Consider the following 65,545-nt stretch of genomic DNA (forward strand, 5'->3'; position numbering starts at 1 on the left):
ATTGCTGTTATTCAAAGCTTTGTACTTTTTTCACATTTCAGTTGTAATAATTCAATTTATTTAGGAAATACTTGTAAAGTTGTAACAAATTGATATGGTAAGACAAAACCTTTTCATTGGTTCAAACGTTGTTTTAGCTTTTTATACAAGTATGAGATATAAGTATTTTTAAACGATATTGGTCCGTCTATGTTTAGCCGGGACACAATATTGCAATCAATTAGTCGCTTAATGGGGCTTAAAAATGGATCGACGTCATAAATGCAGTAATCAAAGGCAACGCTATCTACAGGAATATTCCCAACCAGCCGCTAATCAATTTAAATGACCTTTTACCACACTAATAATGCATTTAATTTATATAACTATCGTTTTTTTTTTACTAAAATTATTACGGTATATTTTATTATTCAGGTTTACAAGATTTTTTTTTAAACAATATATTAACTTTAACTCCACCGAGCGTGAGGTAGATGGCACCTGCCAATCTAATTGAATTTCGAAAAGTTTTATACGTAATGTGTCAAAAAAAAAACTGTGATTTATATTAAGAATAACAGATTTTATAATTAAATATTGCAAATCAGATTACGAAAAATATCATTTATGATACAATTATCTCGAGTAAGGTCAACCGAAACAATTAAGCTTAAATCACTGAGCGCTGCTATCGTTAAGTATAATTGACTTTTCTTCCAACAACACTCAGATATTTTAGGTTCGACACATTAATCGGATTTAAATAATTACGTATATATTTATTTGTACTCTATTTTATTTAATACTTATTTCGATTAGTATATAACAAATAGACCCAACGAAACGTATTTATGTCAGTTCAATAACAGAAATAAACAATCCGTATCTGGTTTAAATTAATAATCGATTTTTATCCGTAATTATCTATATATGAACTCGGGCTTTCACTCAATCCATGTACTACTGTATACAGACATCGTATGTATATCCAGATGGTGACTGAATTTTTCGGTGAAGAAGAATTGATAAAAACTTGCTTAGTTGTCATACACAATACACATAAAAAAATTATTAGTAACAACTTTTTTAAAGTTAAATTATATTTTTATTTATGTTTGTTTTTATTTTTATTTATATTTTTGATGTATTGCATATTATGATTTTTTATTCACAGATTTTACTTTTATCTATATATTATAAAGTTGAAGAGTTTGCTTGTTTGTTTGTTTGTTTGAACGCGATAATCTAAGTAACTACTGGTCCGATTTTAAAAATTATTTCAGTGTTAGATAGCTCATTTATCGAAGAAGGCTATATATCATCACGATAAGACCAATAGGAGCGGAGCACCAATGAAGAATGTTATAAAATCGGGGTTTCTTTTTCCTTTTGAGAGCGTCACCAGCTAACCTAAAGTAACTATTCGACGCGGACGAAGTCGCGGGCAGAAGCTAGTTTTATATATATGCTTTAATCATATTCTGCAATAAAATTACAATTTTTATTTATAATTTTTATAATTTTTTATATATTAATACAATACAATATACAAATTTTGTTATTTTTATAGACAGATTTGGGTATATTTTATTTTTAAAAAAGGATTTAGCAACACTAAAGTTATGACCTAAATTATATAGAAATTACTCAAACAAAACAAACCATAAAAACAGGTAACGATTTTTATTTTCAAAAATATGAATTTTAAATCTCAGATTTGTCGTTGAGTACTACATATTACAACCAAATTGAATTTCAATTACCTTCGTGTCGTATTATACGAGAAAAATGTGTAATGGATATTTAAATTCTGAAGGAATTCAATTTCTATGAAGCAGGTAGGCAAACATATTTTGATATTTTTTTTAAAAATAAATGTTACAGATTATTCTGAATCATATATATATATACTTTATTCGTCTTAAATTTCTACTATATTCAAGGGTGATTGTTACATTAAAAAGGTAATATCATATAAAATAGAAAATTTGTTGTAATACTAATAATATTGAACTAAATATGTAAATTCAATTCAGTTTTCAATTTAGCAGCAGAAATAAGAAACTTACAATGTAAAACTCCGTTCGGTTATATTGAATTTTTAGAATTGAAAACGTATAGAAATAAGACATTCTATAAGTAACAAAAAATATTCTATAACTTAAATGATAAGTGAAAATTTTACTTTTCTAGCTATAGTTAGTATTTTTTTAACTGATTATAAACCCTACCATATTAAACTGAATCGTATGTATATAATGTGCTCATGATTATATAATATACTTTCTTTCGAGAGCTTTTTTAACTAGTTCGCCAGTTTCAGAAATTGTGTTATAAATATACACATACATTACAACATATTTTTCTAATTTTACAGAAAAAAAACTTGGTAAATTTTTTCGTCCCTAAGGATTTCTTCATTACCATTTTTTTACTACGCTTTTATTAGCTTGGGTTGTATGTATGTATGTATGTAATATATATATAATGGAATATGTATGTAAAGGAATATTTGAGCATAATTTTCACCAATTTCCAAAAGTTTGATTAATTTGAAACTTTGCACACGTATCAAGGACCGATGCCAATGCAATAATTCAATAACAGTTTCCCAATATCCTTATTAGGACCGCCAGAATTAATAAATGAATAATAATGACGCCGCGTTGGCGCAACGGTCAAAACCATGGCTTGTACCTGCTGCGCTGGCGGTTACGGGTTCGATCCCCGCACATGACAAACATGTGTATTGGTCATACAGGTGTTTGCCGTGATCTGGGTGTTTGTGCAGTCCTTGTGGGTCTTCCCACCGTGCCTCGGAGAGTACGTTAAGCCGTCGCGCGTCAGTCCCGGTTGTTATCATGTAAACCTGATAGCGATCGTTACTCACAGTAGGGGATATATCCACCAACCCGCCTTGAAGCAGCGTGGTGAATTAAGCTCTGATCCTTCTCCTACACGGAGAAAGGGCCTATGCCTTGTATTGAGATATTACAGGCTGAATCAGCATTATTAAATTCTTTCGTGGATCCTCTGTAAGGAAGTAAGAGAGATAAAGCTAGCGCGCGATCTGCACATGCCTGCAGTTTCGGACTTACTCTTTCGCTCGTGCACTCGGAGGCACATACTTTTTCAGGCTAGATGCATTTTTACCTTATTTATTCCTTACTAGCTGTTTCCTACCCGCTTCGCTCCGCGCGGAATAGTTATTCTTTTATTGTTAATATTAATAAAGGAAAACTATCACATGTCCGAAAATGATTAATTGAAAAATCGAACAAAAAAATAAAAAAATACATTAAATATAGTTTAAAAAAACTAAAAAACTACGCTTTTATAGGTAATCGAACTAAAAAGTAAAAAATAATTTTTAATTACAAAGAATTTATATTACATTAGTAGGAGATCGAACAATCAATCATAATTAATTACTTTAAAATAAAATTATAATAAAATTTAAGGTATTAAGAGAATAATTCAATTCAGAGTAAAAAGCGTGGGGTGCTTGATATATTAAATATAACAATTATTCTACTTGCAACTATCTGTGTGCGGAGAGTTATAAAAACATAGTAAAAATATATGAAAATATAGTAAAATACATTTATGGCATTTTACTATATATATATATAAATAATTTTAACTACGTTAAAAAAATATCAAGTGCGAGTCGGACTCGCGCATCGAGGATTCCGTAGAAACAAAATTATCAAAATATTTTTACTATATGATGTAACTAAAAATGTATGCTTTTCGCAATTTTTCCTTCCTTTCTATAAGACATTGCTTCGTACCATATTTCAAGATTCTGAGTTGACTGGAAGTAATCTGCAGGTTTTTATTACCTTGCGAGTGTCGAAAATTTGCAGCATAAACGGCTGTATCTTTTGGTTACGTTGACTTATAAGTTTCAATTTTTCACAGCTCCAAGGGACAGAGTAGACTTGAGTATTTGATATGAATTTCAGCTTGATACCTCCACGCGTTCCTGCGAAAAAAAGTCTTGACAGACAGTCTTTTTTTCCTTTTGAACTACGGAACCCTAATTACATATTTGTTAGTTACGAACTCTCACTTTATAAACAGACTTATCTGAGTTGTTACTTTTTGGAAATGACAATTGGAAATTAAGATAGTTAGAAAACCCTATAGTCGAAAAAGCCTAGAGGAACTGGATAGGTGACCAACCACCGCATACCAGAAAGCACAGAATATCGGTAAACTTGGTGAACAATCAAACAGCCAGGTTGATTCTGGCAGCTTAGGAACGCGGAGACGGAAATCTATGAAGGAAGCTTATGTCTAGCAGTCGAAGACCATCAGCTGACAACGAACTGCTGAACAAGTTCAGTGGATAAGTAGACACGAATTAAAGCATTACTGGGCTACACAAATATTCACAGCAACCTTTTTAATGTAAATAATAATAATAATAACCATACTCAGTAACTGCGATAATAATGAGTAAAAGATGATTTAAGAAGTGAGTGCTGTATTCTCATTAAGCTACTAATTGGAACTTGAAAACAATAAACCTCGGTCGTAGTGTCGAATCGCTACTCTTAAACAATTTTTGTTTTGATCCAATATAATAAAATTTTGCTTTACCATAAAACACAATTCGTATCCAAGGCTTGACATAGGAGTGACAGACATATCATTAGCTTAAACACAAATTAAAAGGTATTGTTCATCGTGTATTTTTATGTCCTGATATAACAATGTTTGACAGAATTTCAATAAGAAGAAGAACAAATGATGATATGAGAGCTAACTGATAAACATATGCGAAGTTTGTCTATAGTTCTCACTTAGTCAGGGCTTTTGTATTATTATTATAAAACGTAACTCTTCTTTTGGATTGTACACAATTGAATTGAAACTGCAAAAGCGTTTCGTGAAACTAACCAACAAGCAGTAAAAGTGATTAATTTCTTTAATAGCCTTGAAATATGGTTTAGGAAATGAAATGTGTTTCCATATAAAATAAATATGAACGATCCTAAAAAAAATAACAGTGCTTGTCATAATTGCTTATATACTCAAAAACTCTACCGCTGCGTGCTTGCCCACGAAATTGATTTTCTCATTATGACACAATAAACGTCAGCGAGTGGTCCTGACTACTTTGTAGTAGACAGCGGATGACATTTAAAAAGGCTGACCTTTTAACACATTCCATTAAATTGTTTTAATTGTATTCTTTATGTATTTGTAAATGTGCTTGTAAGTAGTTGATTAAATAATATTTTGCTAAGAAGGTAAAAAAAGTCAAAACTCACAAAATTCTGAAAACAATTAATAACTAAATTATTAATTATTTTATAAAGATAAAATTGATCTCTATATTCTCTACTTTTTTTAAGAACGTAACGCCACAAAAAAACAGCTAAATAAAATTTTTAATCTGTTAAAAAATATCTATTTTATTTTTTTAATTAACAAAGTACCTATTTTTATTTAGAAGATTTCTGGGTGTATTCATCGATATTTATTGCATTATGTACATTTAACCTAATATTTGCCTTGTCGAGCAATATTATAGTAATAGCATTTTTAATCTACCCCTTGACTAAAAGGAAAGCATAGCATTAGATACGACTTAATTGAAGTTATTTGTTATACTATTTATATACAGTATACTTACTACCTAGCTGAACACTAAGATCCCTTCCTTACTTAAATATTAATTATTTTTATTTATTAGAAATATAGTGATAGGAAATAGTAAATTAGTAGTTAATTAATGGAAGTAAATAAATAAAGTTTAATTAACAATAATAATTAATTAATAACATAAAAATAAATAAAAATAATTAATATTTAAAGTAAAAAAATACATTGGAAAAAATAAACGGAAATAAATATCATAATAATTATGTTAAGTAACATATTTTTAATATCAATTCGCTTTTTTTTTGTAAACAATTTTTTAAGAATATACATTCGTGTTTTTTAAAAGGACCGGACCGAACCGGCTGATCAGGATGAGATGAGATTTCCTGATCTGGACCCAATCAGGAAATCTCATCTCATCCTGATCAGTCATCCTTATCTAGTCCTGATCAGGCATGCCTGGTCCGATCCTTCTAAGGAAGACCAAAAAAATTTTACTCGTGGTGTAGAAATGGACTCCCTGCTAGACTGTCCTGATAACTGTATATATACTAAGTGTACTTAAAAACATTAATAGCGCGATTCAGGCTCAGTTCGCGTAATTTTTTTCAGGCTATCCTGATCTGGACCGGACCGGGTCCTGATCCAGTATGCCTTATTATACTTGATTATATTTTACATCAGGCTATCCTGATCTGAACCGGACCGGGTGCTGATCCAGTATGCCTTACCATACTTGATTATATTTTACATCAGGCTGTCCTTATCTGGACCGGACCGGGTCCTGATCCAGTATGCCTTACCATACTTGATTATATTTTACATCAGGCTATCCTTGTCTGGACCAGACCTGGTCCTGGTAGAGCTTGCCGGATCTGGCATGCCTCATTCTATCCTGATCTGGTCCAGATACATGATCTGGTTGAGCCTGACCTTTTTTCTAATCGGGTCTTTATAAAGTACTGTACGGAACTGAATATAAGAAGAAATCTACATAATTTTTCTAATTTAAATACAACCTGTTAAATCTACGATACTGTTAAAGTCTATTTACATAATCATACAAATTACTTTGCTTAATCTTTACAATTTTAATCAAGGTACAACAATAGATTTAAATTTAATCTCGCATTCGCGTTTTCAGTATTCGCGGGTTAAAAAATTATAACAATATTTCTGTATTCGCTACTAAAATGTCTTTATTCACGGATTTTGTCGGTTGAAGCAAAAACATTCGACTTCTTGGACGTGTACGAAGTTTGATTCTGTTCTTTTTTTTTGCAATGCTGGAAAATTTTCGACACAGTAAAATTAATTGTTAACAAAAAATAGCAGTTATATGAACTGAAGTCGTACACATAAAAATTATGTTATTATCAAAAGGTAAATTCATGATGCTACAGCTGAATATCAATCAAAATTCAATGACCCTTTCAAAAATAGCAAAAAAGTAAAAACTACAAAATTTTTAAGCCCTTACCTAAGCCTGATAATAGAAATTAATAACTGAGTGTAATGAAAATGAAATTGCCTTTAAATTTACTTCAATTAATATTAAATTTTAATTTATTTTTTCTTATATCTCGAAACGTATTTCCTGTAATCCTATACAAAATACCATATTCCTGGTTTCTGTATTCGCGGCATATGGACGAAACGTGTAAGCCCCGCGAATAAGGAACTTATACTGTACGTTAATATTAAATTGTATCTCGTACACAAATGTTCATAATTGTTTCTGCTCACTCTACATAATTTGTTCCACATATTAACATTTTTATGGTGCCGAGGAGCATATCTACAATACCAACTATCTAAAAATCTGTATGAGTATTGTCCAATATATATATTACAATGGTACACACCATAATAAAACTAAAGTTTTTATTTTTATTTTATAAGTCTTTAATCGTAGCTGTTATCAAGTAAAATTTAATCAAAATTTTCATGATATAAGTAGTTAGTATGTTTAGAGAAGAAAAATTGTAGGCTAAAACACCACAATAGCCGTGAACTACTAAAATAATTAGTAATGATGAATTAACGGAACTGCACATTCTGCAAAGAAAATTTTCATATGCAATGTGTAATTACGTACTTTTCGTACCGACACGAGTATAATGATAATTGTGTTTGCTCGCAAACGAAAAAAACGACTTCAATTACATCGACAAGTAATAAACGAAAAATAGTCAAGTAAATACGCGTTATTAAAGATTACTCAAAAAGGTAGTAATCAGATCTCGATCAAATTTAAATGAGACTACATGACAAACATTAGCTTTCGATTAAAGTAAGAATCATTAAAACCATTAAAAAGGTATACGGCATAATACAATGTAGGTCGGCAGAGAATAGTCAACTTAATACCCATTATTAGATATAACTCGAAAAGTACTTGTTAGATCTCAATTAAATTTAAATGCGACCACATGACACGCAACGCCTTTCAATTAAAAAAAAATCATCGAAATCAGTCCACCCTGTCAAATGTTCTGATGTAACTTACATTAAAAAAAATACACACGAATTGAAACCATCCTCCTTTTTGGAAGTCAGTTAAAAACTAACAGAACAGAACATTAATTATAAAAATAAGGGGGAAATTGATGAATATAAGTTGTAACGACTATATTTATGTCGATGACATTCTTTCGAACTAACTCAGCAGTTTTATGAAAATAACTGCAATTTAAAAGTAATAGTACATATATCTCCCGAAAATTATAAGGCAAGGAGTGTAACCCGTTAAAGGCGTGTACTCGTTTACTCAGACACCCTCATTATTTTGTATAAGAAATATCCGACTTGATGTCGTAAGACGTTAATTAAAGAAAAATATCACTTGTATTTAAAAATCTTCTTTAGAACGAACGTCGGAAAGGAAACGCCTTGTTTTGCTAGCGTAGGTTAAATGTAGGTAGATGATTCAAATCGTTTTGGCACGTGGTTTTATGTGTACGTCAAGCTCATATAGATAGATCAGCTGCGTGTGCAGAACCAGGAGTACGATTAAGTAGATTTCTTGTGTAAGTGTATTTTTTATGTGTTACCTTAGTTCTTCTCTCTTTCTCTGAGTAGTCCGATTTCGATGATTTTGTAGTAAAACGACGCACGCTTGACTTAGGGAGTAAGGTTGTTAATGCGTGACGAGAGCGTTACGAAAAGTGTGATCATGCAAAGTGAACGGAAGTTTAGACGGAGATATAAGTTTGTGAAGATAGAAAGAGAAAGTTACGTTTCGTAAGTTTTACTTCAGTCGTGTGATATAAAACACACCCGTTTTTCTAAATCGAATAAAAGTAGTGCGTGTCATGTGGTTCCATTAAAATTTGATCGAGATCTGATAACTGCTTTTGAGAAATCATTGATAAAGCGTATTTAGTTGACTATTTTTTCGTGTACCTACGTTGTAATACTTGTTGATGTAATTGTTAACGGTTTTTTTTTTCCTTTTCGAGCAAACACGCAATTATATTAGATCTAACTCGTTTTCTTTCTTGTAATTTAAGGCACAAAATTTTAAATCATTACAGCCTATCATTACAGCCTATACAGTCCACTGCTGGACATAGGCCTCCACAAGTTTACGCCAAAAATAACGTGAACTCATGTGTTTTGCCCATAGTCACCACGCTGGGCAGGCGGGTTGGTGACCGCAGAGCTGGCTTTGTCGCACCGAAGACGCTGCTGCCCGTTTTCGGCCTGTGTATTTCAAAGCCAGCAGTTTGATGGTTATCCCGCCACCAGTCGGCTTTTTAAGTTCCAAGGTGGTAGTGAAACTGTGATGTCCCTTAGTCGCCTCTTACGACACCCACGGGAAGAGAGGGGGTGGCTAAATTCTTTAGTACCGTAGCCACACAGTACAATTACAAATTTTAAATCTAACAACACAAATAAATAAGGAACAAATATTTTGACATTTTTGACGACAGTTGACGCAGCGGTCATAGCACTGGCTGTTGCGCTGGCGGTCACGGGTTCGATTCCCGCTCACGACAGTCATTTGTATCGGCCATATAGATGTTTGTCGTGGTCTGGGCGTTGTGCTTGTGTATTGTGTGTTTCCGGACCCCCGATACAGGGGAAAATGCTACTGGGGGCCGTTAAGTGTGAAGCGTTTATTTATTGTTTTATTTATTTATTTCTAAAAGAAAACAAAAAAAACGTAGTAGTAAAATAAATATAGACGTTGTATGTTTTTCAAACATTAAAAAATGAAACATTCTGTAAATTACAAACTGGACACGCAACTTACGAATTATTATATTAAATTCCTAAGCAACTACAAGCTCTTTCGAGAACCAAAATTTCGTCAAGGACTATAGTTCTTGGCGCCCTCGAGAAATTACTGCAAAATTTCATATAAATTAAAGGAGATTTCTTGCAATTAGGTACTTTATGTACATATGCTAAGATGACACAGAATTTCATAGAATATTTCAATTATTTATATAGCGACCCGTTTCACCAACACAGATAGTATGTAATTTGTGCCCACATAAAACGTATAGACCATACAATAGCACGACGAAGTATACCTACACACAAACTTTGTATTACAATCTTTATAATAATTTGAATAGCATTTTACACGGGTTATTTTTGATATCGACTCGATAATTACAGAGATTACAGTGCCCACCTTAAAAATCTTTATATTTATAATGTACTAAATACTTTGTATATTTCTAATCAAAATTATTTTTGTAAAGCATTTTTCTACAGTAATTATAGAGTCGCTGGCTCTTTACCTGAAGTACACCGTTCCATCTGTAAAAAGAAACTTTAACAACACACGGCGCACTCTTCGCTCGGTAAATTCGGTAGGCAAATTACGCTGCTGGTTGACCTGACTCCATTATGCAAGATTACAAGTGTTTATTGTGTACAAAGGGAACGAACAAACTTGTGATATAACAAAAAATAAATTTTACCGCTTTCAATAAAAGTTGTAAAACATCGTTGAGCTTTGCATATACTCGTATCTAAACAAAGAAATGGGGAAGGGTGATGCAAAAGTTAGGTAATTATTTAATATTAACAAATAAGTTTGATGTGGTTGGTTGCAGTGAGTGTAAGCGTGGCGGCGACCGGCTGGCGACGCCGCGGATGTCGCTGCTGGGCAAGCCGCTCAGCTACCGCGTCACGCGACGCGACGCGCGTTACCGACGCCTCCAATCCAAGTTCTATAATTTTCTTGAACGGCCGAGGGGTGTTAAGGCCGTCCTATATCATATGATTGTGTGAGTCAGATCATTAACCTACTTTACACATTATTTACGTAGGTATTTATTTTGTGTATGTGTTGTTGGTTTCTTACCTAATTACAATAATCATACTTAATTTCTATGTGGACCTTCACACTTAACCTCTATTCACTAGTTAATTCATTTTATTTGATGAACAAAATTTATAAATACAGTAAAATTGACGTTATTGTATATTTTAAATAAAATTTCATTTTAATAAAACTTAAAATACCCAAATTTATAATATTTACTCTTTATTTACGACTCAGTGACTGTAAATAAATGAGATTTTACAATTTTTTTAGTAAGAATTGCTGTTTGTAGATACTTTATTATATTAACAATAATTACACCAAAATATCGTTTTAATACAAAATTGACGTCCACACCTAGGTTCCTGATGGTGTTCATGTGTTTGTCGCTGTCGGTATTTTCAACAATCGAAGAGTACGAGGCTAAAGCTGGAATCGTCCTTTTCTACATGGAGACAGTAGTCGTCGTATGGTTCGCTATTGAGTTTTTTTTAAGGTAAAAATATTTTAAACTAAAAATGTGTCGTAGAGTAAGTACCTAAATATCTATGACAACAGTTCAAATCAAAATATATATCTCTTATCTTACAAAGCACTATATTTTTTTTTAATAATGATTCATGGTAGAGATAATTATTATCAAAGTAATAAGCACTAAATATTAAGACAGAAATGTATATTCCGATAAACGTTAAGAGCTTTTGGACATCCAATAATATATCGTATAAAGTGTATTGCCCGTGTATTTTAAGAACATAATTTTATAAAGCTATAGTCTTATAAGTAAGATACTAAACTCTGCTCATCACCTGCGCGCGGATGACATAGAAAGTTAGACTAACAATGTTTTCCCTAACAAACTCGAATAAATTTTTAAACATAAAAACTGTTGAAAGATCCTCTTTTTATATTTGCTACTATCGAGGTGAGTTCTACTCTACGTGTTCTTTTACCGTTACCCAAGCTATGTAATCAATCTCGTCCCTCGCAATTTCGCCACTTTTAAATTTTTAAACTTGTTGAATTGTAACCTACCTATAGCATAGTGTATTATAAATAAACTATGTAATGAGGAGTATGTAACTTTAATCAAAACATCCTGAGATATGAAAGAAAAAACTTTATGTTTATGACACTTACCTACCTATCTTTAATGTACGTACGTAATATCGAGGGTGTATAAAAATTACATGTTTAATTTTTAAATATATGCTGATATGTTTATTGCGGATCATGTCGATTTCATAAAATTGTATAATTTTACAAGTAAGGTTCCTCCTATTTTATTTTACAAAAGAGGATATTTTTTTAAATATAGAACATAAAAACTAGATATGCGTCAAAAAAGAAATAACTGTCTTAATTTTATATTTCGGTACTTCGGTATTTTTGCATAGACATATAAAGAACAAGAAGAAATATAAAATTCGTATAGTTGTATTTTCTATAATTATATAGTAATACATATAACAAAGTCGAGAGCTGTAAGCTATTTCTCCATTTCTTTAAACACGCTCTATATGTTCATCTGCTTACTGCCACGTTTACATCTTCGTCTTTTTTGCATTCACATTCAGCCTGTAACATATTATTGCTGGGCATAGGCCTCTTTTTCCATGTACGAAAAGAATTGGAGCTTAATCCATTACGTTGTTCCACTGCGGGTTGGCGGATATATTTTGTACCGTAAGTGACGATCGCTATCAGGTATGTATGAGAACACCCGAGACCGACGGCTAAACGTGCTCTCCGAGTCACGGCTCACTAGGCAGACATCCAAAACGGAAATAAATATTTGTACAAATATCCATCCAGAGTGGGAATAGAACCCGCAACCCATTGGTGTTTTAAGCGACTACTCGCACCACTATGCCAGAGCGGTTGTTATTTTTAAATTACACTACGAAAAATAGCAGCAGTAATCGGATACGGCGAGTACCATACTACAAATTTAATTACTTATAAAAATCTGTAAAAGTTTTGAAACTAATAAAACTAGGTATTTGGTTTAACAGGTTGTGGTCGTCAGGATGCAGATCACGATATCAAGGATCAATGGGTCGCCTCAAATTTTTGAGGCGACCATTTTGTATTATAGGTAAGGAAAAAGCAATAAATACGAAGGCAGTACATAATTGTGGTTATATTAATACACATATAATTATCAAAATTAGGTACACAACAGAAGTATTAGTGAAATATTGTCCTATAATTTTTGTTAGCTAAAAATAGAAAGTACCGAGTGTCCTTTAGAAATCTCTTGTATTACTTTACTGTGGCCTTCACATTTCGTAGTCCCGTCGAGCAAGTTTCATGCGATGCCCCTAGACTCTAGGGAACAGGGCCGTCTCGAGACCGAACCATAAATGACAAACATCGTCGCACTATTCGCCCACTTGGGCTTATAATGTTACATAACTAAAATATTACGTGACGGTTGGCCTAATAATGTCATTCTATTTAAAGTAGAATAAGTAAAATGACAGGACTTATAACAGTTGCTTGAACGTACAAGTAATGGATAAAGTAATGTACTTCGAAATAAAAACATTTCATTACTTGTTATAAGTTATACACATTAATTTTAAAATTCTATGAATTAATAAAATATAGCCACGTTCAATATGAATAGGTATCACATATATTACATATATATGCCTATATATATATATATATATATATATATATATATATATATATTTACATGCTGTTTCACTCTTTGATTCTTATTTATTCTATTAAAACTTTGATGTAACTATTAAGAAAATCAAATAAATCCCCAGTCAATAAGATTGATTATAAATAAATAGTATTTTTAACTGACATCATTTATTAAACTGGATACATTTGGTATCAATGATTTGTAATATTTTAATCGGATTCGGCAAATTCATAAATGTTAATTTGTTGCCAGCCAACTTTCGTTAATGTTGAATACATGTTATATTACAAAATTTTTGCAATTGTAACCACGAACGAGTACAACTAAGTAACCTACCTCCATAGTTAGTACCTACTTTAAAATTTTATAACATTTCATAGAGTGATTTGAATGTCATATTCATCATTTGAAACGTATTGAGTCGTTTTAAAATTAAAATTAAGTATTGAGCAAATAAATACACTCGGTACAGTAAACTTTTTATACAATATACGAGTATTAATAATCATAAAGTTTTAATATTTGATAGTATAATATCGTGTAAGCTGGCTGTACATGAAATTCTACTTGAAATATGAAAAAGATTCCAAACTAGAAATTTACCGTACAGTTTTATTAATAAAAAATTTCTTTACCTTAAGTTGGTACCTAAATAATATAACACGTGTTTTAAGTTGTCCCAAAGCCATAGAAAATACTAAATAGTATTAAATGTTTGTTGTATATTTGATTGTCCTTGAAGTGTATAATATATATCACCTAATAATAGATTATGTATGTATATATATATATATATATATATATATATATATATATATATATATATATATATATATATATATATACACATATATACATAGTCTTGCCTTAAATATTGTTACAAAGAAATAACATTTCTTTTGCACATATCATTTATTACTATTACAGTATCTTAGTTTAATACAATAATATAAAACCACTGAAAATTTATAAAGCTAGCAAGCCATACTCTCTAAAATTGACCATAAATCATAATCCAGCGGATTAAGACCGGGACTAGATGACGGCCAGTCTTTAGCTCTGAAGAAGCCCGAAACTTTGGGTTTCTAACCAAGATTGGTTGGATCGAGCTTTATGACCCGGCGCTGAGTCTTACTGAAAGGAACATTCTGGACTATTGAACATGGTGTTGTTAAGAGGCTTAACAACGTTCTCAAGAATAGTATATAATAAACTTGTTCCGATGTTTTGATACCTTTTTCACAAAAATACGTCTCAATCATTCCTTCATAGCTAACACCCCACCAAACCATCACTGTAGTCGGATAATGCACATTTTGTACTCTGTTGACTTATTGGGAAGCTTGTTTAGAGCTTTGAGCATAAATACGGTCATTTTGTTTGTTAAAATATTGCTCAATTGTAGAAATTTTCTAATCCGTAAACCAATTTTTCTGTGACCTCCCTTTCGTACCGCTTAAGTATTTATTTTGATTGTACCACGCCTTTTTTTTAATTATCAGTTAAAGAATGACCAGTGCGCCTCTTATAGGCTGCAAGTCCTAAGTCATCTTTAAAATGCGCGACATGGTTTTAGGTGCTACCTTCATCTCCGGAAATAAAATCTTTTGCTTTCGGACAGGTTTTCTTCGAATTCTTTCCCTTGCTGGGTTTGATCGCCTTTTTCATACGAACACTGCATGGGTGGCCAGGTCTTTTTCTGTCACAAACAGAGCAGGTTTCATTGTACCTATCAATAGCCCGGTATACATTTGACTAATACCAAGCGTATGTAAAGTTTTAAAAATTGTATTTGGTTCCATACCTACTTTGTGTAATGCAATTACAGCGATTCGGTTCTCTTTATCACCCCACATATTATTGGCGCGAAAATGACATAACACAAGAACAATCACATAAAAATGACAGATTCCAATCTTTAGTACTTTTGAAGAAAGCAACAAAAATGTTTGTTCTTCTTATTTTTAAGTATTAAAATAATAATTACAGTAAGTTTCCGGGAGGTTTAATCATCTATTTAATATGCGTAGATGTCACAACCATACTGGCATCGATGGTGGTGCTGGGTATGGGGTCTTCGGGTCAAGTGTTTGCTGCGTCAGCGTTGCGAGGCCTACGATTCTTCCAGATTTTACGTATGGTACGCATGGACAGACGTGGCGGCACGTGGAAACTCCTTGGATCCGTTGTATACGCACATAGACAGGTAAAGTATAAATAGAATAAGAAAATTTAAAATAAAATTATGTGGTGTCATGGGACACCAGGTAGGAACGAAGTTCCTTCGGATAGTATAGAAGCAACACAATTTGGAAAAAAAATGTTGAATTTTATTTTCTAGCTCTTGATTTTTTTTTAATTTTGTTGAATGGTTTTTAATTAAGTACATAAAAGGATTTAGGAAATTTAGTATTTTAGAAAATAATAAATACCGTAAAATAAAATAAATCAAACAAAATAATAATAATAATAATATATGTATCTATTATGTATTGGGCAGGCGGAGTGACATTCAGTAAGATAATAATTCAAACTATTAAGTGAAATAAAAAAATATGGCTTTATTTATTTTTGGTGACAGTATAAAATTACATAAATAATTTAAAAAAAGTTTACTAGTAATATTTTAGTTTTACAAACGTCATATTATACAGTCGTGTGACTAATATTACGTCACTTCCGTTATATATTTTTCTTACGGTTTTATTATCACATTTTTTTCAGTTCGCTCGCCCAGCCAAATGTCAAGCCTGCCGTAAGGAACTTCGTTCCAATTACATAAATCACGTTATATTGATTACGTCATACTGACTTACTTTACTTTTAAAAAAACGTTATTTGAAACAAATAACTATGTCATGTGAAAAACATAAGTTAAAATAATATGGGTTTTAGCGACGCTCTTATTTTTTATGACGTGTAAGATCGTTTTATTTTTTAAAGGCTTCGCGTTACCCTCACAATTTATATGACGGCAATTTGTCTGACGAGCAATTTTTCAATGAATACATTTCGTATAAACGAGAACTCAGGGGAGCGATATATATTTCTTTTATCAATAATCTAAAATAACACTATTTATAAATATGAAATTAGCATTTTTATTACTGATTAAATCTATAATTCATGAAAGTACTCAAAAGTAAACTTTAGATCATTTTACCTACCATTGACACCTACTACCAAAAAAGGTACCTTACATTAAACTCGAACACAAACATCGCCGGTGATTTTCAGTGTGGTCAACGCTTAGAATAAATACAAGAATGTTAAAGGAAGAAGAACGTATTTAAAGAGATATGCAAATCAAGGACGTAATAACAGTAATAAGACGAAGAAGCGTCTACAAATGAAATAATTGCAGGTTTAACAGGGTACATTTAAGTAGGAATAAATTACCATAAGCCGTAAAAGTAATAAGTGCCTACTTAACCATTAAAAGTATCATTAAGGTGGGCGAGAAATAAAGATTCGTCCAGTTATTGGCGATACATATTATATGAATTTAGAACTTAACAATATAAATTTTTTTAAGAAACAACAAGTTAAATTAACAAACTTATCAAGAAATACCTACGGTTACGTACTATGTTCGTATTGTAGGCAGACTACGGTAATCGATAAATGTAATATCAGATTATTATACCACAAGAGCGTAAGATAACTGGATAACCCAATTATTTATAATTCTAATATATAAAATTCTCGTGTCGCGGTGTTTGTAGTTAAACTCCTCCGAAACGGCTTGACCGATTCTCATGAAATTTTGTGTGCATATTGGGTAGGTCTAAGAATCGAACGACATCTATTTTTCATCCCCCTAAATTTTAAGGGTAATCCACCCCTATTTTTTTTTTAGATAAAATATTTATTTTTTATTTTTTTATGATACAACATTAAAAAATACATACAACCCTAAATTTTCAACCCTCTACGATCAACCCCTATATTTTATTTGTTAATTATAAACTTTAATTTTTTTGGCAAGATTTTTATTTTTATTTTGACATGACTTAGAATAAAAAAAATTATATTACTCTTAATTTTCCAGCTCTCTACGATCAACCCCTATTTTTTCATCGCAATTTTTATTTTTTATTATTTTTAATAATTTCCTTTAATTGTGGTTTTTTTTTCTCACTGCAATTTGATCTCCTGCCTTCGCCGGTCGATAACTATCAATCGATCAGTTATCCCCGCTAGATGTCTACCGTTGTCACCTCTCATCCAGCAAACATCACGGAGTAGGGATGAGAATGAAGCTGGTCTCCTGTCTTCTTTGGAACGAAGTTCCTTACAGCAGGCTTGACATTTGGCTGGGCGACCCAACTGAAAAAAATGTGATACTAAAACCGTAAGAAAAATATATAACGGAAGTGACGTAATATCAGTCACACGACTGTATAATATGACGTTTGTAAAACTAAAACATTACTAGTAACCTTTTTTTAAATTATTTCTGTAATTTTATACTATCAACAAAAATAAGTAAATACATGTTTTTTATTTCACTTAATAGTTTGAATTATTATTATTATTATTATTATTTTGTTTGATTTATTTTATTTTACGGTATTTTTTATTTTCTAAAATACTATTTTTCCTAAATACTTTTATGTACTTAATAAAAAACCAATTTAAAACAAAAATCAAAAGCTAGAAAATAAAATTCAACATTTTTTTTTTCAAATTGTGTTGCTTCTATACTATACGAAGGAACTTCGTTCCTACCTGGTGTCCCATGACACCACATAATTTTTGGTTTTATTTGTGTATCGATCGTAGCAGTGACTGTTATACGTATTATTTAAATTTTTCTGTGCACTAAATAAAGCATACTTTACTTACTTACATACTTTACTTCAACGCTTTCGATTATAAGTAAATCTCCGCACACTTATAATAGATAGTTTATTGGCAAAACAACGTTTGCCGGCACAGCTAGTTGTAAATATAGGAAACTTTTATCGAATGGTACAAACCTAGTTTAATCTTATACTTAATTAATAAAGGGAAATAAGAAGATCACTGCAGCAAAATGTTTATACCTATTATTTAAATTTATATCGTACTGAAACGAATGCTTTATTTATTGTAAGTATTGGTTTTAAAATATTTTTGAATTTATATATTGTATTATAAATCGGCATGACCAAAGAGCTATATGACCAAAGAGAATAATAGCTATGGTACCTAATGCCGAATGGCTTCGTTTACTACGAGTAAATGGAGATTGACTTTGAAGACACGTTAGCCAAACATGTAGATATGAATAAATATATCCGCACCATTCATTACCCATAACTATATGGATAGATATTTATACATATGAGATAAGTAAAAGTTGTTAAAAAGTTCATAGAAATAAAATTTTTTGTCATGAAAATGAAGCCTTAACATTTGTTAATTTAACGTGAAAAACGTTAAATTATATGCTAAATGCAAGTAAATGGTTATATGCTGAAATTAGAAAACAACAAAAATGCAATATATTTACAAAATCGATATAAAATTTATTTCATAAATTGATTAGTGGAATCCTGATTCTTTTTATGTTCTAGAACAATCCTCCTAGTTTACATGTCTCACGTGAGTAGGTATGGCCACTTTGAATCTCTCTTGCTCTGTATTCTAACGCATTGTGGAAAATTTGGGTTCGTATTTAGATTCAAAATCTGTTACTCCGTTAATTTTAAAAATAGAGCTTTAAAAGTTAGCACTAGTATTAAGGATTCATAAAAGTTATTTTTGCTTAAATAGCATTATGCAATCAGCCTGTATCATCCCTATCGAATATTACGAAAAAAAAAATCGTTTTCTTGTTTCCTTCAAACGTAAATAAAAGGAGCACTTTATTTCTCACTTTACAATCAGCTACTTAGTGAATATGTAAGTATATAATTACCAATCTATTATGTTATGTATTTGTATGTATGTATGTGTGTATGTATATATACATATATATGTTTATGGTATGTATATATATATGTATGATATGTATGTGTGTATGTATTTATACTTGTAAGTTTGTAATATATTACAGTTATTTGACTATTTTCTTTACGTTGATATTTCTTGCACTGTGTCCCCCACTATATGACACTCTCTCATGACCATTGGTTGACTGGAAGAAATCTCTTCTAGGGATAAGTCCACATTTGCCATCAACTATACGTGTAATTTTCTGTATATTCTTTTTTAAGTGCAATAAAGTATATAATACAATACAAATTACACAACAGAACATCAAAGTATGACTTTCAAACTATGAAATAACATTATATATATTCTACGATGTTATTTAATATTTCCTATAAGTGTAAATGCAAAAAATAATTTTTGATATGCGTTTTTGTTGAAATGGCCATTAAACATATGTATAAAACAATTTTAGACTGTTAGAATTTGAAACTACCAAACAATTTACAATTTTTTATGACCATTTAAATGTTCACTAAGGAATAATATAATAAATACCTAAATAATTTTGAAAAGTAAAATTATTTAATGTTATAATGATTATGACGTGACCATTTATTAGCGGTTGTAGATTTGGTACTGAGGATCGCAAAAAACAACGCATTTTAAATCGCAATCGCAAAAAACAAACGTACTAACTACCAAAGACTGTTTGAAAGATAAATATGTTTAAAACGTTGTTTTTATATTTACAACCTCTTAGAAACAAAGATTAATGTGATTTGTATCGATTAAATAAATATTCGCTACCTACCTGAAGCAAACCTGAAGACTATAAAATAATAAATCATCAAACAAACATATTTAAATTAATATTCGAACTAATTTTCTCAGTTAACTAATATTAGAGAAAAACAAACTTTTATTGAGTAAAAATAGAAAGAAAAATGAACATTACATTAGCATAACTAAAGTGACTGTAATTTCTAATAGTCGTGCTGAGTTTTAACACAAAATCAATGTACTGATTACTAGAATCAAATTTAAAAATCATTAAAAATAATAGTAATGGGAAAAACATTTTATATTCCTATACTATATTTATAGATAAAATACTTTTCTACATCATAGACACATTTATCCGTTTTATGTGCATACTCAGATAGACGATATAATTAGAAACGAAATCACGCGTTGTCCAATCGATATATTTATTTATAGTGTTTGTTTAATATGGTCGACCTCGATAGAGATTGAAACTACAACTAATATTTTCTCGAAACGATTTATAGACCTATAACTCACCTACCTAAAGCTAAAACATGTAACCATAACTGATTGTGTCTATAAACCTAACAATAATATATATAAGTAGATGCGACTAAATTTTTTAGAAAACATTTAACACGAAGCTTGAGAGCACTCCAATAAAAATAAATAAATAAATATCTACACAATACACACACGGTCGTCTGTTCCTAAAGTAAGCAACTTAAGGCTTGTGTTATAGGTAACAGCCGACTTGTATAGCTGTTTTTTTTTCATTAAACATACATATAAATAAGACTCAAGTCTCGGGGTGCAAATTGAACCCACAACCCCCGGAGCAGAAAGCAGGATAACTACAAACTGCGCCAACGGGTTAGTCAAATATAATTAAGTAATATAAGTTACAATATGTATGAAATGGTTTAATTTGAATACTATGTATAGGTATATTTTAACTCATATATTTTTAATTATCAAGGAACAATTACGGCGTTATTAGCACAATATTTACATGGCCTAAATACTCGACCAGGTAAATTTGAATAAGCATATGTCGAGTTCGTTAATTAATGCTAATATCAACATGTGTACAATAAATGCTAAACTAAATACCTAACATTTAATATATAGTGTAAAATTTTTTTCGTACCAAACTTAAATTCGAATCACCATAGACTTTAATAAGTAATATAGACAATGTTATAATTATAATGTAGCATCTCTTCGGTTTTCAACTAATTAGAACATCTGTGACATCGATTTTAGTGTAAAGGCTAAGGTTTACTTCTTGCTTAGTCTGATGAGTAAGCAAAGCGGAACTGGTCGCAATTTCCTACCCCAACCGAGTCCATAGAAATACAAAACGAGGCAAGACTCAATATCTACTCACAATCGGCTCAGGTTAAAGTTGCATGATCACAATGCAGAGGAAATAAACCGATACCGGCCGCCGCATTTTCGCTCCTTCTTCAATATTGACTATCCAAACGACTCCCTCGCACCAAAACAATCGGGCTACGAATATTAATCAATACTTAATTATTCTATAAAGTTAAAATGAATCATAATTCTCTTGAATGAATTCAATTTATTAGTCGCTTTAGTATATGTACAATCATATAAGTATTTAATCGTTTGTCTCATCAGCTATAATTATCTAATTAAAATCTCTTTACTAGCATAAAAGATTATAACTATAATAATTATGAATGACTATCAAGTAAACGTGAACAAGAACGGGCGGTATCCGATTTTTATTTGTTCGTTTTTTGTACGTACAAACTACGAGTAAGTATATAAATACGAGTATTGACATGTTACGTGATTAAGATTTCTAAGTCGATTTGTGTAATTTGCTTTTTATTGTATTGTAGTACTTCCGAAATTAGTCCCATAGAAATGGTCTCGATGTAATGACGAAAATCCTTAGTAACTGTTAGTACTTTAAAGTGTTTTATAAATTAAAGATCATTTGAAGTATTTTTGAATACCATTATAGTAAAAGACCCCCCGTTTGTCCCCGTGTAGGGACGGGCAGTAGAATACAATTTCCTACGGCCCGGCAAGAAGGCCTGTCGTAAGAGCCGACAAAATTCTTGAGGTGGTAGGCTTCGGCCGTGGCTTAATTACCACCCTCTGGGTAAAGTCGCGCCGCCAAACGGCAATTGCCGTGTTCCGGGGCGGGTCCCAGAGCAGCCATTTGGGGGATGTGTTTGGGTAGTTGTGGCACTCTATGTGACCGATTCTGTCTGCTCATCACTGCCGCATCGGGTGCCTGGCTTCGGAGGGTAGCGGGATCCGAGGCACGGTGCCGCCGCTGGCCGACCGTAGGAAGTTGGGGGCCCAAGTAGCAGGAAAGCCACCTGTGAAAGGCTGCCCCGCCACCTGACGAAAAATCCCAGAATGCTCTACCTTGCCGGTTGGCGACCGGAAGGGAGGACCAGGTAGCCATTCTGGGGGGGCTCGGGCGTCCCCGCAGTCTCCGCGTCAGTCTCCCTACGTGCGGCGGTGTAGAGTCTGACACCTGGTAGGTAGGATGCCGCCTCGTCCAGTTCGCATTCCCCAGCACCTATTCACTCCACATGAAAGCACACAAAAATAAAAAAAGGTATACACAGCGGCTGCACGTCCTCCCACTGAAAGTGCACCTCTCTAACATCCGAGGTCTGCACTCCAATCTCGAATCTGTCCACCACCACCTAGAAACAGAAAAACCGCAGCTGCTGTTCCTCACTGAGACGCAGATCAGATGTCCGGCTGACACGGCGTACCTCAGCTACCCCGGGTATTCTCTGGAGCACAGGTTCATACCTCGTGCCGGAGTCTGTGTGTACGTCCGTGATGACATTTGCATCAAGCGTCTTAAGCACCTTGAGACATCCAGTTACTCCATCCTATGGGTTCTGGTGGACACAGGACAGGAGAAAATCCTGTATGCCTGTGTCTACCGTTCGCACAGTGGAGACGTGGAGACAACTCAGTTATGTGACCATCTTACCCTAACGGCGGATAAGGCTCGAGAGCGTTACCCTTCGGCACAGTTAGTCATCCTGGGGGACTTCAACGCCCACCACCAGGAGTGGCTGTACCCATACCAGGTGACCGACCATGCTGGGAGAGAAGTGCGTAAACTAGCCTTGACGCTGGACCTCACCCAGCTTGTAAATTGTGCTACCAGGGTACCAGACGTAGACTCTCATACCGCCAACTGCTTAGACCTATTTTTAACAACTGATCCAGACAGGTACTCAACAACAGTTTCTGCACCACTGGGTACTTCTGACCACTGTCTGGTAAAATCAATATCCGTCTGTTCCCCACCCGAAGAATCCCCATGTGGCCCAAGACGGGTGTGGCGATATAAGGCAGCGGATTGGGATGAGATGCGTCACTTTTTCTCGTCCTATCCTTGGCGAGAGGTATGCTTTTCTTCTGATGATCCGTCGAGCTGCGCTGAAGCCATTACCGCGGTAATACGTCAGGGTATGGAATATTTTATACCATACTCTGACGTAGCGACGAATGGAAAAGCTCGCCCATGGTTTGATGCGGAATGCTATCGTGCAGAAGCCAAAAAGCGGTCGGCATACACTGCATGGGCTGAAGCTCGAGCGCGCAAGTCTCCAAATTCTCGGAATTTGAAGAAAGCTTTTAACCGAGCCGCCAAGGCATGTAAAAGGACGTTACGCAGGACTAGATTCAACCATATCAGCCGCATTGGGGCCAAACTAGCTTCTTACCCTTCTGGGAGCAAAGCGTTTTGGTCCCTGGCAAAAGCCGTTGAATCTAACTTTTGTCGGCCGTCACTTCCACCATTGCTGAGGACTGATGGATCACTGGCCCATTCTGCAAAAGAGAAAGCGGATTTGTTTGCATCTCTTTTTGCTGAGAACTCGCGTCTGGTTGTTGCAGGAAAAGCACCACCAATCTCAACTCGTGCTGACTGCATTATGGCAGAAGTACGCATACGCCAAAAGGAGATCCTTAAAATCCTGCAAACTCTAGACGTAAACAAGGCCAGCGGACCGGATGGTATACCAGCGATAGTTCTGCGTACCTGTGCCCCTGAGTTGTCTCCACCTCTTACACGCCTGTACCGCCTGTCACTTAAGACTGGCAAAGTGCCGAAGTCTTGGAAGCTTGCCAACGTGCAGCCTGTGCCCAAAAAAGGTAGTCGTGCAGACCCTGTCAATTACCGTCCCATCTCGGTCACATCCATACTCTGTAAGACTATGGAACGTGAACTAAACAACAAACTCTTGGCCCACTTGGAAGGTAACGATCTCCTCAGCGACCGGCAGTACGGTTTCCGCCAGCACCGTTCGACTGGGGACCTTCTAGTGTATGCCACACATATTTGGAGTGAGGCCATTGACAAACACGGCGAAGCACTTGCCGTGTCTCTCGATATCTCGAAGGCCTTTGACAGGGTTTGGCACGCGAGCCTTATAAGCAAGCTTCCTTCATATGGCATTCCACCTGGCCTTTGCACTTGGATTTCTGACTTCCTGAGCGAACGTTCAATACAAGTTGTCCTTGACGGGTACTCGTCGGACCAAAAGGCTATCGACGCTGGTGTTCCTCAGGGATCAGTCTTGTCCGCTACCCTCTTCCTGCTGCATATTAACGATCTGCTCGTCCCCGGTACCTTTGGGTACGCTGACGACTGCACAGTGACGGACAGATACTTTTCGAGTGCAAGGGCTAGTAAGGATGTTATCCAGTCTTGTCGAGAGGATATGGTCAGCCGCTTGAACGTCGCCCTCCAGGCAGTCTCCGAATGGGGTGTTGTATATGGCAACACACCTCTATTATTATTAGTGTTAATAATAAGGTTGATGGCACTGGCAACATTATAAGAGTTAGAATATGAACAGGATGTAGTCAAGACGTAATAAAGATGGCTCGTTGCAAGAAGTCTTTTATTTAAAATACCACAACATATAAAACATGGTGTCAGGTGTAAAAATAAAGAAATAATAGCCGAACATTCAAGAAATCGACAGGGAGAAACATAGAGAGGAGAAAGAAACAGTTAAAATTGTGTAAAAATATACGCAAAGATGGAGGGGTTAAGGCCGCCAATTAATCTGATTTTATCAGGGTCATCAGAAAACTTTTATACGTTTAAAAGAAAATTTTTAAATTACATAGAAGCTGCGGGCTTGACTGAAAAGTCAGAGGAGCGAAAAATGGCGTTGTTTCTGAATTTAGCGGGGGATGACGCCATGGATGTCTATACCACGTCGATGGAATGTTTAAAGGTAAAAAGCTTAGAAAAACTCTTAGAATTATTTGAAAAGCACATAAAACCGAGAAAAAACATAATCGCTAACAGTTATAAGTTTTTTAACATGTCGCAAGCCGAAGGGGAGACCTTTGAGCACTATGTAACAGAATTAAAGAAACAAGCTAAACTATGTGAGTTCAAAGAAGAAGACAGGCTTGTGAGGGACATGATAGTGATTGGAATAAAGGACAAAGGTGTACAAGAAAGGTTACTACGGGAGAGTGACTTAACTTTGGATCAAGCCATCCAGTTTGGAAGAGCAGCAGAAATAGGGAAGATACAGGTAGGAGCATTAAATGAAAAGAAAGAAATAGACAGTATACATAAACAGAGAGTAAACTACAGGAAGGAGAAGAAGAACTACAGAAATAACTGTGGGAAATGTGGTAAAGTACATGAACCGAGAAAATGTTCAGCGTTTGGTAAAAAGTGTGTGTTGTGCAATAAACTGAATCACTTCGCTGTGATGTGTAGGAATAAAAACATACACAGGAAGAAGAAGCAGGCGTACAGCTTGGAAAAGGAGGAAAATAAAAGTGAAAGTGACAGCGATCATAATTATACAATAGGAAGTTTAAACTATATAGACAATATTAAGTTACAGTGGAGAGAAAAAATAAATATTCTAGGTTTAAATATAGAGTTTAAGCTAGACACGGGTGCGGACTGTAATACATTGTCTTTAAAGTTGTTCAAGTGTATTAATAAAAATAATAAGTTAAGTTTGAAACAAACACCTGCTATTCTTGTTGTTTATAATGGAGAGAGAATTAAGACAGCGGGACAAGTAGAACTAAGCTGTGTTGTAAAAGGGATAAATAAAAAGGTATGTTTTACTGTAATTGATTTAGATGTACAACCTGTAATAGGACTACCAGATTGTATTAGGTTAAACTTGTTAAAAAGGATTGATGAAATACAAAGTGATAAGTTGACAGAAAAGGAAAAATTTATAAAAGATAATAAAGATATTTTTCAGGGTCTAGGGACGATAGGTACTTACCAAATAAAAATTTTAGATGATGCAAAACCTGTTGTTAAACCTATAAGACGAATACCTTTAGCCATAAAAGATAGACTTAAGGAAACATTAAATAATTATGAAAACAGGAATATTATAGAGCGGGTAGAAGGTCCTACTGAGTGGTGTAATAACCTAGTTATAGTGGAAAAACCAGATAAATCTTTGAGGTTATGTTTAGATCCTAAAGAGCTTAATGAGTATATAGTAAGAGAGAGATATTTTATTCCATCTCCAGAAGAAATTTATAATAACTTAGCAGGTAAGAAAGTGTTTACTGTTTTAGATATGAAAGATGGATTTTTTCAGATAATGTTAAGTGATAAGGATAAATTGTGTACTTTTGGCACTCCATATGGTAGATATAGGTTTAAGAGGTTACCGTTTGGTATATCATCTGCTCCAGAAGTTATGCAAAGAACAAATACTAACATTTTTGGAGATATTAAAGGAGTAGAAATATACTATGATGATATAATAATAGCAGGGAAAAATAACTCTGAGCATGATGATATATTAAATAAAGTGATAGAAAGAGCCAGAAAATATAATGTAAAATTTAATAAAAATAAAATACAATATAAGTCGGACCATGTTAAGTATGTGGGTTTAATAGTATCACAGGAAGGTATACAAGTTGATCCCGATAATGTAAAAGCTATATTAGAGTTGAAGGAGCCTAGTAATGTAAAACAGCTACAAAAATTTTTAGGCATGTGTAACTATTTGAGTAGATTTATACCTCATTATTCTGTAATTACAGAACCTTTAAGAAACTTACTTAAAAAAGATGTTGTGTGGGAGTGGTCTGAACCACAAGATAAAGCATTTAAAGAATTAAAAACCAAGTTAAGTAATACACCTACACTAGCTGTCTTAAACAGTAAAGGTTCTATAGTGTTGCAAACTGATGGTTCTAAATCTGGCATGGGAGCGTGTTTGTTACAAAATGGTAAACCTATTTCTTTTTACTCAAGGGCTTATACCGAATGTCAAACTAGATGGGCACCAATAGAAAAGGAATTATTCGCTATCTGTGTTGCATTAGATAAATATCATCAGTTCGTGTACGGCAGGAACATAACAGTGGAGACTGATCATAAACCCTTGGTCACAATAATTAATAAAGATATAAATAAAATAAGTGCTAGACTACAGCGTATGATCTTGAAATTGTTAAAATACGATATAAATATAAAGTATATACCAGGTAATAAAATGTATATTGCAGACTACTTGTCAAGAAATTATATAAAAAACAATGCTGAGATAGATCCAACAACACAGGAGATAGTGCATTGCTTTGAAACAGATTTAGCTATAACAGATAGTAAATTAGAAATGTTACAAAAAGAAACTAAAAATGATATAGATTTAATACAAGTAATTAATTGGTATAAAAATAGTTGGCCTAAAAATAATAAACTAATACATAATAAAGAATTAAAAATATACTACAGTTTAAAAGAATATATACATGTAAAAGATAATATAGTGTACTTACAGGATAAAATAGTTATACCAAAACATGTAAGAAAAGAAATGCTTATGATTATACATACAGGACATACAGGTATAGTGAAGTGTAAAAAGAGAGCTAGAAATGTTATGTATTGGCCGGGAATGTCACAAGATATAGAGAGGTTTGTGTTGTCATGTAGTTCTTGTGAAAAGTATAGACCGTCTAATAGTAAAGAACCTCTTATGTCTCATGATATTCCTAGCTTACCGTTCTACAAGATAGGTATGGATATATGTACTTACAGCAGAAAAGATTACCTAGTTGTTGTTGATTACTATTCAAAATGGATAGAAGTAAAATATTTAAATGATAAAACAGCTGATAGTGTAATTAAAAATTTATTGACTATTTTTTCTACTCATGGCATACCAAAATATATTGTAAGTGACAATATGCCGTTTGGAAGTTACTCTTTTAAAAAGTTTACAAATTCATTAGATATTCAATTAATTTATTCAAGTCCTAGATATCCTCAGTCTAATGGTTTAAGTGAAAAAGCAGTAGGAATTGTAAAAAACATGATGAAAAAATGTGAAAACAATAATGACTATGATTTTTGTTTGTCTCTGTTACATTATAGATCTACACCAGTTGCAGGATTGGATTATAGTCCATCAGAATTATTAATGTCTAGACTTTTGAGAACTAACTTACCTTGTACTAAAGATCATTTAAAACCTAAAGTTGTTAATGTGCAGGAAAAAATGTCACTCAACAAACAAAAAACAGAATTTTATTATAATAAAACTTGTAAAGTTAGAAATGTAAATTTTAAACCAGGTCAAAATGTTGTGGTGCAGAATAGACCAAACAGGGTGTGGTATCCAGGCAAAATTATAAAGCCAGAGGGCCCGAGATCTTTTATTGTCAAAAGGGAGGATGGAACAGAAGTCAGGAGGAATCAAAAGCACATAAATTATTCACCTAATCAATTTAATGTCAAATCAGAAATATTTAATACTCCGTTGATTACTGTTCCTTCACAAAATAGTAAGAGTTCTGAAAATGTTGGTCATAAAGTCAGTAGGTATGGTAGAATAATAAAACAACCCTCATACTTCAAAGATTACACACAATAGTAATGTTTAAAAAAAAAAATATGTCTTGTCTTAAAATTTTATTTTGTTAATTTAATTTAAGTTGAATTTATGTTTAAGTTAAATTTAAAACTAAAAAGGGGGGATGTTGTATATGGCAACACACCTCTATTATTATTAGTGTTAATAATAAGGTTGATGGCACTGGCAACATTATAAGAGTTAGAATATGAACAGGATGTAGTCAAGACGTAATAAAGATGGCTCGTTGCAAGAAGTCTTTTATTTAAAATACCACAACATATAAAACATGGGGCGATGCCAATCTGGTCACGTTCAACGCTACAAAAACACAGGCGTGTGTGTTCTCCTCTAAACGGAGCCCTTTACACCTGGCTCCGACTTTCCGGGATGTTTCTGTGGAAATTACCGACTCCCTACAGCTCCTCGGTGTAGAGCTATCGTCCAACCTGAACTTTGGGCAACACATCGAGTCCAAAGCAAAAACTGCAGCAAAAAAACTAGGTATTCTCTCTAAGGTCAGGCGATACTTCACTCCAGAACAGCTGCTTCAACTATACCAAGCACAAGTTCGGTCTTGTATGGAGTATTGCTGCCATCTTTGGGATGGATCCGCCAAATACCAACTGGCAACTTTGGACTCGGTGGAAAAACGAGCTAAGAGACTCATAGGTGACCCTACTCTGACAGACACCAAGTTGCAGAGTCTCGATCATCGGCGTAGGGTAGCTCGTCTGTCGGTGTTCTACAAAATATATTTCGGTGAGTGTGCGAAGGAATTACACGATCTAATTCCCCCAACAACCTTCCGCCATCGGGACACTAGGCGCGGTCGATCGTTCCATCCTTATGTCGTCGATATGCCACCTACGCGCACAAAACGCTTTGGCCCTACTTTTCTGATGCGCACAGCTAAGGAATGGAACTCGTTGCCCGCGTCTGTGTTTCCCGAACGATACAATCTGGGTGCCTTCAAGGCCAGAGTGAATAGGCTGTTATTAGGCAGGCATGCTCCACCTTCGACCGCATCGTCACTTAACATCAGGTGAGATTGTGGTCAAATGCCTGCCTATTTGTCATAAAAAAAAAAAAAAAAAAAAAAATCGATTAAATAAATAGTATATTAGACGTCAACGTTTTGGATATACGGATAATACCAATATGACGCGAGAACCACTTGAAGATATAAGCTGTTTTTTAACCGACTTCCAAAAAAGGAGGAGGTTCTCAATTCGACTGTAATTTTTTTATGTATGTTACATCAGAACTTTTAACTGGGTGGAGCGATTTCGACAAATTTTCTTTTAATCGAAAGGTGGTGTGTGCCAATTGGTCCCATTTAAATTTATTTGAGATCTAACAACTACTTTTCGAGCTATATCTAATAATGCGTTTTTACTTGACGGTTTTTTCGTCGACCTACGTTGTATTATACCGCATAACTTTCTACTGGATGTACCGATTTTGATAAATTTTTTTTTTGTTAGAAAGGAGATCCCAAGTTTAGCACCATGATAAGGAAACCAGGATCTGATGATGGGATCCCAGAGAAATTGATGGAAATTCTTGAAAATCCGCAATAACTTTTTACTGGGTGTACCGATTTTGATAATTCTTTTTTCGTTAGAAAGAACATATCTTTAGTTTAGTACCATGATAAGGAAACCAGGATCTGATAATGGGATCCCAGAGAAATCGAGGGAACTTCTTGTAAATCCGCAATAACTTTTTACTGGGTGTACGGATTTTAATAATTTTTAATTTAATCGAAAGCTGATGTTTGGCATGTGGTCACATATAAATTTCATTGAGATCTGATAACTACTTTTTGAGTAATCTTTGATAACGCGCAGTTACTTGAGTATTTTTTCGTCGATCTACGTTGTATTACTCGTCGATGTAATTGAAGTCGGTTTTTTTTTCGTTTGCGAGCAAACACAATTATTTACAATAAATATATTTAGTTTCTACCATAGTAAAATTGTATGTGATGTGAATGAATCAGAGCCATTTGTGATTATCTGCAAGGACTAAAACAACTAATCGAACTTATTATCATTTTATGGTGATCATTAGTTCTTAAACAAGCTACTAGAGGGCGCTAAGCATAAGAGGCAAACAATAGTTTTAAAGGACTGCGTGGAGGCGTGTATTTTTGGATTTTCCAAATATTTTTGTTTTTTCGCACAAACAATGAGCGGAATCTTCATAATTCTTAAATGCTTACACATCGAAATGAAACAAAATACTGAGTTAAAATCCGCGTATACTATTCTACTGGTTTACACTGGATTTTAAATATTTCGTCACGAAAAAAATAACATTATTTTGTATTATTTGAAACTAATGGAAGAAACGTTTATTAATTGTTGTAGATGATTTTAAAACAAAACAAAAAAGAAATCTTACAGAACCCACGAAACAAAATATCATACGAAAAAATTTCATTGTTTGCACGGTCCGTATCTTGTGACAACGATCTGTGGGCTTCCATTTTATAAATTACAACCTTTATTATCTTTTCTTTCCAATTGTGTAATGTAATAGAATAATCCTATAAAAATATTTGATATTATATTTGACTCAATAAATTCTTTTCCTCACTTTGATGCAAATAAATAAAAATGAAGAATTATGTTAAGTGTAATATAATTTTTGGAACGAAGCTCCTTACGGGCAGGATTTGGCTGGGCGACCGAACTGAAAAAAATGTGATACTAAAACTGTAAGAAAAATATATAACGGAAGTGACTTAATATCAGTCACACGACTGTATAATATGACGTTTGTAAAACTAAAATATTACTAGTAAACTTTTTTTAAATTATTTATGTAATTTTATACTGTCGACAAAAATAAATAAAGACACATGTTTTTTTATTTCACTTAGTAGTTTGAATTATTATTATTATCATTATTTTGTTTGATTTATTTTATTTTACGGTACTTGTTATTTTCTATAATACTAAATTTCCTAAATACTCTTATGTACTTAATTAAAAACCAATCAACAAAATTAAAAAAAAATCAAGAACTAGAAAATATATATAAAAGTCAACATTTTTTTTTAATTGTGTTGCTTCTATACTATCCAAAGGAACTTCGTTCCAACCTGGTGTCCCATGACACCACATAATTTTTTAGGTAGGTTTTGAAAATGAAAATTTTTTTGTTTCGGAATTTAAAAATTACCTTGTATGTTATTTACAACTAGCTGTGTTCACGACTTCGTCCGCGTGGAATAGTCTTTACATGTTCAACGCAACTCTTTAAGCTCGCATAACTTTTTTATTTATGAACCGATTGACATGAAGTAAACACTAAATGTTAAGTGACCACATCTAAATCGAATAAGCCGTTTCTGAGATTAGTGTGCACAAACGCACAGACAAACAGACAAAAATTCTAACAATCATTGTTTTGTATGCCATTTGCGTTGATAAAGTCCCATTAATATTTTTTCCCATATATCTTCCATGTACAGACAGCGATCCGTTACATTTTTATTATATGTATTGATCTAAGAGACTAATATTTAGCTGTTAATACTTTTTAATTATTATTATTATTTACTTATTAATAGTTGAGAGGTACTCTTTTTTATGCTTTAAACTTCGACGAGCTGAGATATACATACTCCTGGTTTCATATAGTTATTTTTCTAACTAGATTGTTACTATGCATCGCTGGAAAATAAAAACCGTCAAATAGTGCGAATGAATATAAAACATTTATAAAACAAAATATCTTCAAAATCCACACCTTAACAAGAATTCCAAGAAGTTTTCATATGTACTACTAATGTCATCTTTTTTTTTCAGGAACTAATAACAACGCTTTATATAGGCTTCCTGGGATTAATATTTGCATCGTTTTTAGTTTATTTAGCAGAAAAAGATGTCGCTGACACTAAGTTCAAAAATTTTGCTGAAGCATTATGGTGGGGAGTTGTGAGTAGTATTATTTTAGTTACTTTTTATTACAAAGTATATAAACTGTTTATCTAATTTATCTTAATACTTAGTCTAATTGAAAGTACTCTTGCCTTTTTAAATATTTTTTGTATGTGTTTCATCTACGTTTTGTACTTAAACAAATGATACGATTATTATTTGATTAAGATTACAAATAAACATTTTTACTTTTTTGCAAGAAAAGAAATCTTTTTGTTTAGCGGCTGTTAAATACCAAGCCGCTAAATAAAAAGCTTTTGTCTTGATAAAGTAATCATCTCAGATCTTAATCCTCTTCTTTTGTTTACTTTCGTTTAGCATATAAAAACACGTATCACACGTAGGTATAGTATTTAATAAAAATTTAAAATACTTTGGACCTTTATTTTAATAACTTATTTGTTCTGGAACCCAAGGAATACTAAAAGATTAACATTCATTACATATTTTCTCCATTAATTTTCCATTATATACCATCTAGGCTAAGATCCAAATCTATATCTGCACATTTTTACTTATTTTGTAAAGTAAATAAGGTATTCAAATTATCAACGTCATTGGATATTGACTTGACTTGTCTCGACCTTTCTGAAAAGAAATACTCTGAAGTCGATCATTGCTAATAGTGCTATTCTCGCTGCAGATCACGCTGTGCACGGTGGGATACGGGGATATGGTCCCGCAAACCTGGCAAGGAAAATTCATAGCCTCCTTTTGCGCGCTTCTTGGAATATCGTTTTTTGCCCTCCCTGCTGTGAGTTAATGACAACGTTTCTTAATGATAGAATAATGAATAATTAATAATCAAATACTGAATATAATAATTTTTATATCAATTATGTAATATTTAAAAAAAATTCATCCGGTTATCCCATTTTAAAATTAAACGGCAAGCTGCTCAAATTTGTAAAAATATTATATTTTTGTAAAAAATACATTGCAATTTATTAATAACAGTAATTCCTTTTGATAACAGGGCATTTTAGGTTCAGGTTTTGCTTTGAAAGTACAACAGCAGCAGCGACAAAAACATATGATTCGAAGAAGACAACCAGCTGCTACTCTAATCCAAGCTTTATGGAGATGCTACGCGGCCGACGAACATTCTATGAGTATAGCTACATGGAAAATCCATCAAGTGCCGCTTCCCAGTCCACAAACAAGGTAAATATTTTTTTCTGTCATTTATATTTTTCCTAAACCACTATTTATTATTAGAAGTTATTGACACGATGTTAGCGTCACTTTTTGCTAATTTTACGAGTAGAACGATTAAATATATAATCGACGATTATTAATCGTTAGTGTTATATAATAATATGGGTTTTGATACTTTTGTCCCATGGTTTTCTCCCCTTCTGTCGTACATTTTTATATGTATTGTACTTATAAGTTTTATTATTACAACAGCATATGTATAAATTATGCGTATGCATATGTTTGTATGTACACCTCTATGTCCCTTTATTCTTTTTGTAGTATTTTAACGATAATTCCGCCCATTGTACTTCACTCTCTATAACTATCTTTATGCTTTGTTTGTAATATATTTGTGGTGTACCATAAAGTATAAAATAAAAATAAATAATAATAAATAATTTTGAGTAATTTGTACATAATCTTTTTTTCTTGCATTTTATGCGAAATGTGCTTCTGTGGACTGAATAATGAATTAATATACTTATTTGTATGAGTATTTGAACTAAAACACAAACAGTTTACAGTCTTACACGGTTACCTTAATTAATGTACATCATTGTACTAACATGTATGCAAAGAACACGTAGACTTATCATTTCATAGCCACGCTAAAATCCCTAAAGAGTGAAATGAATATTTTAAGCAAGCTAGCCGTCACCTTAGTGTACATAGGTTTACATAGTCTTGGTGTTTGTTTTAAGCTTAACTGAAAAACGAATGACCGTTATACACGTTTGACAGCCGTGTGATGAGTGCATCATTCAAGAACAATGCGTCCTTTGTGTCGCGGCTGCCGACGATCCGACGACACAAGAGTACGTCCCTGCACTCCCCCGCGCCGCACTCCAAGCCTGCGCATCGATACGACGTCAACGCTAGTGCAGAAAACCTTGGTAAGCTTTTAACGTCAATTACTTCGTTACAACTTGAGAATACCGTTTTCAGTAATCAGAAAAAATATCTCATATTAAAAATTACACACCTTTCAAATTAAACTGATTTCCTAACCACATTCAACATAAAACTATATCTACCAGCAAATTAACCTAAACAAATTGAATGTCGTCTAACATTTTTAATGCATGTATTAGTTAATCATAAACTATTTAATTAACATATAACATAATACTATATAACCTTAAACTAAACAGGCGCTAAATGAAACCAAGTACAATAACCATATAAAATCTGCAAAAGAAACAAACATCCCCTAAAAGTCTAAATCGTCGACAATTGAATAAAAAATTACGAGAGAGCTATTGTTGATCATAAAGTTGTCGCAGGGCTGCCTTGCTCGTTTTCACATGTATGTTCATTTGAATATATTGGGTTATATAGTAAAAAATATAGTTTTTCCAATTGACAAATAAAAGAAAAATGCACGGCTTAACGCTCCTACGTTTTTAATTTATTATATTCAAGTAACATTATTTCTCAGTAATAATTTAAGAACCGAAAAATGTTATTTCGATTATTTTTTTATAATGGCAGTCCTTTTATTACTATGTTATATAGGCAATTATATTGTGCAAATAAATCATCTCTTTAAAATCTGTGACACTTCAACTATTGATTGAATACTACCAAAATACAACGAGACACGAACGAAGCAACAGTTTGACTCGCGACAGTAAGCCACATTCAATACAAATACTGTAGTGCTCAATAATAACATTATTTCCTTTGTGAAATAGAGCGTGACATGATATTGCCCTGTTTCATAGATAATCGTACAACGAGCGGGGACCATGCGTGTTGTCTACTCCATTGTTGGAAAAGCTGCGTTCAAGGTTCTTTCTTCATCTTTTAGACGGCACTATGGCATGACAGTAACAGTCGAAAAACTTTGCTGCGTTTCTTATTAATTCTTATTAGTAAAAAAAACTTTTCAGAAATGTGAATACACGAAAAGCGAATATGTAAACGACGTAGCTCCATTGATACCGGAGAGAATATTCGGCTTCCGGCGATAAGGGCTGCGTCTTTTAGCTCAAGACACGATTGCTGATCCTACCTTCTATTTCTTTCTTTTTCACTTTTTAAAATAAAAATGCACCCGCGTAGTTAAGGTATCGCTTCGATATTTCTTGAACAACATTGCAACCAGAAGCTTCACATAACTACCTATGATTGAGTAACCAAGTGGCTTCTAAACTTTATAATCGCTTCCGCGCAAGTGCTCAGATAGTCCTGTCGTTAATATATTATCGACCTACAAGAAATGCCTAAGTTGCGTTCGTTTAATATCATAGTGCGCGGATCACACATTCGATTTCTTGAATATACGATGCGTCTTAGCGTACGCATTGATACTGGAATGGCTTCATTTTAAGCTTATATTTTTGTTCGATTAATTTTATAAAATCTTGAAATAACTGAGTAATAAACACTGCTTTGCATTTGTTATGCATGTAAACTAGTTTATAGGAGACATGTATAAATTATGCCCATTCGATTCAAAAGACTTATTACATACTCATGAAGTGAAAAGTCGAATCAAATATTGATATTGAAAAGGTGTATTATTTATAAAGTAATGTCATTGTCTGCCTGTCTATACAATGTCTATTATTATCAGCACAGGCAAGGAAAATAAATTCAAAGTTTATTATTCACCATTGACGTAACTTACACAAATAAAATAGCCGTCAGGACTAAAAAACATTTATTATAAAACAGACAAATTAAAATTGATTTATTTAATGTCTAAAGAACGCGGTCAACTCAACTAATTTAAAGTCAAATTAGTCGACTAGACTTAGAGACGTACACCGGGTACACGTACCATAATAAAATCTATGAAAATTCAAACTTACACACGAAACGCTGCGTACAAAAAAAAATTTTACATTACACATATTACTTAGGATCATTCATTGAAAAACACGTTTCAAATGGCTGACAAAATCGCGCAGATCTTAACAAATAGAGGGTCGAAAAACGAAAATTTAGCAACATGTACCTGTTAGCACCTTTGCCAAGAGTGCGAATTATGACAGGACCTTAAAAGCTAAATAAAGAAAAAACAATGACATAAAATCGGTAACGAGCAATGTAGGAAGGGACCGTTGTACTATTCAGATCAAGTAAAAGTCGCCGATAACATCACGTATGATTAAATGGAAATCTATTCATTTGTAACGTTATTTAATATTTCATAGTGACAACATCAGTGTCTATGAATTTCGAGTACATGTGGCCAAGCTAAACGTGATACAAAAGAAAACTACAAGTACGAGTATGTGTACTGGCAAGTGGCACACGTACGGCGGTACGTTTTGTAAATATTGCCGATTTTTACCAAAACTTTTAAGGACTTTTGTTTGATTTGTTTGTGTAATCCAGACATGAGGAAATTAGAAACTTTTTTAATATCATATCAAAAACTGAATCAAAGCATTTAAATTGTAAGAAATAAATTTACATCAAATATTAAGTTGTTGTGATTAATTTCATAACAAGAAAGAAAAGTTTTATTTTTAACAAGCAATAAAAATGAAGTTGATAAAGTTTTTAACGAATATTTTTAATTGTTGGCCTTTTACGATTTTGATTTAATGCAGAGCTGTATTTAATGGAGGATGGTTTGATCTCCAGTCCTGGAGATTCTAAAAGTGGCAGTTTTTTTCGGATAGTCTTCTACCGTGTTTTAGTAAACAATATTTATTCGCTTCAGCCTGTAATATCCCACTACTGGGCATAGGCCTCTTTCCCCATGCAGAAGAAGGATCAGAGCTTAAACTACCACGCTATATATTCCCTACTATGAGTAACGATCGCTATCAGAGAGAGACCAACAAGAAATGCACAAACACCCAGACCACGGCAAACACCTGCTTGGCCAATACAAATGTTTGTAATGTGCGGGGATCAAACCCGCAACCGCCAGCGCAACAGACACAATCCATGGCTGTTGTGACCGTTGCGCCAACGCGGCGTCTCAATACTTGTATAAACAATATTTATACAAGTATTGTTTTTTGCGAATATTAAAAATGATATATTTTACTTAGCGGCTCAACATACCTTTTTTGCAGTTTCTTTAAAATTTTAATTTAACATTGGTTTAACCTTTACGAAAAGAAATGAAGTAGTTGAAAGTGCTTAACAGAAAAATAAAATAAAATGAGAATGTGCAGATTTCTTACCAAAAAAAAAAATCAGAAAAATATTAAATTTAAAAAATGTGCTATAAATTATCGACTTTTTATAAATTATCGATTTTTTTTACATTACATCGACAAGTAATACAACGTAGGTAGACGAAAAAATTGTCAAGTAAATACGCGCTATCAAAGATTTCTCAAAAATTTGTAATCACATCTCGATGAAATTTAAATGTGACTACTTGATAAATTTTTTGGAAGTCGGTTAAAAAGCTCTGTTAACTGCCGACGCGGCTGATCGCTAGTGTGTAAGAGTTTTTATGCTATGTGATCACGGGCTTATAGTCTTATAGTTGAGTGCTTCCACACACTAATGGTTTTTGTCACTCTATAATTCTACATTGGACACGATTTTTGAATAAACTTGTATTTATCAGCAGTATTTATAATTATCTGCTATATAGCTAAGTATGTTTATGACATCCACACATAAAAAAATGATTAGTTTGTATTGTTTTTTTTTTTTGTACCAAATACTAATAATAATTCACTCTTTGAACCTACTAAATCGATATAAATAATTCTTGAAGCATTAGAAAACGACATAGTTCGAAAGTGACATAGACTTTAGAGTTTTTACAATTCATTATAGAGGAATAAAATACTTAATTATTATATAGTCATCGCCCAGTTGTCGGACTCGACCGTAATTAATTTAAATTATAAGTTTGAACATTATTAAGATTCTGTTGTCAAACACTATACTCGTCTTTCTATAATAATAATTTGACTAGCTCGTTGGCGCAGTTTGTAGAGCCCTGCTTTCTATTCCGCGAGTTGCGAGTTCAATTGCCTCCTGAGTCTAGGTGTAATATTTGTATTTATATATTTATATCTGTAATATTTCTATGTACATTTATCAAAAAAAAACTTAGCTATATCAGCCGGCTGTTACCCATAACACAAGCAATAAGTTTCTTACCATAGGAACAGACGACCTTGTGTGTAATTTATATTTATAGTAATCAAGGAGTACCTATATACCTATGGATGTGTGGGTCAAATACATGGTAGTGTGTGTAATTTTTTTTTATTGATTTAATTTATTTTTTATGCATAACTTAAAAAAAAAAAGATTAGCATTCTGCACTACTTCTCCATATAAACTATAAGTGTGCGAAATTTCATATTCCTCCGTCTGCGCGATTAGCAGTAGTTAGTATTCGTAATAATTGTGTTTGCTCGCAAACGAAAAAAAAACCGACTTCAATTACATCGACGAGCAATACAACGTAGATCGACGCAAAAATAGTCAAGTAACTACGCGTTATTAAAGATTACTCAAAAAGTAGTTATTAGATCTCAATAAAATTTATATGTAACCACATGACAAACATCAGCTATCGATTAAATTAAAAATTATCAAAATCGGTACACCCAGTAAAAAGTTATTGCGGATTTTCAAGAAGTTCCCTCGGTTTCTCTTGGATCCCATCATCAGATCCTGGTTTCCTTATCATGGTACTAAACTAAGGATATCTTCTTTCCAACAAAAAAAGAATTATCAAAATCGGTACACCCACTAAAAAGTTATTGCGGATTTTCAAGAGTTTCCCTCGATTTCTCTGGGATCCCTTCATCGGATCCTGATTTCCTTATCATGGTACTAAATTTGGGATATCTCCTTTCCAACAAAAAAAGAATTATCAAAATCGGTACATTCAGTAGAAAGTTATGCGGTATAATACAACGTAGGTCAACGAAAAAAGCGTCAAGTAAAAACGCATTATTAGATATAACTCGAAAAGTAGTTGTTAGATCTCAAATAAATTTAAATGGGACCAATTGGCACACGCCACCTTTAGATTAAAATAAAATTTGTCGAAATCGGTCCACACGGTCAAAAGTTCTGATGTAACATACATAAAAAAAAAAAAAATACAGTCGAATTGAGAACCTCCTCCTTTTTTGGAAGTCGGTTAAAAAGGGTACAATATTTTAGCTTCACGTATTCACAATATATAATAATATAGAAAAGAACAAATCTAACAAATTTCCAACCACAACGTATACTGAAAACTAATAAATCCTACTTCTTACTAACATTGTACTGGAAATAAAATAATATCTTACTCTTTCATCCAAAAATTACTGAACTGACTGTAGATCGATACTCATAGTATACCGTACCGAATATACCGTCAACCTACCGTGGAGTAGAGTGGTGGGTTAAACTCTGACCCTCTTCCTCTATGTCCTACTCCCTACAGTGCGATGTTATAGGCTGAATCAGACAATATTGATTGTAATTATTTAATAGTAATTAAAAATTCTGCTGCTGTGTGGCTACGGCAGTAAAGAATATAGCCACCTCCTCTCTTCCCGTGGGTGTCGTAAGAGGCGACTAAGGGATAACACAGTTCCACTACCACCTTGGATTTCAAAAAGCTGACCGATGGTTGGATAACCATCCAACTGCTGGCTTTGAAATACACAGGCCGAAGACATGCAGCAGCTTCTTCGGTGCGACAAAATCAGGCCTGCGGTCACCAACCTGCTTGCCCAGCGTGGTGATTATGGGCAACACACATGAGTTCACGCCGTTCATTGACCGGACTCCGACCGGAAGAGTAAATCGTTCCATAGCTTAATTGGCTCAAGCGCCGACACGGTGAGTCGGAAGTGCGGGTTCGATCCCCGCTGTAATTGGTATTTTTTATATGATATTAAAAATAATTTATAATTCCTCAATACCCACGTATTACATAAAATATAATACAAACAAAAAAAATAGATAGCCGAAGATCAGAATGCCACAATAGCTACTTTTGTCCCGTTATTCCCACGGAATCAGATATTACGCGGTTGAAACCACTAGGCGCGGCGAGTATGCAATACAAACTATCTAGCGCCGCAATGAAAGTAAACGTGCCCAAAATAAAACCTGCGTGCGGATCAGAACTTAAGGTATAGGGTTCCGTTATCAAAAACATATATATTAAATTAGAATTAAAAATATTCAAACAGCACGTTCCTTACAAGGAGATCTATTTACCTTTAAAAAACTTATTTTTTAATATTTGCCATCATGAAATAAAATCAAAATCAGAAATAACGTTTCTCAAATAGGCTTCCAAGGCAGTTGCCAATCGTCATTTTACAATTAAGATTTAAAAGCTAAGCTACCACCGATTCGGAATGTAGCTTCTGCAGAAAAGAATCAAGAATTTCAAAACTTTATACGTTTGTAAAGACATTGATTTGCTACAGAGAAAATTCATGATTTTTAGGTCACAGGGCTCTGCTATATTTTGCTTACGAAACCCCATAAACTTCCAAGTGACTTTAAGGTAATGAGGTAATCATAATGAGGTGGACGAATAATATGGTGACGCAGTGTTAAAGATTCAGCGGCAAAATATATAAAAAATAGTCAAGTACTACGCGTTATCAAAGATTACTCAAAAAGTAGTTATCAGATCTCAATAAAATTTATATGTGACCATATGACAAACATCAGCTTTCGATTAAATTAAAAATTATTAAAATCGGTACACCCAGTAAAAAGTTATTGCGGATTTTCAAGAAGTTTCTTCGTTTTCTCTGGGATTCCATCATCAGATCCTGGTTTCCTTATCATGGTACTAAACTTGGCATATCTCCTTTCCAACAAAAAAAGAATTATCAAAATCGGTACATCCAGTAGAAAGTTATGCGGTATAATACAACGTAGGTCGACGAAAAAAGCGTCAAGTAAAAACGCATTATTAGATATAGCTCGAAAAGTAGTTGTTAGATCTCAAATAAATTTAAATGGGACCAATTGACACACACCACCTTTCGATTAAAAGAAAATTTGTCGAAATCGCTCCACCCAGTCAAAAGTTCTGATGTAACATACAAAAAAAAAAAAAAAAAAAAAAAAATACACTCGAATTGAGAACCTCCTCCTTTTTTGGAAGTCGGTTAAAAAGCAAGAAAAAACATAACATTTGCCGCTTATTAAATAAAAATACTTAATTAGTGAACAATTTCATAAACTTGACAGATTTTTGTAGTTAGACAAAAATCTATCTAATCTAATACTATTAAACGAGCAATTCATGTATATATGTATATCTAATATATAAAATTCTCGTGTCGCGGTGTTTGTAGTTAAACTCCTCCGAAACGGCTTGACCGATTCTCATGAAATTTTGTGTGCATATTGGGTAGGTCTGAGAATCGAACAATATCTATTTTTCATCCCCCTAAATGTTAAGGGTAGTCCACCCCAATTTTTTTTTAATTATTAGATAAGTTATTAATTTTTTTATTTTATTATGATTTGGCGTTGAAAAATACATATAACCCTAAATTTTCACACTTCTACCACCAACCCCTATTTTTAAATAGCGTTTAGCGGCAAGACAACGTTTGCCGAGACAGCAAGTATATTCCGAGATTCAGATTATATATATAATCTGAATCTCGGAAACGGACTCGGAAACGGCTCCAACGATTTTTATGAAATTTAGTATGCAGGGGATTTCGGGGAAGATAAATAAATCTATCTAGGATTCATTTTTAGAAAATGTCGTTTTATCCCTGTTTTTTTAAAAAATGTCTAAAATATTGTTAGAATGAGTGTCATAGCTCAGATGGGAAATCGGCCGGTCGGAATCGACTGAGAAGACCATAGTTCAAATCCCATGTCTCCAGATCGATCATTTTCCCTTTTTTTTCTAACTGCACTCATGATTTTTTATTTAAATAAACAGTTCATATTTTTTGTTATTATGTCATTAAAATCGAAATATATTAATCATATTTTATCGAAATGTAATTCGTATTTAAATATGATTTTCAAAAAACACGATTTACTAAAAAATACCGGGCTGAGCTTGGTCACCCAGGTACTAATTAATTGTAACTACTTTAAGATAAGTTCCTAATTTCTTATAAAGTGCAATTTGAAAGTTTTTTACGTATTTGCACATGATTACCTCTGTTTTAACATGAACGGTACTAATCTATATCCGTATAAATCATAAAATCTTTATGCCATTGACTCACCACTAAATCTCAAAAACCACTGGACGCATAAGGATGAAATTGGCAGGAAGGTAGTTTATAGTAGATGTCCGTTAGGAACGAATTTTTCGACAGGGCCGAACTAAAGGGCTTTAAGCTCTATCATAAGCTTGTTTGTAAGTCCTTCATTTTTTATGCTACAAGCTTGAAAATTAGCAGGAAGATAATTAATAGTTAATAAACGCCTACTAACTAACTTTACGACAGGGCCGTAATAATAATAATAATAATAATAATAATACTAATATAAGTTTATTTTAGACTAAGATCCATACAAAGAAAAAGCATACAAAATAGTTTACGTAAAACAAAGAAAATACAACAAAATAAATCAATTTCAAACACAAACAAAGAATTATATAGATTACATTACATTAAATATACCTAGCATTCATCCACATCCATATAGTATACCTACATTCATTCATCATCACAAATTAGTTACACCATGAGCAAGATTTTATAATAATATAGAGGAAGGCTTACGATAAGACAAAGTAACAAACTTATCATTAAACATTAAATTAATTAAATCGTATAATGTCAATATTAAGCTATGTCAATCATAAATATATATTTTATTTTCAATTTATTTACATTATGTCATTGTCATAATATGTCATGATTGGAAAAAGAAAAGAAAATAATAATACCATAACGTAATAAATAAAATAGTACACGTATTCGTCACTAAAATCATACTACAGCAAAAGTCATTGTTGACCTAATAAAGTACACATCATTTTGTATTGGATCTGACAATCCGCGCGTGAATCAATCAATCACACCTGACTCAGCCTGAGGATGACATTGCTGCTGTCTTAAGGAGGGCTGTATTAAGTTTCTAATTATTAAAATTGGGCACAGAGGCAGTTTATAGTTAAACATCAGAAAAACAAAGAGATAGTTATTAGGAGAAAAAGAATTTTGTGACGAGGGCCGCAATAAAAATGTAAAAGGGCTTTAAAAAGTTTTTACGAAAGTTCTTCATTTTTTAACCGACTTCAAAAAAAGGAGGAGGCTACTCAATTCGACCGTATATATATATATATATATTTTAATGTATGTTCGGGGATAACTCCGATGTACCGATTTTGATGATTTTTAATTGAAAGCCGATGTTTATCATGTGGTCACATTTAAATTTCATTGAGATCTGATTACAAGTTTTGGAGTAATCTTTGATAATGCGTATTTACTTGACTATTTTTTCGTCTACCTACGTTGTATTACTTGTCGATATAATTGAAGTCGGTTTTTCTTCGTTTGCCTGCAACACACTTATCTTGTTTGTGCTATGAACTTGAAATTTGACATAGAAATAATTAATATAATATTGTATAAATAAATAAATAAATAGTAGTAGCTTTGTTAAGTGTTATTTAACGCTGACAAATCGTATCATATAATCAATTGTTATCATTACCTTAAAAGTTCGATTATTCAAAAATGTTAAAATACGTATATTTTAATATGATAAACCAATATAGCAACCAAAACTTAACTTTGATATAAGGTTTGCTAAAATTTTATTCCGTACGTGCTTACTTCAAAATTTATTTGATGCATTTTATCTAATACGAGCAATTCTTGTATACATATATATATACATGTATATATATATATATATATATATATATATATATATATATATATATATATATATATATATATATATAATCTGAATCTCGGAAACGGCTCCAACGATTTTCATGAAATTTAGTATGCAGGGGATTTCGGGGGCGATAAATTGATATAGCTAAGATTCATTTTTAGAAAATGTCGTTTTATCCCTGTTTTTAGGCAATGAAAAAATGGCTACAATATCGTTAGAATTCGAAGGTAAATTTCGCAATTGTCAATATACTTGTCATAGCTCTGTTGCGAAATCGGCCGGTCAGGATCGACCGAGAAGACCACGGTTCAAATTCCATGTCTCCAAACCGATCATTTTTTCCTTTTTTTCTAATTGCTCTCATGATTTTTTATTTAAATAAACAGTTTATATTTTTTATTATTATTTCGGTAGAATCAATATCTAATTCTTATTTAAATATGATTTTTAAAAAACACGATTTACTAAAAATACCGAGCTAAGCTCGATCACCCAGATAGGAGCCGAGCGATAGTACAAATGATTTATTTGTTTTATTTCCGAGCGCTGGTAATAATGCAGATGCATAAAACATTTTATATGTTAATTTGAGAAACATAAATATTATTATTTTTAACCAATAAAGTGCAACTCGTGCGACTCACACGGGTGCGCGGCGCAAGGCAGGATCGTTTTATTTGATTTTATATTATCTCCTAAATTATGCGGCCAAATTAAATTCTATAAAAGATATTTATCTTCATAAATTGCCCCTTTGGTCAAGTATTTTTCATTCGTAAGGATTCATATGCCTAGCTAACTAATGCATTAAAATCAACCTTTAAATTTTTTTGTGATCATTAATTCGTTCTGGAGTTATTTTAAAACTATGATATATTTAGTTTATTGAAATCAAATGATGTCAAGATTAATTTTGTTCAAAAATACCATGTCTGTAAAACTACCTTCGCAAATAGTGCAAACTTGATAACCCAAAATTTTTTATAATTAGTTAAACTTTGAAGATAGACATATGCTGGTGCAGACTTTTTTTAGAATTTTTAATGGCGATCAATTCCGTCTTACATAATTTTTGGGTAGGCTTAACCGTTTATACTGCGCACGCAACGGAAACTCTCAAGAAAGAATATTTTTTCACGTTTTGGTAACATTTCTCATGAATACTATTTATAACATCACGTTGTGACCAATAGAATACTCAGCGTCTATTGGTCACAACGTGATGTTATATAGTCTATAGCCTTCCTTGGTAAATAGACTATTCAACGCCAAAATAATTTATCAATTTGAACCAGCAGTTCCTAAGATTAGTGCGTTTAAACAAACAAACAAATAAACTCTTCCGCTTTATAATATTAGTATGTATAATAAATAAATAAGAAATGTATACATTTCCTTAAAATAAAAAAAAAACAAACATTACGAGAAAACAGATCTCAAATTCTATAAAAAAAATTGACAAAGTAAATAGGATACAAAACCCGCAACAAAAAGATTGAGAATGATTAATTTTGTAGTGTAAATCAAAGAAGTGGATACGTTTTCATATTTTTTTCTTCTGCAAACAAAACTCTTTCTCCTTTTGGTCTTTTTAGAATTAATTAATATTCTATCATGACAAACAATGTGTTGGTAATTAAAATATAATTATAACAATATGTACCTAGACGTTCGTGCGACAAGTAAACCCCATTAGACTACTTACTGTATGGGACATGAAGAACGTAAGAATGTCGAGTTTTGTGACATAAAGGGTCTTAAAAAGTAAAATTTGTCGCCATGTATTTTGGTGGCTTACTCCACTATAGCCTATCATTACAGCCTATCACAGTCCACTGCTGGACATAGGCCTCCACAAGTTTACGCCAAAAATAGCGTGAACTCATGTGTGTTGCCCATAGACTATAGCCTAATGAGCACGTAAATCTGCCCTTGGTAGGAAAATAATCTATCAGTTTAATTAAATTCAACATGATTGCTACTCCATCATGGTCGTCCATTAATCACGTGATGATGTTATTATAGTAACTTTTTAACACCCCAAACTCAAAGATCAACGTATTTTTTTTCTTACAGAGTTTATAGAAATTTTCAAAATAGGTACTTTATTTAAATACAAGCATAATCTGATAAAATATTAGAAAAATAAGCATCGTGATAGAAAAAATTCAGAGAAACATTAAAATTGCAGTGTTTGTCGGGTGTCTTTTTTTTTTGTTTAAAATTAATGAAATTTTTGTCTTCCTTCCTTAAAAATTGTAGATCACCTTCGTCGAACTTTTGTCGTCGCGTACTGAGCTTTTATAAGTTCAGATTTTAAAATTTTACATTAAACTCTTTAAATATTATACATACATACATATCGTTTTACTACTAATGAGTCAGTCATAGTTATTGTAGCATTGAGCATTATGTAAGTACAGCACAGCCGAAAATGTCATTCATATTTCTAAAATTCATAAAATTTTCTATTTGTCATGGTCTTTTAAACGATATACATATTGAAATAGTATCAGCAACAATATTCAGTTATTATTTTCTAATGTTTACGCGAATTTCACTCATAATAATGAAAAAACTTTTTCGGATTTTATTGCAGTTTATTAATTTTTTGATGCCCGACATTTCGAACACTGTACAGCGACCATGGGGTCACGGGAGTCCTCTCGCTATAAAATCCGAAAAAGTTGTTTCATTATAACAATATTCAGTGGCAATAAATATCACACTGACAAAGGGTTACTTGAAAACGATTCTATTAATATTATACGTATAGTTTATCCTATTACTGAACTTTTAAAAATTATAGGTACACTAATAAGTAAAGTGATTACGTACACCTGTGTAAGAAAGAGATAACAAATCGATCGATAGTTTGCTTAGACATTAAGTGGCAACCACTGCATTGACCTCATTATTTAGGCGTTTCTTTACTGCAGTACACTGAATTAATAAAGTTATTGAAGTTATATGAAATAAAATAATTAAAAATAAATAATTAATAATTGAAAAAAATTCATTAACCATTCACCGTTCATGACTAATATCATAAATCTGCAATAAAAATAAATTAGTCGTAAAATTACAAATTTTCTTTTTGTTAAGTTATAAATTAAATTCCGATATATTTTTTTTACATTTATTTTATAATAATTGTAAGAATAAGACAACCTTACGATTATTAAAATAACGTTGCGTATTGTACCATAAATGATAGTGTTTACGATATCTTTAAAGTTCAACCAATTTTGTTCGACATGTCTTACAATCAATCATAGTAATTATTTTTTTATTTAATCAAAGTAAGTAACCATAATAAAAGTAAAAAATAAGTAAATAAGTTATAGCAACAAAGTGATTTCGGTTAGTGAACCGAACCATAGTGATGCAATCATCGGTATTCATTATTAAGTCTTTGAAAATAAAGAACATTGGTTTGTAATATTTAAAATATTGTACATATTATAATATTATTGTACTTATATAAAACTTCTTATTTTTCGTTTTTTTTAAATATAGTCATAGAGAAGAACATAAAACTTTATTAACACTATAAAGTATTTTATACGATGGAAAATTTTCATAATCGACCATAAAAGATGAAATGAGGGAGTAGGTCACTGTTTCATTAAAAGTGCGGTACATTTATTCAACGTATAATAATACACAGACAGCGGACTGACAGGCAGACGGGCGTATTTGTTTGAAATCCGGAATCGCGTAGCGTATTAACGACAAGATGTAAGACACTGCATTAGCGCGTAGCAAACATTGCATTGTAGCTTAAACCGACATCCGAATCATTATTTAAAAAAGTGTAACGAAAACCTCATTAAACTGGATAGATAGTAGAATGGGTCTAGTGTTGAAGTGAGCGTATGTATGCGTTGGCAGGCGCGACGAACGGCCGCTCAGGGCGCACTCGACCCATCAACCCTTCCTACAGCGAGGACTCAGTGGCCGAGACGGCGCTCTCCAAGAAAAACTCTGATGGTAAGAGCTAAAGAGGCTAAAATATATTTCCATATAAAACAAAACCTCTTCGTCTAACGACATGCTCTCACTGTCGCTTTCGAGTAGTAAGGTACCATATACATACATTAAATGTTATGAAAAAACACTATAAATATAACTTTAATACTGTATTTCTTAGGTAGTCGAAAAACTAAAAAAGGCTAAAGCTTATTAAAAAAGATTATATGCTTGCATATTAATTATTAATCCGAAGTGATTTTTTCCTAAATTTTTTAAAAATGGTCTTATGGAACGGAATGCTTAATTTCAGTCATGTGGAATGTTATCTATAATTACTAAGTAAGAAACAGTCTTTGTTTTAAATTTAATAATAGTCTTAAATAATTCCCGTAATAGTAAGTTAAGTATATACTTTGCTATTGATACTATATACTTTGTATTTAACGTCGAGTCTATTATTCCTTAACATTCACAACATTTAAAAGTAACGTAAGATTTTTACTTAGCTACCAGTAAATGAATCAGTGTCGTTGCCCTGAAACAGACAAAATGTTAAATTGATATAAATAAAAAAATTCAAGTTATTGTACTAAATTCTCAGTCTAATTCTTTGATTTTTATTGTTTTTTTTTTTCATAGACACCAGTAATCAAATAATCCAATCGATAAAAGAGCTTAATATTCATTATGATATACCCATTATAGAAAAAAATATTTCCTTAAAATTTTTCACGTACAGAATAAATAGTATGTTGCATAACATTGTGCTGACGACGAAGTAACAATTCTTAATTGATATATTGGCCTTCTAATAAAACGGAATATCTTTATTTGTAATCGAATTATTTTTCTTCTTTATTCCATAAATTAAAACGCCTGTTTTAGCCGTATTTATGTTTTTATCTTGTTGTTGATTTTTTTAAATTTCTATAGAAACATTGGTTGCTTGATGAGTCTATTAATAATTAAAGGAAGAAGCCAAGCTTTTTGTTTTAATCTCAATATTTGTCAAAATATTTTAAAACTATTTTCGTTTTTTTAAACTTGAATGTGATCATTTTCAACTGATACAAATAAGATTTTGAAAAAATTAATTTATAAAAAAATAACAAATCGCAAATTTTTTGCTACCCGTAAAAATAACGAACGGAGAGCGCCTCTGCTGCCCCCGTCACGCTACATACACATCTGTACGATCAATAAAAGTTATACATTTGATAAAACACCAACTGGACAATTGTGTGCACAAAACAACTCTGTGAAACAGATATTGCTTTGACATTTATCACCTAAATTTGATTTCAATTTATTATAACTAATTTTAGAACCAGTCTGATTAATCTTGAACAGATACCTAATCTTCATTGTGTTCAAACCATGTTTTTAGCAGTTGACTCGATGATGATAACAAAGATTTCTGAATAATAAAACTCAATGGAGGTTTGTTTTCAACTACGTAGTTTACGATCATTTTTTTTTTTAAATCTTGTACCATTTTGAATAAAATATCCGTAACAATTGATGTATAGTATCTATAGTCTCCTATATAGGTGTAGCGGTGCATGTGCCGTGTAGACGCCTAAACAGCGGTGGTTTGCGGGTTCGATTCCCGCTCGGGATAGATATTTGTGTTAGTACAAATATTTGTTTCCGGTTTAGGTGTCTGTCCTTATCGATGTCCCCACTGAGCCTCGGAGAACACGTTAATCGTATGATCATGTTTGACCTACGTATATTCTAGACGTAAAAAGAAGTGTATATGTACTTATGTACGCAAGTAAAGAAGCTATACTTCATTGGCTAGCTAACTTCACATTGCTAACTTCTTCTTCGTTGACTAGCTTCAGGGTGTCCGGTTTTTGTGACGGTGTGCGCACGCATCGAATAAATTTACTCTCATAATTTTTCTCTAACGTGGCAAAAGAAATATCACTTCAATATTAAATTAGTTGACACAATGTAATAGTATACCATGTACCATAATATTTGCATTATATTAAAAATTTTTCACTTCTATTTTATTTAAATTAAATTAAGGAATAAAAACGTGCTTAGTTTTAAAAAAAATTAATACTTTAAATGCATGTAATTTAACCGAGATTGGATTTAGATGTTTCCGAAAATCTTAGTTTTTTTAGTAATAAAAATTAAATTTAAAATTAAAAAAAAAACCCGACACAATTACCTGACTTGCCTTAAAAAGTAAAAAATAATTAATGAAACTCAATCTTAAAGTACCTAAGTATTTACGAGTATTAATAATTCTAAAAAAATACATCGCGTTGGGGGAGCGCTCCTACTTATTTATTATCTACTATTTTTTTTTTTATTAGTATCACATGCCTCCCTAACTCTTTTACCCCAGCCCTATTATTTGGGCAGACGTCGTTTCGGTCATATCCGAAACGCAATATTTTGAAGTAATTTTATAAAAGTTTTCTTTTCTTAATTTTATTTTTAAATTCATCTATCTTGCTTAGTTAAGTTAGGTTAGTTTAGACTATTTGTCATTGAATTGATAGGTTTGGAGCCTTTTATACAAAAAAAAAAAACTAAATTGAAATCGCTTCATCCGTTCGCAAGCTACGGAGCCACAGACAGACAGACACGTCAAACTTATAACACCCCTCTTTTTGCGTCGGGGGTTAAAAAGAGTCAGTTACGTCGAAATATTAAATGTATGAGATCAATGCCTTTTCAGATATGGTTTCCCACGTTCGTTCTAAAATCAGTGCCAAAATCAAAAGTTTTCCTAGTGAGAAAATTCTTAGTTGTAAGAGATAAAAAAGCTAACGTCAATCAATCAAATTATCAATCAATTATCAAACGCATAGATTTGTTCATACTGTACACGACTACCTTTTATAGCAACTTTACTTTTATAGCAATTAATTCCCAAATGGATGATGAGATTCCCAGCTAAATTATATAACTACTTACTAATGATATACAAAATTTGTAATAATAATTAATAAACTTATTGACGCTTTCGATCGAGTCTAGCCTTGTTGGTCTTCATACTAAATGGCCGCGCTCGCTTATTACAATGCGTGCGTTAAATCTAGCAAGCACATTACATTTAAGGCACGCATTGTAATAAGCGGACTGACTGATATTTATATTGTTTACATTCTCAAGTATTAAAATCCTACTAGAAGCGTATGTTTTTGTAAATCTTACAGCTTTAAAAAAGATTTATAAAGTCTAAAGACCCAGCTACTATTACAAATATTATCAAATATCAACTAAAAAACAAATGAAACAAATGAGCCAAATTACACTGAGTAACATCTTATATTTAAATGGACATATTATCAACTTTATTCTTTTAGAAGTTAAGAAAAAAGACAGAACGGATGTTCACACATACAGAGCAAAAACATAACCCTGCTTTTCGGCATTGCCGCAGTCGGATAAAACGAATGTAACTAATTATATTGCATTAAGTCACTGTTACAATTGTGAAGATGTCATAACCAAAATAAATCATTTCATTTCGTTCGATGTCTCAACTGCGTTAGACAATATAATAACAATAATCTGTTTTATTGAATAGCTAAATGCATTATCCCCGCCGGAACGGTCGATTTTTGATATGATATTAAAGAAATGTTTAGAATTTCCTAATGTGTGGGTAACACAAAAATAAAAATCGTACAAAGTGAAAGCACCTGACAAAAAGAAAGCGCATTAGAGTATTAAACAATAAAAATAATGTTTATAAACAACTTGCATTTTAATTAGGTACTATGGTTTATAGTTTTAACTCCTTCAGTAAAATTACAAAGATTCCATCTAATAATACAAATATAAGAATGTGGAATTTTTATATTGGCTTACATTTTACACAATTTAAAGTTTTTATTGGTATATTTGTTATATATACTAATAAAAAATATACTTATCTAACAAATGGGAGTATACGAATAAAATATATGTCACAGTTTATTTTGATTAAGAGCCTGTTTCAACAGTTGTGGATAACGCTATTTGACGGATGACAGTCTCCGACAGTAAAAAAAGTTATTAACTTTTTTACCATCGAATTCTCTCGAATCTTTTTGAATTATTTTTTTTTTTCTTTCTAGTTCTTGTAATATAAATGTTATTGATATATTCCATAAACATAACAACAAATTAAAAAATGAAGTGTTTAAGAAAATGTGAAAGCCTTTGGTTACAGGGGGATGTAGCAAATATCTTTCACACACCTAAAAAAAACAATATGCTAATTACTTTGCAATAAATTTGATTAAGAATATTCTAATGCATTCGAAGGAAAAATCAATATATCAGTAATTGACAGATTTCCTAAAACTAGTGGTCGCGCAGCGGTCGAAATTCGACCATTATTAAAGATTTAAATTACCAAAAACCAAAAAATAATGAAAATAAATAAACCCTTTTTTAAATTTTTCAATTTGACTACAAACTATGACAATCAACAAAATAGTATAATATACGTGTGTGTGTCACATACATGGTAATGTGTGTAATGTATTTTTTATTGATTTAATATGCATAATTTAAAAAAAATATTAGCATTCTGCACTCCTTCTCTATATAAACTATAAGTATGCGAAATTTCATACTCCTCCGTCCACGAAATTTTCGTAAAAAGGGGTACAAAGTTTTTAGAAACAGTCCCCACAAAATATTTCTGTATATAGAACAACAATAAAGCTTCTATAAAAATCCGAAATGATTAAGGGATCTACAAAACCAATCAAAATAAATTTTAAAATATGTATCGCATTTTAATTAAAACAAAATAAAGAGATTAAATGGGTATAAACCCAACCTACCTGTTGCCTCCCGAGGTTGAAAACAGCCCAAATGTAAGGAGACCATTATTATATGTGTATGTTATATACTTCATTTTATTTCTGTTCCAAGTCCTTTTGGAATTATTTAAAAAAAGGACTCTATTTATTCTAACTATGCGGGGTTCTTATATACATTTATATTATCAAAAAAAATCTTCGTTTTTAAATCAGAAACAAATATGAATATTTTACTGTGTCCTTGTTTGTTTCTTTTTTTTAGTAGTAATTTTATTTTATATAATTGTTTTAATTTTTTTAAATAATTAAATTTAACAACATTCTTTTATCAAGTTTTTTAATTAATATTAGGTGATTTTTATAACTTTTATAACTTTATTCTCCAAAATTAAAAAAACCTCATGGGTAATAACCCAATACAGTATTAATAAATAATACGTCAATTTGTTTTACTAATAATGCAACTAAGTTGTCAGAGTGGAGTAAAGTTATAATTAACATATATATTACAAGAGTTTAAAACACGCTGTGCGGCGTCCGCCCGCGCCGCTCCTAGTCCATTATCTTGTTTCAGAACTTTAATTGAATATTACGTTTTGATGCAGACGAAGACGATGAGCCGCGTTGCGTCACATTGACACCGCGTCACAAAGCTGCCATTCGATTTATTAGAAAGGTATGTAAGCAAATATTTTATATGCTATAGCAATCGTCCACTTCATTTAAGAAGTAGGATTTTCATATAAATGAAATTTCACAATCTGTGAAAGTATAGACATAAAAAGGCTTAGCTTAAGTCGTATATGGTAATAATATATTTTTATAATACAAGAAAAGTCTGAAGAGACAACACTACATTCAGGCCAAATCGCTTTTGTATGCAGTCTTAATACATAGTTAGCAAAGGTCGACAACGACATCTGACAATAAAAGTTATTATTTATATTATCGGTATATTATTAGTATTAATCGGCTCTTTATGAAAAGCCAAAAAATTATGTCGAAATTTATATAACATATTGTACTTCACTGTTGAACTTTGTAAACTAACCAACTTAATCAAATTTCATACGTAATTTATTATACAACATCGTAACATAAGTTTATACAGTAAGAACTTATTTCATATAAAAAACACAAACGATGGAGAAACTAGTAACTTAATGTTGGTCCAACGGGTACTTATGTTATTTTATTATTTATCAAAAACTTCATGTTCTGATTTACGTTGGAGGTAGATGCTTAGAATTTGTTGCAACGTCTTCATAAAAATTAAGAAATAAGGCTTCGGGCTCCATGTAAAACGAATCCAGTTCACCTTCTGCCCTTTGCATAATTAATAAGATGGGTGAAAGAGCGAAGTGAAGTAGTCTTCGAGGCGTAGTGAATTATTTAGGTGTTTACAATGTCCAAACTTTGTAGCTTGACCCGAGTTTACTATTTCACCTTAATTTATTTTTATCGGGCTATATTGTGTGATTGGTTTTGTATATGAACTTCTCAAATCGGAGACTGACTTCATACTTAATTCTTCTAATATAAGCCGTATGGGCCACATCTTTTACATGTGATGTAAGAAATAATTATTACGAACACTCATCACAAATCTTCTATGCTAGACAAATGAAATAGATAATTGATTTTCGCAAGACGAAAAGACTTAAAAATAAAAACATGTTATGAATACGTAAAAAAATAATCCAACAAGTGACTATTGACTAGGCTTAACTGAAAAAAATGATGTAACAGAAATTATGAATTTATAAGTGTATGTTGTGGAATTCTAACAGATGAAGTATTTTGTGGCCCGACGTAAATTTAAGGAAGCATTAAAGCCCTACGACGTAAAGGATGTAATCGAACAATATTCCGCGGGGCACGTCGACCTGTTGGCGCGAGTGAAAAACGTCCAGACTAGGTACTCATCAGGGTAACATTTCAGGTCCCAACACTCTAGATCCGTACGTATAATCGATCTATTGCAAAACAAAAATTTAAAATCGTAATGGCATAGTGATTTTTGGCTCTTTCAATTATTCGTACGGATTTAGCGCCCTTACTCGACACTATTCAAGAAACCCTTAAACATCTGCACTATGGCATATTTACCTTTTCCTATTTTAAATCTTCAAACCCTTTTCGTCTGGACTATACTTCTAGAATTAGTTGAGTAGAAACAATTGCTTATACTCTACAATATGTTACAATATTTGTAAGTAGCTCAATTCCGTAGTGGTGTTTTGCTGCAATACCTAAACATCAATTACTTACAACATAACAATTTTAAAACACCGCTGAAAATTTTCTATTATTAAACAAAGTACATAAACTGAGTCTCTCTATCTATTACTAAATACGAACATTTTCAGCGGATTCTGTAGTACTTTGTGTTTGCGTAAATGAAATACGTAATGTCCAAAAGAAAATTTGTCAACTATAGGTAGGTATGAAACGTGTTTCCTTATGATAATATTTTGTGAGTACGATAGATTTTATTTAACAAGCATGACTGAAACACTTTATTGTAAAACAAATATAAACTACATCTTTATTTTACCTTTATTACCATTGCTATGGAAACAATCCTTCATTAGCTTGTAAGTAGGTACAAACATACTGTATCGTACAAACTCCGACACCTCGAACTTAAAATAAGTAATATGAAACGTAACGACAAAATTACGGACTTTATGATATGTTTAAGTTCCAAAGCAATATATATACCATTACTTACATACTATACAACAACAAAAAATACCCTTTTTAAACAACATGGCTAAAACGTACAAAAGGGAAACTTACTTACCATAAGTGTTGTACTGCATAAACACTATAATACTGAAATGATACCCGACAAATGAATTCGCATGAGGATTTTTTTTTTATTTCTGTATAGCTCAAGTATTTTGTCGCACGCAAGAGATTTAGAGAAGCCTTGAAACCATACGACGTGAAAGACGTGATAGAACAGTACTCTTCTGGGCATGCCGATCTTCTAAATCGAACCAAGAACCTACAGTACAGGTGAGATACGGAATATTAACAAATTAATATCGCCAATGGTATGGTGCATAAAACGCGACTTCAATTCTGCTCTACTCTCGTTCTAGTATCCATTCTCTTGAATTCGTCTCTTTATAAAAATCATATACCTATCATATATAATAAAAATATAAGGTTTTTTCCTTTAATTTTCTGTTGAGTACATAATAATAAACCACTTCTATTTTAATTAAAAAAATTTTTTTCTTGTTAAGCAAAAAAAAATGTACGAAGAAAATTATATTTAAAAATATCTTTCACGTATAAGTGGCGTTATTTAAACTTTGAATTTATGAAATCATATTAGACGTACCAATGTTTACTCGACAAAGCTACGTAGATATTAAAAGAAGGTGAAGATATAGAATTTTTAACTTGCCATTTTGAAGTAGAACGTAAAAAAATACACAACATTATCAATAATAGAAAAGTGTATTTTTTTTATTTTTTTTACCTAAAAATATTTTAGGATTTTTGTACATTAATATGAAATTTTTGTATATATTTTGTACGTAACATGAAAGGAAAACGCTTGAGAAGAAGTGGAAAATGCGAGTTTATAGAACAAATCGCAGTACTATTATATTATAGTACGCATATATTAAAGAGTAGTAATCGTTAAATATTTATTATTGAGCATTATAATATATATAAATGCCAATTAACTAATTTCTTTTGTATTTTAACAGTCCGAAAATTAATCCTTAAAAGAAAGCATTAATTTTACGTACACAGAATTTTGTTTGTTCCTACTTATTTTTTATGAAATAAAATATTCTGCTTTGCCCTAATAAAATATTTTAATATATATATTTATATACCTACTTGTAGTTTTTTTACTGGTACACTTTTTCGGCATATTTTACAGCACATCTTTTATTTATTCACAAATACCGGTAATTATTTAATTTTAGATAATTAAGAATTACTGGTTCGTTTTGTCAATCGCACTTTTCTGCACGAATCTTTCTTTTTAATAACTAAAACTACGACTAGTGCTAAATTTAAGAAGCTTATTTTCAACTAAAGAAAAGAGTAAACGTGAAATAAAAGTATAATCCAACGAATATTTTTAAGAATAGTTACTAATACATGAACAAAAAATAAGTAATAAAATTATTGAAAACACAATACAACAACAGTTCTTATACTAAATTACTATTTACAAATTTTAATTTTGTTATTGTTTTCGTTACAGCGTGAAATCCGCTTTTCAAGGAGCTCTTGTTTTGTAGTTAGTTTTAGCATTGAAAAGTAAACAAAAGGGTGATTATTGCCAATATTTTTACGTTTACTCAAATTTGTTCAGATTAAATATTTACTGCATAGGTATACATTCTGCAAAATGTTCAAGTCCTAATTATACAATTTATATTTTTATTATTATTATTCTACAGGTTAGACCAAATTCTTGGTAAGCAAGGTTCAAAGGCTAAAGATGTCTACGCTTCTAAGATAAGTTTAGCTTCCAGAGTAGTTAAAATTGAAAGACAAGTAAGTTTTTTTACTTAATTTACTATGAGTATTCAATAACAATATAAAATTAAAATATTTTTTTAAATAATTTTAGGTAGATGACATAGAAAGTAAATTGGATCATTTATTAGAATTGTACGAAGAAGATAGAAGGTCCATACGAAGGACCGGTAACGACTTAAACGGAGGTGCAGAAAGTGGGACTTCTGGAGAAGTTCCGAACAGAACTCGCCCAGCGTTGGCAGATAAACAATATTCAGAACCAAACTCACCCGTGTCCCGTAATTTTGAACAACCCACTCCAACCTCAACAAACCCAATGCCATATAAGAGGCCGATGAACAGAGGTTACTCGGATCTAGGCACCAGATTCATGAGGAAAAAAGTCATCGTTAAGTAAGATACTTCTACGATTATTTTATACGTTGACATTTTTTTTAACGATCTCACATACATATATGTACATTTAATAGATGATATAAATAGATTAATAAATGTACTGGAATACTTTTAGAACATCGTCAAGTCGTTGCGAAGAATCACCAAGGGATGATGAAGTAGTGATAGTGGTACCAACAGATCGTGAGGATACGCCACCACGTCTGGTGACTGACAGTTCAGGTATACTCACAATATTATCAACATATGGTCAATCAGATAAAACACTAATCTTTATACATTTCCCTCTACATACTATTAATTAAATATCCTCAATATCATTTTATAAATAAAATCACATAAGAATGTAACAAATCAATATTAATTAACAAATTTAATATTTCTTGTAATATATCATCTTTAAAGAAAAATACGTGACATTATCACTATACATGAGATTAACTAAAACCTACAAAGTCCGTACCTTTTTTGCTAATTATATTGTGTGAATTGTATGCATGGAAGCAGATTATTTCTTACCTTATAATAAATGCGATAATTTATGCGTATAACATAAAACCCATTTAACCAATTAAACGTCGTTGCTATAGGTATAAATATGCGAATATTACAAAATTGCAGCATCTTATGAAGACTATTCGTCGTCGACTTCTCTCTGACCGACGTCTTTGGACAGCCCAATTCTTATCGGCCGTCGTCGGCTGCGTGAGTCCTGATCCATCCCCTCTTGATGTGTGGAATGTTATTCGTTATATAGTATCTCTGTGCCCTCTCCCTCCCACTCGCTCCTACCTCGTGAATGCTCATTAATGGTGTTGTAACTTGTATTTAGATTTCCGATTTTTCGCATTTTGTCCTTTTGAGTACATATCGTTAATACAAAATATTTCTCTTTATTATAAAATGTTTTTTTTTTTTTTTATTTATGTTATTAAATTATAAGGTCATGGACGAATTGTATCTAAATTTTCAGATGATATAAAAATATTTTTCGTGAATTTTATTGATGTTAGTTTGTAGTACGTACCAGTAAATGCTAATACGGTGGTACTTTGCAATTTTGTTTAGTTTACTTTATTTATTATGTGACGACCTTGTTCTTATTTTCGCATGTTATGTAATCCTGTTAAAGTAGTGACTATGATATCTAAATCAAAATAACGTTTTAAATGATTTATAGTATAACGACGCTCCAGCTAGTTTAAAAATAGTGACAAACGTATAATTCTATCAATTACATTTTTTATTTGAGACTGTGTCATATAAAACAAATTAAATTATAGTTCATTACTTGATTCTAAATTGAAGCTCACAATGATTTATATAAATTGCATGCGCAATAAAATTTTATGATTTTAGGAATTATTTCTACTCTGAACTTTTATTAAGCAATGAGTGTAAAACAAGCACACCAATACAAAATGAAATAAAATCATTAATGTGAATGATTTTTCATTTAAAAAGATTTATAATATTTTCTTATCCATGTGTTCTTTTTAGGTTTAAAAGACTGGTCCTTTCCTTTTAATATTCAAAAGGAGTATTTTTAAACTAGTACAGCAAGATCATTAAATAGCGATGAATTTGCAGAGGTATGTCCAAGCTGCTCGGTAGAAGTAGAGACGGAGGCGGAGGCGGGCGGCACGCGATCGGGTAGCTCCGGCTCGCCGTCGTGGGGGGAGGGCGAGGCGGCCGACGAGCGCGGCTACGGCTCCGGCGACTCGCTCGCCGAGGACGCGGCGCTGCTGGGTGAAGCTATCCAGCCAGAGCATCCTCCGCGCATGATGCGGCCTCACAGGCGAGACGTCGCTGTCGACCTCCACCTTTTGCGTCCCGACGTATGAGTCGAACGTCAAGTGCGACCTTATATTGAGAGGCAATATGATTGTGTGTGTTCTGTGTTAAATTATTCGCACAATAATCTAAGTTAACTCTCACAAGTTTTTCTAAAGCGTTTAAATCGCCTGTTACGTATGAGGTCCAGCCTAAGACTGGGGCGCGGTGCGGTTAATGTAATGAATTGAAAACAACGATATACTCGTAGGTTATGTGGTAAAATTAAGTGATAATTCCACTCAGTTAAGGTACCTATACAGACCAAAGACTCGATGTAGACATGGTAATTGAGAACTAAAGATAGTTAAAATAGTAAATACGCTTAATCTGTCCTACTGCTTATAAATAGCTTATTATACCTGTAGATGGATTCTTTTAACTTAAAAATAATAATAAGATGTACATATTTAATTACCTACGAGTTACGCTCGAATAAAAGTTACAATTTAGTTGAATATGCGCTTATCGCGTTATAACTTAAAATTTAAATTTGTTTTCAATTTAAATTTTAATTACTAGCTTTACATTGAACATACTTATATTCTTCTATTACTAAAAGAAGAAAATAGCAATTGTAAATAAGGCTTTATAGCTATTTTATTTTATTCGACAAAAATACTTTCATGTTTACAAATGAACTGTGATACGCTTTTCCACTTATTAGTTGTAACGGCACTAATTAATAGCACTTAATATATTCTAGGTTTCGCTTAGCCACATAAACATCGATACGATGCTAAAATTGTTTGTTAGTTAGTTGAATTTCAACGTCTAGGTATACTTGAATTATACCTGAATTATATCTTAAATTATCTTTAACTTTGGAGAACGCAATCTAGAATAACCACTCGGTTGTTAAATGACAAATAATGACTTAAAGTAAAACTTATATTATTTAAACAATTCTCTTTGCAATAAAACTGCATCATTGTATTAAATTAAAAAGGGAATAAATTTTAATTTACTTTAAATACAAAAAAAACGAGTTTGCTTAAGACTGACGTAACACTTACGAAACGTAACTCTCTCTCTCTCTCTCTCTCTCTCTCTCTCTCTCTCTCTCTCTCTCTCTCAAGCTTCACTAACTTATATCTCCCTCCCAACTTCCGTTCGACTCGCCCGATCACACATTTCGTAACTCTCTCGTCATCACCAGCTTATGGCCCAAATCATGAGTGCGTAAAGAAGTTTTGCATTTTAAAAATGCACGTGGTTTAAACAACTCTGCGATGACTCCTTTCTATGTAAGTTATTCATATATTTATAAAATTCTGACTATAATAATTACGTGAAATTTTAATTATTGCTTTTTACTTTGTTACTTGAATGGGATAGAATATCTTTATGGAAAAAGTAATCCACAACATGTTTAATTTTGGGACCAACGATATTGAATAAAATTTTATCAGTTTCATACTGCACTTAATAATTTTTTAATGATTTGATTTAATGCCGTTCCAAAGTTTAATAGGCGGCTCATTTAAATATTAAATTAATTGAGTACTTTTGATATTAATAATTGTGATGCAGATTTATTACATACGAGCTTAAAAGTTCTTTAAAATATTTAGTATTGAACCAATTTTCGAAATTTTGGACGCATTTCTGAAAATGCAGGGTAAATATTTGCCTAACATTCAAAAAAATAGTAAATGTAAGTAGTATATAAATATGTATAAGTTTAAAAAGCCTTTAATAGTAAAACGTGCAGCCAGTTTTACTCTGGTAAAAATATTTTAAAAACTTAAGGCTTTTGCCTAATCCAGCTGACAACCGTTACAATGGGACCTAGTTCTGCCTAATAATTATAATTGTGGTAAATGTCAACGTGGAATGTGCGTACGAAACGATATAAGATAGATAGTGGTAGAGACAAAAGTAACTTCTTTACAGCGGTCCAATATTTCACATTTTGGTTAATGTACTTTCAAATAATGTATTTGAAACTAACATTTAGCGTAATTTTCCCTTCTAAATATTCCTCTTGCAAAAGAAACGTAGCCGAAATAGGCCTTATTCTTCGAAAGGATATTGATTAGTCTAAATTGTAACTCCAATCTACACAATTATTTTTGTGACCAAATGTTTTAACTAAAATAACCAATTCTAGTTACATAGATAAGCCCTGATTAGACTTAAAAGAAATCCTAAACACATTTATCTACCTCTAAACTGCATGAGGAATTGGTTTACAAGCTTAGATAGAATTAAAATTTAGAGAAACCTTTAAAATATTAAATCAAAACGCACGACTTATTTACGGAAAATGTTCCTTAAATTTTACCTCACTTCAAAACCTCAATATAATTTAGATTTTTACTTAATTTCGTTCTATCTCGATCTTTACATTACGTAAAATAAAACAACAGACACTTAGAAAATCCTATTGCATATTATAATTCGTATGAAATAACAACTTTACAAAAAGGCCAACTATTTTCACTGGTTCCTCACATATTTAGAAAAAAAAGAATTAATGCCGATTTACATAAAACTCGTACAATAAATTTTACAATAAATGATAACTAAAATATAAATACATTTTGTATTAAATTTGCTTAAAGTAGAAAAAATTGTAAACGGATTAGTAACATTATTTTCAATTCACCGACTTATCTACTAGCAATAATTATAGCATGTATGTAAATTACAATTTTTATTCTTACTTTTTAAAGATTGCAATGCCTTTTATGGTATTTTCGTTCAGTAGTAAAATGCTCACCATTAGAATTAATTATAAATTCATACATAATTATGTAAACAGTACAAGTTTCCCATCAGAAACAAATACATGTACCAATAAGTAGGTACATTTTATTAATATTCGCATTTTAGCTGCATTATTTACTACGATACGGACATAATATAGCGCATAAAATTATTTTGATAAAGCTCTAGAAATTAACTATTCATATTGTTTAATTTGTGAGATAAATTCATATTGTTATTTATTTAAGGATCTTTGTTTATATTTAAAAGTTTTATGTATTCTGATTATTTAAATAAAATGGTTTATAGTCAAATAACGTGCTTTTGATTTTCTTAAAGTCATGTAACTAACTCGCAAAAATGACTGCGAAAAATTTGCAATTATGATCAAAAGATGATGGGTAGAAAGACTTTGTGCAATCTGAAATGGTGACTGTTCGCTTGGCTCTTTCTTCAAGGAAAAAATTAGGTATCTTTTGTACAAAATTACATTTGTATTAAGGTGAAAACAACAATCCAACAAAAATCGTCGTTTTGACGTGAACATAGCTTCGGCAGATATAATTTTTGAAAAGCCTGTTAGAATTTCGAAACTACTGAACCAATTTTTATAAAATTTTGTAAACATTTGTAATTTGGTCTAACTTGAGAGATAGGGTAGTTTGTACCTCAATTAGACCCAGTAGGTAACGCTGCTATCGGTATATAAGCTATCAAATTTGGTAGCTGTTTTCCGGGCAGGACAACGTCTGCCGTTTGCCGCTGTCTATAACTGTTTTCCAATTACACATCTTAATGCGACTCAGTAGCGCACAGTGCCGAACTGTGCTAAATGCTTAATTGGAATGTGAGTTTTTTCAAGTGCAACATTGCATATAAATGAAATGATATATAATAATAATTGGTCGAAAACTATTTACGCTTCAGCCATAGCTGCTGGGCATAGACCTCTTTCCCCATGTAGGAGAAGGATCAGAGATCAATCCACCACGCTGCTCCAATGCGGGTTGGCGGATATTCCCGCTATCAGGTGTACATTTTTTTAAAATTATGTTATGGGCTTACTCTTGACCCCAGTCTAGCTCTAGAGCACAGACGAGTTCGAAGATGGAGCGAGTTCGCCCAGAAGAAGCCTATTCACCTGTCAGGTCCACTAGTCTTATTCACGTCAAGATTCAGCAAAACTCTACGGACCTCTTTGTTGTGGATCGTGATCTCTTGCATAGAAGAGCCACATCGAGGCAAGGATGGTGGTTGCGTAGAGCTAGCGTCAAGACGCAAATTGTTCGCAAAGAGAGATGCAAACAAGTTTGCCTTTTCCACTGCTGAGTGAGCTAGCGAATCATCAGGCTTCAGCATAAGAGGCAATGTAGGGCGGCAGAAATTGGACTCTACTGCCTTCGACAGAGACCAGAATTGTCTACTACCAGGGGAGTAGGAGGTAAGTTTAGCGCCTATACGACGGATATGGTCGGATCGGGCCTTTTGTAGTATCCACTTGCAGGACTTGGCGGCTGAATTAAAAACTTTCTTCCTCGTGCGAACCCTCCGCGCTCCAGCTTTGGCATCGTGGACTTGTACCCAAGCTTGGTAAGCAGACTCTTTGATGGCTTCAGCATGGGCGCACTCAGCATTGTACCAAGGTCGGATTTGTGGTCGAGCGACATGTCGGAGAATGGGATTAAGTATTCCATTCCCTGCCGAATCACGCCCGCAACTGCCTCAGCCGAGCACGAGGGGTCACCCGAGGAAAAACAGGGAAAGATGCATAGAAATGCCGCATCTCTTCCCAGCCCGCTAACTCAAATCGCCACACTCTTTTTGTGCCCTTGGACAGTTGTCCGGAGGAGAGCCGGTCCATACGGATTTCACCAGACAATGGCCGGATGATCCTAGCGGGGCAGATACTGAGACCGAGTGCCTGTCTGGATCTGTAGTCAGCAGAAGGTCCAGGCAATTGGCTATATCGCAAGCAATATCCGGTTCCCGTGTTGCAACCTGTACCATCTGGGTAAGATCTAGTGCTAACGCGAATTTGCGCGCCTCCCTCCCAGCGTGGCATGTTTTCTCGTACGGGAACAACCACTGCTCGTGGTGGACGTTAAAGACCCCTAGAAAAACAACTTTGTCTGCCATCTCTTTAAGGTGGTCGAAGAGCCTGGTTGTCTCCTGATCTCCACTGTGGGACCGATAAACACAGGCATAGACAGTCTTGTCCACGCCAGTGTCCACTAAAACCCACAATGTGGAGAACCAGG

General features: G+C 32.5%; 1 protein-coding gene across 1 annotated transcript; it reads left to right on the plus strand.

Annotated features, from left to right (window-relative positions):
- Positions 1 to 10,692: 10,692 nt before the first annotated feature.
- Positions 10,693 to 60,586, plus strand: LOC123656459 (potassium voltage-gated channel subfamily KQT member 1). The gene is made up of 15 exons (XM_045592141.1): positions 10,693 to 10,841; positions 11,241 to 11,375; positions 12,895 to 12,977; positions 15,572 to 15,747; positions 32,941 to 33,069; positions 33,716 to 33,826; positions 34,049 to 34,236; positions 35,014 to 35,165; positions 48,961 to 49,059; positions 54,431 to 54,501; positions 55,616 to 55,743; positions 58,265 to 58,361; positions 58,438 to 58,739; positions 58,858 to 58,964; positions 60,333 to 60,586. Exons 1-15 carry the CDS (start codon positions 10,708 to 10,710, stop codon positions 60,584 to 60,586), a joined length of 2,166 nt encoding a protein of 721 aa, XP_045448097.1. The 5' UTR covers positions 10,693 to 10,707.
- Positions 60,587 to 65,545: the final 4,959 nt, after the last annotated feature.

The sequence above is a fragment of the Melitaea cinxia genome, chromosome 1 (genome assembly GCF_905220565.1).
Source record: "Melitaea cinxia chromosome 1, ilMelCinx1.1, whole genome shotgun sequence".
Classification (NCBI taxonomy): Eukaryota; Metazoa; Arthropoda; class Insecta; order Lepidoptera; family Nymphalidae; genus Melitaea; species Melitaea cinxia.

Excerpts from the sequence above, each read along its gene's own strand:
- LOC123656459 (XM_045592141.1), top strand. The coding sequence starts at position 10,708 with ATGTCGCTGCTGGGCAAGCCGCTCAGCTACCGCGTCACGCGACGCGAC. Across the intron at positions 54,502-55,615 it reads CCATTCGATTTATTAGAAAG|ATGAAGTATTTTGTGGCCCG; the intron begins GTATGTAAGCAA and ends GAATTCTAACAG. Across the intron at positions 55,744-58,264 it reads GTGAAAAACGTCCAGACTAG|GTTAGACCAAATTCTTGGTA; the intron begins GTACTCATCAGG and ends ATTATTCTACAG.